This window comes from Rana temporaria, chromosome 10 (genome assembly GCF_905171775.1).
Source record: "Rana temporaria chromosome 10, aRanTem1.1, whole genome shotgun sequence".
NCBI lineage: Eukaryota > Metazoa > Chordata > Amphibia > Anura > Ranidae > Rana > Rana temporaria.
The window spans coordinates 147,287,171-147,348,118 of record NC_053498.1 but is presented as its reverse complement, the minus strand read 5'-3'; the positions used below and the strand labels follow the sequence as shown (position 1 = coordinate 147,348,118).

At 43.9% G+C, this 60,948-nt stretch overlaps 2 protein-coding genes across 2 annotated transcripts; one reads left to right on the top strand and one right to left on the bottom strand.

The window, feature by feature from the left end:
- Positions 1-20,045: 20,045 nt before the first annotated feature.
- LOC120916130 (taste receptor type 1 member 1-like) lies at positions 20,046-23,872 on the top strand. Its single transcript, XM_040326949.1, has 2 exons — positions 20,046-20,160; positions 22,893-23,872. The coding sequence occupies exons 1-2, from the start codon at positions 20,139-20,141 to the stop codon at positions 23,825-23,827; spliced, it is 957 nt and encodes a 318-aa protein (XP_040182883.1). The 5' UTR covers positions 20,046-20,138; the 3' UTR covers positions 23,828-23,872.
- Positions 23,873-29,905: 6,033 nt separating this feature from the next.
- Positions 29,906-36,785, bottom strand: LOC120915735 (transcription factor HES-5-like). Its single transcript, XM_040326501.1, has 3 exons — positions 36,654-36,785; positions 33,173-33,353; positions 29,906-30,828 (listed from the first exon to the last, which is right to left on the bottom strand). Exons 1-3 carry the CDS (start codon positions 36,729-36,731, stop codon positions 30,572-30,574), a joined length of 516 nt encoding a protein of 171 aa, XP_040182435.1. The 5' UTR covers positions 36,732-36,785; the 3' UTR covers positions 29,906-30,571.
- Positions 36,786-60,948: the final 24,163 nt, after the last annotated feature.

Here is a 60,948-nt window from a genome sequence, read left to right as displayed (position 1 = left end):
TAACTTTGCGGCGGCGTAGCGTATCGTGTTTACACTACGCCGCCGTAACTTAGCAGGCAAGTACATGATTCACAAAGTACTTGCCTGCTAAGTTACGGCGGCGTAGCATAAATCGGGCGGGCGTAATGGCGCCTAATTCAAATTTAGCTGAGGGGGCGTGTTTTATGTTAATGGAGCTTGACCTGACGTGATTGACTTTTTTTGGAACGGCGCATGCGCCGTCCGCCTACATATCCCAGTGTGCATTGCGGCAACGTACGCCGCACGGGCCTATTGGTTTCGACGTGGACGTAAATGACGTAAATCCCTATTCACGGACGACTTACGCAAACAACGTAAAAATTTCGAATTTCGAAGCGGGAATGGCGGCCATACTTTAACATTACTATTCCAACTATTTGATGGAATATCTTTAGGCCTGATAATGCGTTACGTAAACGGCGTATCTGTACTGCGTCGGCCGGGCGTACGTTCGTGAATAGGCGTATCTAGTGATTTACATATTCTACGCCGACCACAATGGAAGCGCCACCTAGCGGCCAGCCTAAATATTGCACCCTAAAATAGGACGGCGCAAGCCGTCGTATCTTATATAGGTTTAAGTGTATCTCTGTTTGAGAATACACTTAAACTTAGGTCAGCGCAGATTCCGAGTTAGGTCGGCGTATCTACTGATACGCCGACCTAACTCTATGTGAATCTAGCTATAAGACTTACCTGTAGGTGCAACAAATGTCTCCTCCACCAACACGGTTGAGGAGATATTTGCAGAAAAGACAGCACCGATGTCTACGGTGCAGGCGCAATGAGTGTGCCATTAATGAATGGGATCGTGCCGTCCCTGATGGCTCCCTCGCGCATGCACGGGAGTGATGTCATCGCTGCTCCGGCCAGTCACAGCGCTGGAGCAGTGATACCCAGTAGTCACTCCGGGTATCATGGCGGCGGAGGAGAGGAACGAGGGTCGCTGCGTGGGCTTCGATCTCAGGTAAGTAATTCATAATGCGCTAGTATGCTATGCATACTAGCTCATTATGCCTTCCTCTTGCAGGGTTTTTTTTTTCTTAGGAAACGTTTTAGAGGGTTTATTTCCTCTTTAAACTTTATTAACTGCTTCCAGATCGCGCTATAGTAGATTTACTGCTACAGGGCCGCCGTTCTGTGCAGAATATATATACTGTATTTATCGGGGTATAGCGCGCACCCCTAAAGTTGCCCCGAATTCCTGTGGAAAAAAGTTTTTTTGTACTTACAGTTTTGGTGTCTTGCGCGGCGTCCATCGTCGGGTCCGGCGTCCGTCTGCGGCTTCGGGTGTCCTCTTCGTCGGGTCCGGCGTCCTCGCGTCCTCCCCGCTCGTTTCCCGCGCCGTGTTTGAATACTGCGCCAACATATACAGAGCGCAGTACACTCGTGTATCGTCGGGCAGGCTAGGCAACTCTCGTGCTGACGTCCAGGACGTCAGCGCGAGAGGACCCGAGACTGCCCGACAATACACGAGTGTACTGCGCTCGGTATATGTCGGCGCAGTATTCAAACTTGGCGCGGGTATCGGCGTATACCGCGCACCCACGATTTTGTCCTGATTTTCAGGGCAAAAAAGTGCGCGTATACGCCGATTAAATACGGTATATATAGTGGAACCTCGGATTGCGAGTAACACGGTTAACGAGCGTTTCGCAAAACGAGCGCTGTATTTTGAAAAATCTTAACACGGTTTGCGAGTGTTGTCTCGTAAAACGAGCAGGGTTCAGGCCAAAGCGGTGTGCAGTACCGCATTTGGCCTGGGGGGGGGGGACGCCGGAGCCGATCGTAGCCGTTCGGAAATACTCCGTTCCTGAGCCATTCCCAGGTTTGCCGAGGTCAGCCTTTCCGGCTGTTTCCGAGGCTCTCCGGCACCCCACCTCTGGCCACATGCGGTATTGCATGCCATTGAAGTCAATGCGGAACGGATTATGCTCGTAATCTGAGGTTCCACTGTACAATTGTGCTCATAAGTTTACATACCCTGGCAGAATTTATGGTTTCTTGGGCATTTTTCAGAGTATATGAATGAGAACACAAAAACTTTTCTTTCACTCATGGTTAGTGTTTGGCTGAAGCCATTTATTATCAATCAACTGTGTTTACTCTTTTTATATCATCATGACAACAGAAACTACACCTTTGACCCTGATCAAAAGTTTACATACCTTGGTGATTTCGGCCTGATAACATACACACAAGTTGACACAAAGGTGTTTGAATGGCTATTAACCGCTTAGGGACCGCCGCACGCAGGTTTACGTCGACAGAATGGCACGGACAGGCAAATAGGAGTACAGGTACGTCCCCTTTAATTTGCCGCCGTGTGGTCGCGAGCTCCGTCTCCGCGAGACCCGCGGACTCGATGTCGGCCGGTGTCCCGCGATCGTGTCACGGAGGTGAAGAACGGGGAGATGTTGGTGTAAACACAACATCTCTCAGTTTTTCCTAGTGACAGGTCACTGATCGTCTGTTCCCTCTCATCGGGAGCAGCGATCAGGGACGTGTCACTCGTAGCCACGCCCCCTAACAGTTAGAATCACTCTCTAGGACACACTTAACCAGTTTAGCGCCCCCTGCAGGTTAACCCCTTCACTGCCAGTGTCATTTTTACAGTAAACAGTGCATTTTTATAGCTGTAAAAATGACAATGGTCCCAAAATAGTATCTAAAGTGTCCGATGTGTCCGCCATGATGTCGCATTCACAATAAAAATCGCTGATCGCCGCCATTACTAGTAAAAAAAAATTAGGAATAGAGGGCCAGATTCACAAAGCAGATACGACGGCGTATCTCCTGATACGCCGTCGTATCTGTTGTTCTATCTATGCGACTGATTCATAAAATCAGTTACGCATAGATAGCTATAAGACCCGACAGGTGTAATTGTTTTACACTGTCGGATCTTAGGATGCAATACCGCGGCCGCCGCTGGGGGGAGTTTGCGTCGTAAACCAGCGTCGGGTATGCAAATTAGGAGTTACGGCGATCCACGACGGATTTTCGCTACGTCGCCGCTAGTCTAGTTTCCCGTCGCATAGTTACACTTTTTTTTTGGTGCCCTAACTTTACACAGCAAGCGTATTGCTGTGTAAAGTATGGCCGTCGTTCCCGCGTCGAAATTGAAAAAATAACGTCGTTTGCGTAAGCCGTCCGGGAATACCGAATTACGGTACGCGCGTCGCCGTTCGAAAAAATGACGTCACGGCGGGAGTTGAGAAACGGAGCATGCGCAGTAGGTCCGGCGCGGGAGCGCGCCTAATTTAAATGGCACACGCCCATTTAAATTGGCCCGCCTTGCGCCGGAGGCTGCCAGCGTAGGTTTTCATTGCAAGTGCTCTGTGAATCAGGCACTTGCGATGAAAACTTGCGGCGGTGTAACGTATCTAGGATACGTTACGCCGCCGCAATTCTACGTGAATCTGGCCCAGAAATGCCATAAAACCACCCCCTATTTTGTAGACGCTATAACTTTTGCGCAAACCAATCAATAAACGCTTATTGCGATTTTTTTTTTTTACCAGAAATATGTAGAAGAATACGTATCGGCCTAAACTGATGACATTTTTGTTTTATATATTTTTTGGGGATATTTAATATATGTTTGTAGCGCAAAAAATAAAAACCGCAGAGGTGATCAAATACCACCAAAAGAAAGCTCTATTTGTGGGAAAAATAGGACGCCAATTTTGTTTGGGAGCCACGTCGCACAACCGCGCAATTGTCAGTCAAAGCGACGCAGTGCCGAATCGCAAAATGGTCTTTGGCCAGCCAAATGGTCCGGGGCTTAAGTGGTTAAGGTAACCATCCTCACCTGTGATCTGTTTGCTTGTAATTAGTGTGTGTGTGTATAAGGCCCCTTTCACATGTGCGGAGCGTATGTCCGCATTTTCATCCATCCGTTTGCGGATGAAAACGGGACATACATTGGTCCCTATGTGATTGTGGGTGTCAGCGGATGATCGTCTGTGGCGATTCCGACGCGCAAAATTCCGACGCATGCTCGGAAACAATTCCGCCGCATGTTCAGAAACAATGTGACTCATGCTCGGAAGCATTGAACTTAATTTTTCTCGGCCCGTCGTAGTGTTGTATGTCGACCGCGTTCTTGACGGTCGAAAGTGCAGAGAACGTTTGTGTGACCCGTGTGTATGGAAGCCAAGCTTGAGTGGAATTCCGTCGGAAAAAAACATCCAAGGTTTTTCCGACGGAAAATCCGATCGTGTGTACGCGGCATTAGACTGGGATGCCATTAAAGTTCCTGTGCGTGCAAAGGCAGGCGTCCCGATACTTTCTTGAATTTAAATTGACGCAGGTCTGTGTCTACAGCCAAATATCTCCTTAATTCGCTCTTAAACTCTTCTTTCGTAAACCTACGCAGTGTTTTCGGATGCCATTTGCCTCTGTGGAACACCTCCCTATTCCTGTTGCTATGGAAGGCGAAAGCTTGCGCATATTCAAATAAGCTATGCTGATTTTGTGGAGGGACGGTCAGCGTATCATATAGATTTGTCATCTACAGCCAAAGCCAACCCGTCCTATAAATAGACGGCGTGTCCGAGAATGTATTCGTGATCAGAAGACGTGACGCCGACCACCGTGAAGGACAATATGATGTCGGGCGCGCTCTTCTTATATTTTGTTTCTCAGCTCGCCCATGCTGCTTCGAATTGCGGAGAAATGAGAGGCGACGAGGAATTCAGTTCACCTGGAGATTTCATCCTCGGAGGTTTATTCACTGTCCACACTGCCGACGTCGCCATGCGATCCGCGCCTCTGATTGACGTTTGTGAAAGGTTAGAACATTTTCACTTTAAAAAGGTTTTGTTTGGACTTTCATGGCAACTCTGCCTGAGAGGATGGGAATTACTATATATACTCGAGTATAAGCCAACCCCAATATAAGCCGAGGCACCTAATGGGAAAACTTATTGACTCGAGTATAAGCCTAGGGTGTCCATCTGCATGCCTCACTGTGTCCATGCCTCACTTTGCCTCACTGTTTCCATGTGCATGCCTCATTGTGTCCATGCCTCACTGTGCCCATGCCTCACCGTGCCCATGCCTCACCGCGCCCATGCCTCACCGTGCCCATGCCTCACCGTGCCCATGTCTCACCGTGCCCATGCCTCACTGTGCCCATGCCTCACTGTGTCCATGACTAGACTGACGTTTAACATTAGAGTCTATGGAAGGGGTGCCCGGGTTTGAAAAATCGGTGCTCCCCAAGCTGTAGGTCCCCCAGACAATAAAATGAGAAATGGCATTACATGTGTGCCAAGTTCCGGGTCCAGGGGACCTACAACTGGCCGGTACCGGGTCCCGAAATTCACCGAAGAAATTACCGTTTAACATGGGAGTCTCTGGAAGGGGTGCACGGCCGCAGATCCCCCGGACACCAAACTTTGCACACTTGTAGAGGAAGAGTTGGGCTACATGTGTGCCAGTTTCCGGGTCCAGGGGACCTACGACCAGCCGAAACCAGGTCCCCAAATTCACTGGAGAAATTACCATTTAACATGGGAGTCTCTGGAAGGGGTGCCCGGCTTTGAAAAACCGGTGCTCCGCAGCCGCAGGTCCTCCGGTCAACAAACTTTGCACACTTGTAGAGGAAGAGTTGGGCTATATGTGTATGTCCAGGGGACTTACGGCCGGCCAGTACCGGGTCCCCAAAGTCCGGGAGATCAAGCGCAAAATGGTGACTCAAAAATAAGCCGAGGGGGGGCTTTTTCAGCACAAAAAAATGTGCTAAAAAACTCCGCTTATACTCGAGTATATACGATAGATCATCAACTGATATGTATGACTTTAACCACTTGACCTTGGTTTCGGTTCGCGCTAACAGGGAGAGCCGATCGGTGGCTGTCCCTGTCAGGGGGGGGGGGGGGGTCTGTGCTGATAATCAGCACATTGATTATCAGCACAGCCCCCTCAGATGTGCCAATCACATGCCAATCACATGCCAATAAGTGCCCAGCAGTGTCCCCATAATAAGACTGCCAGTGCCCACCACAGTGCCAATCAGAGCCCACCACAGTGCCAATCGGAGCCCACCACAGTGCCAATCAGTACCCATCAGTTCCCAGCAGTAACATCTGTCAGTAACACATCAGTACCTCATCATCAGTGCCACCTGTCAGTGCCCATCACAGCCGCCTGTCAGTGCCTATCAGTGCTGCATATCAATGCCGCTTATTGGTGCCCATCAATGCTACATATCAGTCCTGCCTATCAGTGCCTATCAATTCTACATATCAGTGCCTCCTCATCAGTGCCATCGTATCAGTGCCGCCTCATCAGTGCCCATCAGTGAAGGGGAAAACATTTTATGACAGAAACTGAGAAAAACTTTTTTTATCATATACAAATGCCTTTGTTTCTTGAGTAAAATACTTTTTTACTTTTTTTATCTTTCGTTGTATGTGTGCTCATTGGCGGACATTGCCGGCCTTCTTCTCCAACCACTGTGTGCTCATTGGTGGACATTCCCCGCTTTCTCCTCTAACCACTGTGTGCTCATTGGTGGACATTGCTGGCCTTCTTCTCCAACTACTGTGTGCTCATTGGTGGACATTCTCCGCCTTCTCCTCCAACCACTGTGTGCTCATTGGTGGACATTCTCCGCCTTCTGCTCCAACCACTGTGTGCTCATTGGTGGACATTCCCTGCCTTCGTCCTCCAACCACTGTGTGCTCATTGGTGGACATTGCTGGCCTTCTTCTCCAACCACTGTGTGCTCATTGGTGGACATTCTCCGCCTTCTGCTCCAACCACTGTGTGCTCATTGGTGGACATTCCCTGCCTTCTCCTCCAACCACTGTGTGCTCATTGGTGGACATTCCCCGTCTTCTCCTCCAACCACTGTGTGCTCATTGGTGGACATTCCCCACCTTCTCCTCCAACCACTGTGTGCTCATTGGTGGACATTCTCCGCCTTCTCCTCCAACCACTGTGTGCTCATTGGTGGATATTCTCCGCCTTCTGCTCCAACCACTGTGTGCTCATTGGTGGACATTCCCCGTCTTCTCCTCCAACCACTGTGTGTTCATTGGTGGACATTCCCTGCCTTCTCCTCTAACCACTGTGTGCTTATTGGTGGACATTGCCCGCCTTCTCCTCCAACCACTGTGTGCTCATTGGTGGACATTCCCCACCTTCTTCTCCAACTATTGTGTGCTCATTGGTGGATTTTCACCGCCTTCTCCTCCAACCAATATGTGCTCATTGGTGGACATTCACTGCCTTCTCCTCCAACCACTGTGTGCTCATTGGTGGACATTCCCCGTCTTCTCCTCCAACCACTGTGTGTTCATTGGTGGACATTCCCTGCCTTCTCCTCTAACCACTGTGTGCTCATTGGTAGACATTCCCCGCCTTCTCCTCCAACCACTGTGTGCTCATTGGAAGACATTCCCCACCTTCTCCTCCAACCACTGTGTGCTCATTGGTGGACATTCCCTGCCTTCGTCCTCCAACCACTGTGTGCTCATTGGTGGACATTGCTGGCCTTCTTCTCCAACCACTGTGTGCTCATTGGTGGACATTTTCCGCCTTCTGCTCCAACCACTGTGTGCTCATTGGTGGACATTCCCTGCCTTCTCCTCCAACCACTGTGTGCTCATTGGTGGACATTCCCCGTCTTCTCCTCCAACCACTGTGTGCTCATTGGTGGACATTCCCCACCTTCTCCTCCAACCACTGTGTGCTCATTGGTGGACATTCTCCGCCTTCTCCTCCAACCACTGTGTGCTCATTGGTGGACATTCTCCGCCTTCTGCTCCAACCACTGTGTGCTCATTGGTGGACATTGCCTGCCTTCTCCTCCAACCACTGTGTGCTCATTGGTGGACATTCCCCGTCTTCTCCTCCAACCACTGTGTGTTCATTGGTGGACATTCCCTGCCTTCTCCTCTAACCACTGTGTGCTTATTGGTGGACATTGCCCGCCTTCTCCTCCAACCACTGTGTGCTCATTGGTGGACATTCCCCACCTTCTTCTCCAACTATTGTGTGCTCATTGGTGGATTTTCACCGCCTTCTCCTCCAACCAATATGTGCTCATTGGTGGACATTCACTGCCTTCTCCTCCAACCACTGTGTGCTCATTGGTGGACATTCCCTGCCTTCTCCTCTAACCACTGTGTGCTCATTGGTAGACATTCCCCGCCTTCTCCTCCAACCACTGTGTGCTCATTGGAAGACATTCCCCACCTTCTCCTCCAACCACTGTGTGCTCATTGGTGGACATTCCCCGTCTTCTCCTACCACCACTACATGCTCATTGGTGGCTGCATTTGATGGGCACAGTGGCTGCATTTTATGGGCACAGTGAGGCTCCCTTTGATGGGCAGAGTGGCTGTATTTGATGGGCACAGTGAGGCTCCCTTTGATGGGCACATTGGCTGCATTTGATGGGCACAGTGAGGCTCCCTTTGATGGGCACAGTGGCTGAATTTGATTCGCACAGTGATGCTCCCTTTCATTGGCACAGTGGCTGCATTTGATGGGCACAGTGAGGATGCCTTTGATGGGCACAGTGGCTGCATTTTATGGGCAAAGTGTATGCATTTGATGGGCACAGTAGCTGCATTTGATGGGCATAATGGCTGCATTTGATGGGCACATTGGCTGCATTTGATGGGCACAGTGGCTGTATTTGATGGGCACATTGGCTGCATTTGATGGGAACAGTGAGGCTGCATTTGATGGGAACAGTGAGGCTGCATTTGATGGACACAGTGAGGCTGCAATTTATGTGTTTTTTCAGTATTTTTCAGTTTATTCCCACTGTTGGGTGTTATAAGTTGCACAAACACAACTGGATACAACAAAAAGGTGTCTGTCTTCATTTCTGGCTGCAAAGCAATACAATGTGATTTATTTAAAAGGGGAGGATTCTTTTCTATACCCGCTGGTTGTCCACAGGTAAATGAGATAACATGCTGCGGTTACCTGCAGTGACTCGCCCGCGGATGGTGACATTTGTGTCCATGGGCAATCATTCATCCCTAACCACAGGTGACTGCTCCATGTGCGATTTCCCACAAGCAGATCCATCCGCTGTCAGCTTGTCAGCCAGCAGCTTGGGATTGCAAAACGTCAAGATAGCAAACTCCCCAAACTTCTGTTGAAAGCCCTTTGCGAAAAGAGATATCATTGCCGATTACCATGGAATATGTGTCTGCTTCTGTTTTTAGTTGGCTTGACAACCCCCCCCCCCCCCTTAACCTTTTTTTTTGTTTTGTTTTAATTAAGGTCCTCCTTTGATCCCTATCAGTTTCACATACTTCAGGCAATAAGGTTGGCCATCAAAGAGATCAATAACTCCACCATACTGCTCCCCAATATTACGCTGGGCTACGAGATCTTTGACACCTGCTCGGAATCCGCCAACATCTATGGAACTCTGAGAGTACTTTCCCCCTGCTCACAGCCTTATATCAAGATTCAGAACAACTTCACCGACTACAAACCCAACATCATGGCCTTGGTCGGTCCGTACAGCAGCAGTTATTCTTTTGTGACCGCCAGTGTTATGGGCTTGTTCCTCATACCTGAGGTAAGAACCGTCCACGTTGGTCTACGTATTGCTTGTAGCACTTGTAGTCTCTTCAGCTAGATTCAGGTACACGTGCCTAACGTTAGGCAGGCGTAGCGTATCTCATATACGCTACGCCGCCGTAAGTTAGAGAGGCAAGTGCTGTATTCACAAAGCACTTGCGTCCTAAGTTACAGCGGCGTAGCGTAAATGGGCCGGTGTGAGCCCGCCTAATTCAAATTGTGAAGAGGTGGGCGTGTTTTATGTAAATAAAGCATGACCCCACGTAAATGACGTTTTGAACGAACGGCGCATGCGCCGTCCGTGGACACATCCCAGTGCGCATGCTCCAAATTACGCCGCAAAGACTTATTGGTTTCGACGTGAACGTAAATAACGCCCAGCCCCATTCACGGACGTCTTACGCAAACGACGTAAAAATTTACAAATTCTACGCTGCGCCATCTTTTTGGTGGAATATCTTTAGGCCTGAAAACGCCTTACGTAAACGGCGTATCTTTACTGCGACGGGCAAGCGTACGTTCGTGAATAGGCGTATCTCGCCTGATTTACGCATTCTAGGCGTAAATCAGCGTACACGCCCCTAGCGGCCGGCGTAAATAGACAGCTAAGATACGACGGCACAGGCGGTCGTATCTTAGCTAGATTTAAGTGTATCTCAATTTGAGAATACACTTAAATATACCACGGCGCAGATTCAGAGTTACGCCGGCGTATCTACTGATACGCCGGAGTAACTCTACCTGAATCTGGCTATCTTGAACGTAGGAGAAGATTTGGGACTTTGAGTGAGGTGTATAAACCATAGGTCGGTGCAGCAAACGCAATCTTGGTATGAATACATAAACAAGATAATGCGCATAAAAAAAACAATCTTTATTACATAGTCTGTCGGTATTTGTAAACATGTTGCAACATGATGTAACAGTTACTCAATACATTTCCACAGCAAAACTACAATCAACAATACACAATAAAATCAAGACATACATAGGATACATGATAAAGCACTAGAGGGATTGCCGCACAATAATGCTCGACGCGTTTCGTAAAAAAAAACATCGCTTCCTCGGAAGAAGGCGCAATCCAACTATGGAAACGGCTCCCATTGTTTGTGCCAGGTGCCGCCAGCCAAGACAAACCCCATAAGGCGTCCACCACGGGAACTGAGGGGGCCATCGCTGCACGTGATTAACCACTTCCATACCGGGCACTTATACACCTTCCTGCCCAGACCAATTTTCAGCTTTCAGCGCTGTTGCACTTTGAATGACAATTGCGCGGTCGTGCAACACTGTACCCAAACTACATTTTTATCATTTTGTTCCCACAAATAGAGCTTTCTTTTGGTGGTATTTGATCACCTCTGGGATTTTTATTTTCTGCTAAAATAATTAAAAAAGTCCGAAAATTTTGAAAAACAAATGCTTTTTTTTTTGTTTCCGTTACAAAACTTTGTAAAATAATTACGTTTTCTCCTTCACTGATGGGGCTGCACTGACGGGCACTAATAAGGCGGCACTGATGAGGTGGCACCAATGAGGTTGCACTGATGAGGTGGAATTGATGTGCACTGATGATGGGCACTAATATGCAGCACTAATGGGGCACTGATAGGCAGCACTGATATGCAGCACAGATGGGCACTGATAGGGGGCATGAATGGGCACAGATAGGCAGCACGGATGGGCACAGATAGGCGGCATGGATGGGCACGGATAGGTGACATGGAAGGGCACAGATAGGCGGCATGGATGGGCACTGATAGGTGGCAGGGATGGGTATCGATGGGCACTGATAGGTGGCACGAATGGGCATGTATGGGCACTGATAGGTGGCATGGATGTACTGTAATATACTGTACTGATGGATGCCAAACAATAATGCCTGCCAATCAGTGATGCCCATTGTGGGCACTGATTGGCATCCATTGTGGGCACTAATTGGCATCCCTGGTGGTCTAGGGTGGCATACCTGGAATAGTTCACAATATAAATTTAGATAATGGGATTTGCATTTTAATGACCGCTCTTGACTTTTGTATTCCAGATAAGTTATTCTGCTTCCAATGAACACCTGAGTCTCAAACAGATGTACCCTTCATTCTTTCGAACTATTCCCAGCGACAATCTCCAAGTCCAAGTGATGCTGCAGTTGTTGAAGAGGTTCAATTGGACGTGGGTGGCCATAGTTGGCAGCGATGACGTCTACGGCAGACAAGGGCTACAGGACTTAAACGCCTTGGCGTCCAAAAATGGCATCTGCGTCCCTTACCACGGACTACTGCCGTACACCACGAATATAACTGTCATGAAGAACATAGTGGACAACATAGTCCAGACTCACGTCAGAGTAGTTGTTGTTTTTTCTGCATTTCCCGTTGCCAAGATGTTCCTTGAACAAGTGATTCATGGAAACATCACTGGAATGGTCTGGATAGGCAGCGAAGATTGGTTGGTTAAATCTGAGATTGCAGCCTTGCCGAGTATAGAGACCATTGGCACCATTTTTGGGGTATCGGTAAAGCAAATCGGCTTTCCCAAACTTTTAGACTTTGAGAAATCCTACGTCAGCTCATCGAGATCAGAAGACGCGAGTAACTATAGCTGTAACCAGGTTTGTGGCGAATGTCGGGCATTCACGTTGCAGAACATGCCCATTCCTGGCCTGGCTGAAATGTCGGCCTCTTTTAACGTTTATGCGGCAGTGTACGCCATAGCCTATGGCCTGCATGGACTGCTGAACTGTACATCTGGCCAATGCAGTAACGGCACTTACTATCCATGGCAGGTGAGTACATTGATTGGGCAATACAATTTGTTAGAGCTTAAAGTATAAAGGCAAAACTTTTTTTAGGACAAGTGGAGAAGGATTAGAACCCCTGTGAGTTTTTATTGCTGTCCGTGTCCCCATTAGGGAGATTCAGCTTCTTCAATTAACCTGCTTTCCATTATCATTGAAAGTAAAAGTAAAAGAAAACCCCACATTTTGGGTTGTCCCCAGAAAAGCAATAGAGGGGAAATCTTCCAATGGGGACACTAGTTCTTGCGACCTGGGAGACCCCAAGAAATTTGCAGGGATTGCAGATCTGCAGAGCTGGAGGCGTGCCTCTGTGTGTCTGTGTAAATCCAGGAAGTGAACAGGCAGCAGCTTCGGCTGCCCAGAGTTTAAATGGCTGCCGCCAGACTCAGTGGAGGGAGATTTCTGCAGCATATTTGGCAAGTACAGAAACACAGTATATATAAAATAATATGCAAAGTGGTGGGAGGGAAGCTTCAGAATGGCAAAAATGTTTTTATTGCAAATTATGTGAGCAGACTGCAGTTCCTCTTTAACCCGCTGGGGCGCGCAGCGGGGCGATCGTGAGTGTGTCGTGTCAGTCTGACACACTGCATCTCCAATTGTGATAAGAAACCTCTGTCAGAGGCTTCTTACCACGTGATCAGCTGTGACCAATCATTTTTGTGAATCTGGCCAATCCTCAGGCACAGTGCCGGCCCAAGACATGGTGCTGCCTGGGACCAAGAATGAAATGCTGCCCCCCCCCCCCCCAAAAAAAATAATATAATAATAACGCCCACCAAAAGGCCCCCCACATTCATTGTTTTATATCATGATATAAAATCAAATTTATCAGAAAAGCAGATTTACCATATGCAAAATTACATGGCGACAATGGGCGCAGTGGCATCAATGGGCACAGTGGTGACAATTAAAGGGCACAGTGGCATCAATTGGCACAGTGGCGACAATTAAAGGGCACAGTGGCATCAATTGGCACAGTGATCGACAATTAAAGGGTACAGTGGCATCAATTGGCACAGTGGCGACAATTAAAGGGTACAGTGGCAACAATTGGCACAGTGGCGACAATTGATGGCACAGTGGCTGCGTTTGATGGCATGGCACAGTGGCAACAATTGATGGCACAGTGGCTGCGTTTGATGGCATGGCACAGTGGTGACAATTGATGGGCCCAGTGGCTGCCTGCATATGATGGGCACAGTGAGGCTTCAATAGTTTTTAGGTTTTTTTTCGTTTGCGCCCCCCCCCCCCCCCCCCCCCAAAAAAAAATTTGAGCACCAGCCGCAGGCCACTGGACAAACTAATGAATAATAGTTTGCAGACACATGATGCATGATGCACAGTACCATGAGGAAGTAAGATCTGCCCAGGCCCCCAGCACACATGCCACAGCTACTGAACTGTAACTTACTTTTCTTTCAGAGTCTGAGAGGCTGGCTCACACTGTCAGTCAGACTCAGTCCGGTCGGTGGTCGGCCACACTCAGCACAGTCAGCACTGCAGCTCTCTCACCTCCTTGTCCTCACCCCTTAACCCCACACTTCCCTCACGCTGTGGACTCGAGATGGGCGGACGCACACACTGCAGAGCAATTTGGCGCGGAGGCGCGCTGTGAATGCTGGGGCGGCCGCGGCGTCCTCGGCTCCTCCTCCTGATGTCCTGATCACTCTGCTTGCTAGGCGCCGGTCCCCGCGGTCGGCACCGATCTGCTCGCCGCCGCGGCGCTAGTATTTTAACTTTCTGCCGCCGGAATTTGCCGCTCCCTCCTAGGTGCCGCCTGGTACCAATGGTCCCATTGGGTCCCATGGACGGGCTGGCTCTGCTCAGGCAGGAGGGCCTGGCAGGGTGGCTAAACCAGCCCATAAATATTGAGGAGCCTGGCCAACAGGGGAGTTGGGTGGAAAATAGATGGTTGAGGTGCTCTTGTGTAGCCTGGAAGGAGGGGGGGGGGGGGGGGGGGGGGGGGGTTCGAAAAAACAGACGTTTTTTTTACTTTTTTCTGCATTGATACATGTCCCCTGGGATGGGACCTGGGTTCCCAAACACTTTTTATGACAATACCATGCATATAAGCCTTTAACCACTTAAGACCCGAACCTTTAGGCAGCTAAAGGACCTGGCCAGTTTTTGCGATTCGGCACTGCTTCGCTTTAACTGACAATTGCGCGGTCGTGCGACGTGGCTCCCAAACAAAATAGGCATCCTTTTTTTCTCACAAATAGCGCTTTCCTTTAGTGGTATTTGATCACCTCTGCGTTTTTTATTTTTTGCGCTATAAACAAAAATAGAGCGACAATTAAAAAAAAAAAAGAAATATTTTTTACTTTTTGCTATAATAAATATCCCCAAAAATATATCCCAAAAAGATGTTTTTCCTCACTTTAGGCCGATATGTATTCTTCTACCTATTTTTGGTAAAAAAAATCGCAATAAGCGTTTATCGATTGGTTTGCGCAATTTTTTTTAGCGTTTACAAAATAGGGGATAGTTTTATTGCATTTTTATTAGTTCTTTTTTTTTTTACTACTAATGGCGGTGTTCGGCAATTTTTTTCGTGACTGCGACATTATGGCGGACACTTCGGACAATTTTGATACATTTTTGGGACCATTGTCATTTTCACAGCAAAAAGTGCTATAAAAATGCATTGTTTACTGTGAAAATGACAATTGCAGTTTGGGAGTTAACCACAAGGGGGCGCTGAAGGGGTTAAGTGTGACCTCATCTGTGTTTCTAACTGTAGGGGGGTGTGGCTGTAGGTGTGACGTCATTGATTGTGTTTCCCTATATAAGGGAACACACGATCGATGACGGCGCCACAGTGAAGAACGAGGAGAGCTGTATTTACACACCGCTCTCCTCGTTCTTCAGCTCCGGGGGCCGATCGCGGGACTCCAGCGGCAATCGGGTCCCGCGGTCACGGAGCTTCGGACCGGGTCGCGTGCACGCGCTGGCGGTTCGCGCGCGCGACCCCGCGGCTGGGCTTAAAGAGCCACGTACAGGTACGTGGATGTGCCCAGCCGTGCCATTCTGCCAACGTATATCGGCGTGAAGGGGTCCTTAAGTGGTTAAAATGAGCACTTTTGATTTTTCACGTTAGTGTCCTATAGATTTTAACCACTTCAATACCAGCCACCGTCATATGACGTCCACAAAGTGGCTCTACCATCCAGAGTGGACGTCATATGACGTCCTGGACTTTGAAGGGGGATATCTGAATGATGCCTGCAGCTAGAGGCATCATCCAGATATCTATCTCTTGTGCCGGCGATTCTGCACAACATAAGAACTATCATAGCGGCGATTCCGCCGCTAGATCGTTCTTACAGGCGGCGGGAGGGGACATCCCCCCCCGCCGCCATCCGGTGCTTCTCCAGGCTCTCCCGTGCCATCGGGGGCCCGGAGAAGGAATCGTCTGGCGCTGGCAGGAAGTAAAGAGATGACTGGTGACCAGATGGTCACCAGTCATCTCTATGACCGTCGGAGGACCGGGGCGCGATGTGATGACGTCACGCCCGGGTCCCGTAAGTAAACAAAGCCGCGATTGCGGCTGTAAGCCACATTATTCATGAGATCAGTGAACTTTTTTCACCGATCTCATGGTTTCCAGCCTGGAGGAGAGATGTGGGGGGAGGGGAGGGTCTTATTGACCCCGCATCTCTCCATAAAGAGTACCTGTCACAGACATTCCTATTACAAGGGATGTTTACATTCCTTGTAATAGGAATAAAAGTAATAAAAAAATAAAAAAAAATAAAAAAAGTGTAAAAAAATAAATAAATATGTAAAATAAATAAATAATAATAATAAAAAAAAATTAAAAAGCCCCTGTCCCCGGTAGCTCGCGCGCAGAAGTGAACGCACACGCAAGTCCCGCCGACATATGTAAACGCCGTTTAAACCACATATGTGAGGTATCGCCGCGTGCGTTAGAGTGGCAGCAACAATTCTAGAACTAGATCTCCTCTGTAAATCTAAACTGGTAACCAGTAAATAATTCCAAAGCGTTGCCTATGGAGATTTTTAAGTACCGAAGTTTGGCGCCATTCCATGAGTGTGCGCATATTTAAAGCGTGACATGTTAGGTATCTATTTACTCGGTGTAACCTAATCTTTCATATTTTACAAAAAAATTGGGCTACCTTTACTGTTTTGTTATTTTTTTAATTCATGAAACAATTTTTTCCCCCAAAAAAGGCATTTGAAAAATAATTGCGCAAATACCGTACAAGATAAAACGTTGAAATGACCGTCGTTTTATTCCCTAGGGTGTCTGCTAAAAAAACATATATAATGTTTGGGGGTTCTGCGTAATTTTCTAGCAAAAAAATTATGATTTGTACATGTAGGAGAGAAGTGCCAGAATAGGCCTGGTATGGATGTGTGTATAAAAGCCCGGTATGGAAGTGGTTAACAGTGTTTGTGTGTTCGAACAAATTTTTTGCCTGTTTGGCAAGTTCTGGTGCGAACCAAACCGGGGGGGGGGGGGGGGGGGGGGGGGTTATTCGGCCCATCCTTAGTCATAACCAGTGTGTCACCCCCCAGTAGGACAAAACCCAGTTGCGGTTGTAACTCCTGTGACCTCTGCATGAAACCTAATAATATAGACCGTCACTATCAGCTTTCTACAATCCTGTTGTATCAATTCTAATGTCGTTTGTATTTATAACCATATTGCCCCTCTTTTACAATTGGCAGCTGCTGCAGCACGTGAAGAAGGTGAATTTCACTCTTTACAATCAGTCCATTTCTTTTGACGAGAATGGAGATCCGGCCACGGGCTATGACATAGTCATGTGGTCATGGGACGGAGGAAGCCCAACTTTCAGCATCGTCGGCTCTTACAGCAAAACCGCACAGGCGCTGCAGCTCAATGAGCGACTTCCATGGAACACCAAGGATAATACGGTGAGTCCGGGAAATATCATTTGATATGTTCTAAAGATATTCAAGGAGAGTGGTTGATTAGGTGTAACCCCCACAACCCACCCCCAAACTACCTTCCTTCTAAACCCCCCCCCCTCCCCCAGTACAGAGCTCTCCCCTCAATAACCCCATCAGTAGAGAACTCTCCCACCAATACCCATCTCGGTACAGAGCTCTCCCACCAATACCAATTCCAGCACAGAGCTTTCCCACCAATACCCTACCCAGTACAGAGCTCTCCCACCAATACCCTACCCAATACAGAGCTCTCCCACCAATACCCTACCCAGTACAGAGCTCTCCCACCAATACCCTACCCAGTACAGAGCTCTCCCACCAATACCCATCTCAGTACAGAGCTCTCCCACCAATGCCCATCTCAGTACAGAGCTCTCCCACCAATACCCATCCCAGTACAAAGCTCTCCCACCAATACCAATTCCAGCACAGAGCTCTCCCACCAATACCCACCCCAGACCAGTATAGATCTCTCCCACCAATACCCATCTCAGTACAGAACTCTCCCACCAATACCCACCCCAGTATAGAGCTCTCCCACCAATTCCCACCCCAGTATAGAGCTCTCCCACCAATACCCATCCCAGTATAGAGCTCTCCCACCAATACCCACCCCAGCACAGAGCTCTCCCACCAATACCCACCCCAGTATAGAGCTCTCCCACCAATACCCATCCCAGTACAGAGCTCTTCCCTCAATAACCCCATCAGTAGAGAACTCTCCCACCAATACCCATCACAGTATAGATCTCTCCCGCCAATACCCATCCCAGCACAGAGCTCTCCCACCAATACCCATCCCAGTACAGAGCTCTCCCACCAATATCCATCCCAGTATAGAGCTCTCCCACCAATACCCATCCCAGTACAGAGCTCTCCCACCAATACCCATCCCAGTACAGAGCTCCCCCACCAATACCCATCTCAGTACAGAGCTCTCCCACCAATACCCACCTCAGTACAGAGCTCCCCCACCAATACCCACCTCAGTACAGAGCTCTCCCACCAATACCCATCCCAGACCAGTACAGAGCTCTCCCACCAATACCCATCTCAGTACAGAGCTTTCCCACCAATACCCATCCCAGTATAGAGCTCTCCCACCAATACCAATCTCAGTACAGAGCTCTCCCACCAATACCCACCCCAGTACAGAGCTCTCCCACCAATAACCATCCCAGTATAGATCTCTCCCACCAATACCAATTTCAGCACAGAGCTTTCCCACCAATACCCATCTCAGTACAGAGCTCTCCCACCAATATCCACCCCAGTATAGATCTCTCCCACCAATACCCATCCCAGTACAGAGCTCCTCCACCAATACCCATCCCAGTACAGAGCTCCCCCACCAATACCCATCCCAGTACAGAGCTCCTCCACCAATACCCATCCCAGTACAGAGCTCCCCCACCAATAACCATCCCAGTATAGATCTCTCCCACCAATACCAATTTCAGCACAGAGCTTTCCCACCAATACCCATCCCAGTACAGAGCTCCCCCACCAATACCCATCCCAGTACAGAGCTCCTCCACCAATACCCATCCCAGTACAGAGCTCCCCCACCAATACCCATCCCAGTACAGAGCTCCTCCACCAATACCCATCCCAGTACAGAGCTCCCCCACCAATAACCATCCCAGTATAGATCTCTCCCACCAATACCAATTTCAGCACAGAGCTTTCCCACCAATACCCATCCCAGTACAGAGCTCCCCCACCAATACCCATCCCAGTACAGAGCTCTCCCACCAATATCCACCCCAGTATAGATCTCTCCCACCAATACCCATCCCAGTACAGAGCTCCTCCACCAATACCCATCCCAGTACAGAGCTCTCCCAACAATAACCATCCCAGTATAGATCTCTCCCACCAATACCAATTTCAGCACAGAGCTTTCCCACCAATACCCATCTCAGTACAGAGCTCTCCCACCAATATCCACCCCAGTATAGATCTCTCCCACCAATACCCATCCCAGTACAGAGCTCCTCCACCAATACCCATCCCAGTACAGAGCTCCCCCACCAATACCCATCCCAGTACAGAGCTCCTCCACCAATACCCATCCCAGTACAGAGCTCCCCCACCAATACTCACCCCAGTACAGAGCTCTCCCACCAATACCCATCCCAGTACAAAGCTCTCCCACCAATACCCACCTCAGTACAGAGCTCTCCCACCAATACCCATCCCAGTACAAAGCTCTCCCACCAATACCCACCTCAGTACAGAGCTCTCCCACCAATACCCATCCCAGTACAGAGCTCCTCCCACCAATACCTATCTCAGGTGTGTGGGCTTCAGCCAGGGCTGCCATCAGGGGGGTACAGACAGTACACCTGTAAGGGGCCCGGAGGTCCCCAGGGGCCCAGATGGCAACCCCCCCTTTTTTTTTTTTTTTTTTCTTTTTTTTTTTTATTTATATACATAATTATTAAAGGGCCCAGAGGTCCCCAGGGCCCCGGATGACAACCCCCCTTTTTAAATATATATATATATATATTTTTTATATATATATTTTTTTTATTAAAGGGCCCAGAGGTCCCGGGTGGCAACCCCCCTTTTTTTGTAATTTCTTTTTATAAAAAAAAAAAAAATTATCTGTGTGTGTAAATATATATAAAATCTAAAAAATAAAATACATTTTTATTAATAACTCATCGTACACCTTATCTGTAGGTAACTTTATTATGATTTGCAGGTTCCGGAGTCGTTTTGCTCTAAAGAATGTGGGAAAGGCGAGAGAAGGGTGCAGACCGGCTCCTACGCTTGCTGCTTTTATTGTTTTCCTTGCCCAGCGATGACTTTTCTTAATACAAGCGGTAATCTGTTTTGTTTTACTTCCCTTGGTCTGCAGTCAGTTTAACCCCTTCAGTACCGGGCACTTTCACCCTCTTCCTGCCCACTGTGCCCAGGCGCCAATTTTAAAATTTCAGCGCTGTGGCACTTTAAATGACAATTGCGCGGTCATGTAACGCTGTACACAAACAACATTTTTAACATTTCCCCCCACAAACAGAGCTTTCTTTTGGTGGCATTTGATCACTTCTGGGGTTTTTATTTTTTGCTAAATAAAAAAAAATGTGAAAAGTTATTTTTTTGTTTCTGTTATAAAATGTTGTTAATAAGTATGTTTTGTCCTTCACTGATGTGTACTGATATGCAGCACTCATGGGCACTCATGGGTGGCACTGATGGGCACTTATTCGTGGCACTGATGGTCTCCTATAGGTGGCACTGATGGGTACTAATGGGCAGCACTAATGGGCACTCATAGGTGGCACTGATGGGCACTAATAGGCCGCACTGATGCGCACTTATAGGTGGTACTGATATGTGACACTGATATGCAGCACTGATGGGCACTCATAGGCGGCACTGATGAGTACTGGGCAGCAGTGATGGGTACTCATAGACTGCACTGATGGGCACTCATAGGTGGCACTGATGGGCACTGGGCAGCAATGATGGAACTCATAGGCGGGGGCGGACTGACCATTGAGTCACTCGGGCACTGCCCGAGGGCCCCATGCCACTAGGGGGCCCCATCAGGGTTGCCAGGCTCAATAAAACCAGGGACAGTATGTAAAAATCTGTGTGTTTTTTTTTACATCTGTCCCTGATATGTCCGAAACCGACATGCTTTTGATGTGAAAATCCCGAGATTTTAGCTGCCCCGCCTCTGCACTGCCTCCTGGCGTGGTGGCCATCTGTAAGCCCGGGGGCCCCATAATCTTCTATTGCCGGGGGGCCCCATGAGTTGTCAGTCCATCCCTGCTCATAGGTGGCACTGATGGGCACTCAAAGGCTGCACTGATGGGCACTTATAGGTGGCACTGATATGGGACACTGATATGCAGCACTCACGGGCACTGATATGTGGCACTAATGTGCAGCACTGATGGGCACTGATATGCAGCACTAATGGCCACTCATAGGTGACACTGTTGGGCACCTATAGGTGGCACTGGTGGGCACTGCTAGGTGGCACTGATGGGCACTCATAGGTGACACTGATGGGCATGATAGAGGGCACTGATAGGCAGCACTGATGAGGAGGCACTGGCAGGCATTACTGAGGGGCACTGATTGGCATCCCTGGTGAGTACGGGTTGAAATCCCTGGTGGGCTCTAGTGGGAATCCCTGGTGGGCTCTAGTGGGCATCCTTGATGGGTCTGCACTAGGGTGACCACATTTCCAAACTACCATTCAGGGACACCTCCCTTCCGAAAAATCAGCTTGTGGTGTAACGAATCACAGCACAGTGATTGGACACAAGAGGCGGGATTTATGATTTTTCCAATCACAACCAGGGGGCGGGGATTGTGCTCCTCCAGGCATTCCCGGCCAGGACAAGTACTGTCAGTGAGTAAAGCGGTGATGTGGCAGCCTTTTTTGGGGGCATCAGATTGACCTGGGGGGGGGGGGGGTGGCTGTGTCAGTTTCATTCCGGGACACTGTATTGTCCTGGAATGAAGGTGCCCGGGACAGACCTGCGAAATGCGGGACTGTCCCGGGCAATCCGGGACATGTGGTCACCCTAGTCTGCACTGATAATTAATGTGCTTAATATCAGCACAGATCCCCCCTGTCAGGAGATCCACTGATCGGCTCTCCTCTACTCCCACCTTGTCAGCGCGAATAGAGGAAAAGTTGACAAATGACACTTCCTGGATGTGACCCGCTGGGATTGGACACAGCTGATCGCATGGTAAAGAGTCTACATCATAGGTTCTTTACCTAGATCGGAGATGCGCGGTGTCAGAGCGACACACCACACCCTTGCAGGCATGCGCGAGTGGCTTAACCTGTCAACTTTGACCCGGATTCAAAGAGCAATTGCGACTGCGTAACCATAGTTACGCAGCGCAATTGCTTACTTGCGCCGGCGTAACGAATGCTCCTGATTCAGGAACCTCGTTACGCCGACTGCAGCCTAAGATATGCGTGGCATAAGGCTCTTATGCCCGCATATCTTAGGCTGCATTCTTGCGATGGCCGCTAGGTGGCGTTCCCGTTGTGCTCAGCGTATAGTATGCAAATTGCATACTAACGCCGATTCACAACGTTACGCGAGCCCTGCGTACGCAGTTTACGTCGTTTGCGTGCGGCGGTTTTCGCGTAAGGCTACCCGCGTCGCGAAATTTAAAATTTACGTAGTTTGCGTAAGTGAATCGTGAATGGCGCTGGACGCCATTCACGTTCACTTTGAAGCAAATGACGTCCTTGCGACGTCATTTACCGCAATGCACGTCGGGAAAGTTTCCCGACGGAGCATGCGCTCTACGCTCGGCGCGGGAGCGCGCCTAATTTAAATGATTCCCGCCCCCTACGGGATCATTTAAATTGCGCGCGCTTACGCCGGCCATTTTGCCGGAGTGCCTACGCAATTTACGGAGCTACTGCTCCGTGAATCGCGAGTAGCGCAGAAAATTTGCGGGGGCGCAGGGCAAAAACTGTGCCCTGCGCCTACGTAAAAAAAAACGCAGATGTTACTGAATCTACCCCACTATTTATAAAAGAAATGTTAAATCGATATTTAATGTTTTCCAGATCTTTATTCCTGCCGGCCTTGTGGACCCGACCAGTGGTCTCCAGTGAGAAGTGACATCTGTTCTAACCGAACCTTGGAATATCTTTACTGGACGGACCCGTTATCCCTCCTCCTTCTTTCTATCATTACATTACTCATATTGGTAATCGTCACTATAGCCGCCATCTTTGTTATCAATCTGAACACTCCGGTAGTGAAATCGGCGGGAGGGAAGATGTGTCTGGGGATGTTGCTGTCCTTAGCGCTCTCTTGTTTCACCTTGTACTGCTATTTCGGAGAGCCGGGGGTGGTCACGTGTATGGTGAGGCAACCCGTCTTTGCCGTGAGTTTCACCGTCTGCTTCTCCTGCATCGTGGTCCACGCCTTTCAGATTGTGTGTATTTTCAAGATGGCCTCCCTTATGCCAAGAGTATACGACATCTGGGTGAAGAAGAACGGCTCAGACGTCTTCATTGCCGTCAGTTCCGCCATCCAGGTTCTGATCTCCGTTGTGTGGATCGTGGTGAAGCCTCCAAGACCTGTAGCGGATTATTCCACCTTCCCGGATCAGATCATACTGAAATGTTCCGAGACGGTATCTGTCGGCGCCATCACTCAAATCACCTACATCGGATCCCTCTGTATGATATGTTTCATCTTCTGCTATATGGGGAAAGACCTACCGGAGAGCTACAACGAGGCCAAGTGCATCTCATTCAGTTTGCTGGTCTACTTCATCTCCTGGATCGGGTTCTTCACCACGTACATCGTCTATCAGGGGAAGTACCTTGCTGCGGTCAACGCCTACGCCGTCCTCGTCAGTGTGTTGGGGATTCTCATTGGCTATTTTGTTCCAAAATGTTACATCATTCTTTTCAGACCAGAACTGAACACTACGGAACATTTCCAGGCCGCCATCCAGAATTACACCAAGAAACAGTCCGCACATGAGTAGAATCTCACACTTCTTGTGCTTTGTGATTTTTTTTTTGGCATCCATTGACTTAAAGCGGAGGTTCACCCAAATAACATTTATATCAGACCAACTTCTTTATACTTCTAACATGTACAGTCCGCAATTTTTTTTTTTTTAGGCTGTACATACCTTCTAATCTATTTTTGCTTCCGGGTACTTCTCCCCGCGGGAGTAGGCGTTTCTATGCTGAGGAGGCATGTCACCTGGGAGGTCGCCCAGATGATTGACGTTGTTTCAGAAAAAGTTCTCCCCGGCGGATAAGGCCCCGCCCCCCGTATTGCGTAGGCGCGTCACGAGTCACAGCGTTTCCAAAAGAAGCCGAACATGCAGAAGCTCTATACGCCGCCTGCGCAGTCAGCTCTACACGGCTTATAGTCGGTGCGCAGGCGCCGTATAGAGCCGACTCGCAGCTCTGCATGTTCGGCTTCTTTTGGAAACGCCGTGACTCGTGACGCGCCTATGCAATACGGGGGCGGGGCCTTATCCGCCGGGGGGAACTTTTTCTGAAAAGACGTCAATTATCTGGGCGACCTCCCAGAGGACATTCCTCCTCAGCATAGAAACGCCTACTCCCGCGGGGAGAAGTAACCGGAAGCCGGATTGCAAATATAGATTATAAGGTATGTACAGCGTAAAAAAAAAAAAAAAAAATTGCGGACTGTACATGTTAGAAGTATAAAGAAGTTGGTCTGATATAAATGTTATTTGGGTGAACCTCCGCTTTAAGTTTGAATTTTTAAAGGCTTTCTGTGGATCATAGTAAAGCTGAAGTTTTTTATACTATATTTTGCCTTCACTGGTTCTTCCCATCCCCCCTTATCAACATAAAGCTGCACAATTAATCGTTAAAAAATCGTGATCTCGATTCAACACCCCCCCCCCCCCCCCCATGGACAATCTCCAATGCAGAGTTTGCAGATTCTTTCACATAAGTGGAGAGACTTTATCTGCTCACTCAGCTGTCAAAAGAAAATATCCGGGCAGTCTGCCAAGTTCTTAACAGGAAACATTGTAACTAATGCTTCCTTCTTAGATCATTAGATTTTTTTTTTTTTTTTTTTTTTTAAAAGCCTATGGCGTGTGAACACACCCAAAAAACTCCACCCGGTGCAGAAAAAATGTGCACACACATAAAGAGTGTTCACAAAAACGTGCAGACGGGTGCAACGTCAAGTGGTCCTCCTGTGAAGAGGGACCCAAACCCTGATCCCCCGGGTCGTTAGGCTCCAGACGGGGACTGAGGTACTGTGGTCCGAGCAACCGAAGCCGACACGGACCCAACTTCCTCGGAGGGACTGCCGAAACAGAACCCTCCCAGTACTAGGTGGGGCTCCCCCGAAGGGAGACCCCATGAGAGCAGGCGAACTAAGCCAGAAGGCCATGTCCACCCACTCCCAAGACGTTCAGGGCTGGCCCGAGGACCCGCACCCTACTAATCACACAGTGACAAAACGTGCACAACAAAAAAAGACAAAAAAGTGACAAACACAGGCTTAAATAAAATAAAGTGGGGAAAGGGATAGTGGAGAGGAGAGTGAAAGAAGTGGCCATTGTGGTGAAACAATGACCAGGCCCTCCGGCCAGGAATAAAAAATTCCTCCGGTCCTAGCCAAAAGGCCCGGCCCAGGAGGCAGGTGCTAAAAAAAGCGTGTATCTGGTGCAGTGACCGTGGTATCTTAAATCAATGTGTCCCTCACACACAGTGATCTTCAGATACCCCTGGACTGCCACTCCAGGGGCACATGCACCATAGGCTTTTCGTTCCACATCCGACCCCCCGACCGGCCAGTGCAGCCCGCCACCCCTGCCAGCTAGAGAGCCCTTCAAGGCTTTCTTGGGGAGAACTGCCACTCAGATAACAGCCTCCACCAATACTAGCCCTTCCAGACCCTCCTTCAACCCAGCGGATTTGCATGGCTCTACCCCGTCCTACCACAGGGCATTACCAGCTCCTCCAACCGGATCGCTGACAGAGGTAGCACTTACACCAGCCAGCCAGAAGGCCAGACTAGAACTCGGCAAAAAGACCAAGACCAAGCGCAGCCCCCATCCTCACCAGGAGCACCCTTCCAGATGGCTCAGACTCAACCATGGGCCGGCTCCTTAGATCATTAGATGAAAGGGATAAACTTCTGTGTGTGTAAAGAAAAAATCCAGTCTGACAAGTTTGTAACAACATGAAACATTGTAACCAACACTTCCTTCTTAGAGATAACTTCTGTGTGTAAATGCAGGAAGTTTAACCACATAGGCCCGGATTCAGAAAGCACTTACGCCGATGTATCTCGAGATACGCCGCGTAAGTGTAAGTATGCGCTGTCGTATCTATGCGCCATCTTCATCCGACCGACGTAACTTTTCTACGCCGGCGTATCGTGGGCGCATATTTACGCTGGGCGCATTTGCCGCTCCCATTGATTTTCTATGCACATATGCAAATGAGGGAGATACACCGATTCACGAACGTACTTGCGCCCGGCGCATAATATACACGGTTTGCGTAAGTCGTACGTCCGACGTCCGACCTAAGTTTAAGTGTATTCTCAAACTAAGATACACTTAAACCTATCTAAGATACGACCGCTTGCGCCGTCGTATCTTAGGGTGCAATATTTAGGCTGGCCGCTAGGTGGTGCTTCCATTGAGTTTGGCGTAGAATATGTAAATCACTAGACACGCCTATTCACGAACGTACGTCCGCCCGTCGCAGTAAAGATACGCCTTTCCGTAAGAGATAGGCCGCCTAAAGATAAACTTGCCCCCTAGGTGGCGTAGCCAATGTTAAGTATGGCCGTCGTTCCCGCGTCGAAATTTGAAAATTTTACGTCGTTTGTGTAAGTCGTCCGTGAATAGGGCTGGACGTAATTTACGTCCACGTCAAAACCAATACGTCCTTGCGGCATACTTTGCCGCAATGCACACTGGCATATGTACACGGACGGCGCATGCGCCACTCATAAAAAACGTCAATCACGTCAGGTCACCCTCCATTAACATAAAACAAGCCCCCTCAGTCTAATTTGAATTAGGTGCGCTTACGCCGGCCGCATTTACGCTACGCCGCCGTAACTTAGCAGGCAAGTACTTTGTGAATACAGTACTTGCCTAGCTAACTTACGGCGGCGTAGTGTAAATACGATACGCTACGCCGCCGCAAAGATGTGGCGGGATACTTGAATCCAGCTAATACAGTACAGCCAAAGCTGGAACAGAGGCCCTAAATTTAGCCAAATAAACACGGTCTGAGGCAACTAACTCTCTGACCACCCTCTAAATTTACAGCAGCACCGGCTAGGCGCTACACAATGTAGGGACCAAAGAGGGGGGACCACCCTAGCACCATTGTTGGGTGGTGCTTAGGTCATCAATTGCCCCTGATCCAGTCCTGCACATACAGTACATGTTTAGAAACCAAAAAGAAGACATTTAACTCAAACAATTTTTTATTGTACAGATAACAATGTAACATTTCTGTATAAACTCCACAAATATTGTAGATAAGAACCTACAATACAAAGGTTCCTCCACACAGTACCATTGTGCAATACGGTACAGTACAGAAACCATAAGATTTCCTAAGGCACTGACGTCCTTGGTAGCAGTGGTGGGCGGCCATATTGGCAGTCCATAATAACTGAAAGTCGGGGTTGAGAGATACAGTACTTGGGAAACACAATTTATTGGCTGCTCTGGGTTACAAGGATTTGACATGGTGGGCTGACTATGTAAGACGAAGAGCAGGCAGTCATATTCTACCCTAGAGGCGGACATGAAGACCTCAGACAAGGCCTTCTCTTTATACTAGTACTGAAAATGAGCCCTAAGTCTAGATTCACGACCTATGCGCTTTCTTAGTGCGTTTTGCAGAAACGCACTACAGTCCATTTAACGTAGTTTCCTATGGGACAGGTTCACATCTTGTTCACAACGTTTTTCAGCCGCTGCGTTTCTGGAAAGGGTCATGGACTGTTTTTTTTCTGCAGCAGATTGCGTTTTGCGTGTAATAGACTTCAATGAACCCAAAAACAAAATGTTGCATCTTTGATGCGTTTTTGCATTTATTTTCTCTCTTTAAAACAAACTGTGAATAGCCGGTTGTTAAGGAGCAGGCGGCCGCTGTCAGTGAATGTAAAAAACAATTGCCAGCAAAGGAAAAAAAAACGGTGTGGGGGTCCCCCCAATCCATACCAGGCCCTTTCTTCGGATCTAGTATGGGATTTAAGGGGAATCCCCAGCGCGAAAATGTAAAAAAAAAATACCGTGGGATCCCACCTAGTCCATACCAGGCCCTTTGGGTCTAGTATGGGATTTGAGGGGAACCCTGTGCAAAAATGGAAAATAAAATAGCGTGGGGTTCCCCCCTCAAATCCCGTACTAGACCCAAAGGGTCTGATATGGATCTAGTACGGGATTTGAGGGGAACCCCATTTCAAAATGTAAAGAAAAATGGCATGGGGTCCCCCCCAACCATATCAAGCCCTTTGGATCTAGTATGGGATTTGAGGGGCACCCCTCGTGAAAATGTAAAAAAAAAAAAAGTTGGATCCCCCTAATCCATACCAGGCCCTTCGGGCCTAGTATGGGATTTGAGGGGAACCCCATGCCTAAATGTAAAAAAAAAAATAGTGTGGGATCCCTCCCAATCCATACCAGGCCCGTTGTGTCTAGTATGTGATTTGAGTGGAACCCCATGCCAAAATGTATAGAAAAAATGACATGGGGTCCCCACAATCCATATCAGGCCCTTTGGGTCTAGTTTGGGATTTGAGGGGCACCCTGTGCAAAAATAAAAAAAAATGGCGTGGGGTCCCCCTAATCCTAGTATGGGATTTGGGGGGAACCCCACACCAAAATGTAAAAAAAAACGGAATGGGGTCCCCCCAAGTCCCTGACCCTTTCATGAAGGGCCTTGTTTGGATTGCCATTATTTTTCCTATTTATTTCTTTTTACATTCAACTGTCAGCAGGGAAGCCCGCTGACAGCTGATGACTCATCAGTTGTTAAGGATGTGGTGGCTGCCCACCAGGGCTGGACTGGGACAAAAATTTGGCCCTGGACTTCATCCAGACTGGCCCACTTTGACAGGTCTCTCCCATGGCGGCCGGACAACTCCCGCATCCCCCCCCCCCCCGGCTACCCAAGCCCCCTCTCCCCCTTCACTAGCCACTAGCCGTTCTACTTTATTAGAGTAGAATGGCTGGTACTGGTACTCTTATAGGCAGTACCAGTGGGGAAGCTAGACATTATTTAACCCGGGGCAAAGAATCAGTTTGGTGCCCCCCCTTATGGGACAAGATTAGGCAGAAGTGAGAAACTCCCAGGCCATAGCTGTTGAGTCAGCTGTCTGTCCCCTCCCCCATGCTCCTCTGTCGTCGTCCCTGCTCCTCTGGTCCTCCCCCTGCTTCTTTGTCCTTCCAGGTGAGTGCTGCGGGGAGGGAGAGGAGGTGAGCACTGCGGGAAGGGAGAGACAGAGGAGCGGAGGGGGGCGGCGGTCCGCTGTCACTGAAGCCGGCCCACTGAGCCATCGGCCCACCGGGAAACTCCCTGTAGTCCCAATGGCCAGTCCATCCCTGCTGCCCACTCATTAACAACCAGCTGTACACAGTTTGTTACAGAGAAAAAACGCATCAAAAATACAGGTTTAAAAATGCAAACGCAAGAAACCGCGTAGATGTGAACCTAGCCTTAAAGGGGACCTGTCATGACAGATATATAAAGGTGAGCCCTCTCTGATCCTCTGCTGTTGCATACCAGTTGCCTGGCTGTCTCTACCCTTAAAAAATATAAATTGGAGGACCGGGCTGACATACTTATCTCCGGTCAGCGACTTCGAATATGAAGACGGCGAATGAGCACGACAGCCAGGAGGAGCGGTCATCGCTGGCAGCCTTCGTATTTCTCTCATGACAGGTTCCCTTTAATGCTTCCTCAGCAAGCAACCTGAAATCCAGTCCAATCCCACCTGACCGCAGTCATCTTCTCTCTGATTGGCCGCCATGGGCTATAGCGCTTATGCATCGTTCATATTTCACTTTGCTTTATTATTGATAGCGCCTTTAAAAAAAAAAAAAAGATAAACCTGTACTGGGAAAAATTTGCAGATTGCCACTGCTGTCCTCTTCTTTTGAAAATGCCATTTGCCTGACCTGCATACTGATGTGAAGGGCCCCCCATTTCCAACCATGCACCTGCAGCAACGCACGTCACATCATTCATTTTGAATGGCATCCCAATACAGCGTGCTGTAATGCATGGCGAATGCTCCATTGGCTGCCTATTCGTTTCAATGGGCTGCCCTAAAGCAACGCACATTAACACGCAACATAACGCGCCTTAACGTGTGGACATCAAAGCGACGCACAAATGTAAATGGGCCCCTCGTGCTTTCTGAGTCGGTCACCTTGTAAGTGGGAATCAGGAATTGGAATGCCATTTTCTGCATGCTTGGCTCAGACCAGAGAATGTTGAGATCAGAGACAGCCAGGCAATTAGCATTTTCAGAAGGAGGTCAGAAATGTTTTTTTTTTTCTTTTTTAATAATGGATTGTCCCATCCTATAAGTGCATGATACATTCTTCATTATGAAGCAAACATTGATCTCCATCAGATCACCTTCCACTAGGGAAATACACGAGGGAAGAGGATTCCAGCGATCTCTGGGTCCTCCTGGGTTTACAGTAAGTCCTATCAATGTGATAGGACGCGGTGATGGTCCAGCTCCTCTACCATGGTCTCCACAAAGGCTTGAAGCTGCCAGTTGGGGGTTGGTGGTGCTTTGCCTGTTGGGTGGAGGGCTGAGAGGAGGCCTGGAGGTGACTGGGTTCTCGGGGGGTCTCCAGTCGGTGGAAGTGGTTCAGTAGTCTGATCTGGGCCTCCTCCTCAACGCGATGGATGGTGAGATAGGACAGCGTCTCGTGCAGACACTTCGAGTAGCCTTGTCTGAACTGCTTCTGCTCCGTCCTTGGGAATGGTTTGCCACCTGGAAAGATTAACAGGAGAGGAGACTTGTGACTACTCTGTGTGCAATACGGACTATAGAACCATATTCAAAACATCTATCTATCTATCTATATCTCTATCTATCTATCTATCCATCCATCTATCTATCCATCCTTCTATCTATCTATCCATCTATCCGTCTATCCATCTATCTATCCTTCTATCCGTCTATCCGTCTATCTATCCTTCTATCCATCTATCTATCCTTCTATCCATCTATCTATCCTTCTATCCATCCATCTAACCGTCTATCTATCCTTCTATCCATCTATCTATCTATCCGTCTATCCATCCTTCTATCCATATATCCATCTATCTATCCTTCTATCCATCCATATATCCATCCTTCTATCCATCTATCTATCTTTCTATCCGTCTATCTATCCTTCTATCCATCTATCTATCCTTCTATCCATCCATCTATCCGTCTATCTATCCTTCTATCCATCTATCTATCTATCCGTCTATCCATCCTTCTATCCATATATCCATCTATCTATCCTTCTATCCATCCATATATCCATCCTTCTATCCATCTATCTATCCTTCTATCCATCTATCTATCCATCCATCCTTCTATCCATATATCCATCTATCTATCCTTCTATCCATCTATCCATCCTTCTATCCATCTATCTATGTTTCTATCCATCCTTCTATCCATCCTTCTATCTATCTATCCATCTATCCGTCTATCTATCCTTCTATCCATCTATCCATCCATCCTTCTATCCATCTATCTATCCATCTATCCGTCTATCTATCCTTCTATCCATCCTTCTATCCTTCTATCCATCCATCCATCTATCCTTACTTCTATCCATCTATCCATCCTTCTATCCATCTATCCATCCTTCTATCCATCCATCTATCCATCCATCCATCTATCCTTACTTCTATGCTTCTATCCATCCTTCTATCCATCTATCCATCCTTCTATCCATCCATCTATCTATCTATCTATCTATCTATCTATCTATCTATCTATCTATCTATCTATCTATCTATCTATCTATCTATCTATCTATCTATCTATCTATCTATCTATTCCCTATTTATCTATTCCCTATTTATAACTCACCATCCATTCATCTATCCCTACCTACATCTTTTTTTTTTCACCTGTCTGCCCATCTATTCTTCATTCCTTCCTTTCCTCTATTCATTAATCCATCCATATACCCATTTCTCTTTCCTTTCTTCACTCGCTCCCTCCCCCCATCTGCCCAACCATCCATCCACCCCCCCCCATTATCAATTCATCCATATATCCATCCCTCAAACCAATAAATAGATAGATATAGCTATATATAAACAGAGCCATCTTTAATATTGATTGGACCCTGGGCAAACATTTTTCTTGGGCCCTCCTGAATCCACTTATCAACTATTTGCGGGCAGTGCGGGCTCAAGGGGCAGCTGTTTTGGACCCCACAACAATGACTGGGCTCGGGGCAGCTGCCCCTTTTGCCCACATGTGTTAAAGTTGGCCCTTTATATAAACACAAAGTTAAAGGGGTTGTAAAGGTAAAAACAAAAAAATCCCTAAATATCTTCCTTTACCTCAGTGCAGTCCTCCTTCGCTTACCTCATCCTTCCATTTTACTTTTAAATGTCCTTATTTCTTCTGAGAAATCCTCACTTCCTGTTCTTCTGTCTGTAACTCCACACAGTAATGCAAGGCTTTCTCCCTGGTGTGGAGAAAGCCTCTTGAGGGGGGAGGGGGCGAGCAGGAGAGTCAGGACGCCCACTAACACACAGCTCCTTTCTCTATCTGCAAAGTAGAGAGTGTCCTGACACTCCTGCTCGCCCCCTCCCCCCTCAAGAGGCTTTCTCCACACCAGGGAGAAAGCCTCACATTACTGTGTGGAGTTACAGACAGAAGAACGGGAAGTGAGGATTTCTCAGAAGAAATAAGGACATTTAAAAGCAAAATGGAAGGATGAGGTAAGTGAAGGAGGACGGCACTAAGGGAAAGGAAGATATTTAGGGAAAAAAATTACCTTTACAACCCCTTTAAATATAGTTATATACAAAGTTATACTATCCTCTGGTTAGCTGTATTCATATGTTTTGGCCACACGAGGGCGCTGTCTGTCACACTTATTGATTTTAGTCTACTATACAGCAGTCTGAGCTGCAGGTGATATAGAGTTGAATATAAAATATAGCTATAAAATAAAACAATGTCCTTTGTAAACCAACCCCCCTCGATGGAATCTTTATTGTATAGTTCTGACTGTGATCAGTCACGTTATATTGTTTATTATATGAATAAATCTATTTCTGTTAAAAAATAAAAAATAAATAAAACAATGTCTTACCATTGCCATCTCTGCCCATGGTCTGCCTCAGGAACTGCACAGCGATTTCCAGCACGTCGGCCTTCTCAGGCTTGGAATCCGGTTGCAGCAGTTGGAACTCTTGCTCCAAGATTTTGCGCAGCTGATTGATGCTGCTGTTAATGCGATCTCTGCGCATCTTCTCCACCGCTGGCTTCCTTATCTGTAACATGGATTTACAAAGTAAAAACGTTTTCAATTAAAACATTTAAAAAAAAACAAAAAAACATTTAAACTCTGCGGCAACAAAAGGGAGAGAAAACAAAATCACAAAATACACAATAAAAACAAAGTATATATATTTTTTTATACATTTTTTTTATTAAAAAGGAAAAACATTTTTAAAACCGAAAAGATTTGGGACCCAAATGCAAAATAGAAACAATTGACTTGTTTATTGTTTATATATATATTGTTTATTAACTTTTATTAACTTGTTTATTGTTATTATATATTGTTTATTAACTTTTATTAACTTGTTTATTGTTATTGTATATTGTTTATTAACTTTTATTAACTTGTTTATTGTTATTGTATATTGTTTATTAACTTGTTTATTGTTTATATATATATTGTTTATTAACTTGTTTATTGTTATTATATATTGTTTATTAACTTTTATTAACTTGTTTATTGTTTATATTAGGGTTGTCCAGATACCGATACCAGTATCGGTATCGGGACCGATACCGAGTATTTGCGGGAGTACTCGTACTCGCGCAAATACCCCCGATACCTAAATAGAATACTTTCCCCCCCCTTTTCCCCCCCCCCGCCGCTGCATCGCGCCGCCGCATCGAGGGACATGGCTAGAGGGACATTGCTGCATATGTGAGGGACATGGCTAGAGGGACATTGCTGCATATGTGAGGGACATGGCTGCATATGTGAGGGACATGGCTAGAGGGACATGGCTGCATATGTGAGGGACATGGCTAGAGGGACATTTCTGCATATGTGAGGGACATGGCTAGAGGGACATTGCTGCATATGTGAGGGACATGGCTAGAGGGACATTGCTGCATATGTGAGGGACATGGCTAGAGGGACATGGCTGCATATGTGAGGGACATGGCTAGAGGGACATGGCTGCATATGTGAGGGACATGGCTAGAGGGACATGGCTGCATATGTGGGGGACATGGCTGCATATGGGGGGGACATGGCTGCATTTGGGGACACATTTAAAAAAAGTATCGGTATTCGGTATCGGCGACTACTTGAAAAAAAGTATCGGTACTTGTACTCGGTCCTAAAAAAGTGGTATCGGGACAACCCTAGTTTATATATATTGTTTATTAACTTTTAATAACTTGTTTATTGTTATTATATATTGTTTATTAACTTGTTTATTGTTATTATATATTGTTTATTAACTTGTTTATTGTTTATATATATATATATATATATATATATATATATATATATATATATATATATATATATATTGTTTATTAACTTTTATTAACTTGTTTATTGTTATTATATATTGTTTATTAACTTTTTTATTGTTTATATATATATTGTTCATGAACTTTTATTAACTTGTTATGTGTGTGTATATATATGAACACACGTTTATTGTTTCTTTTTGGCATTTGGGTCTCAAATCTTTTTGGTTTTATAAATGTTTTTCATAATAATAGTTAAAGTGGATCTAAACCCAAGAACAAAAAATAATAGTGCTTATGTGGTGGCTGCATTCATTTTAATTTTTCATGGCCCCCCCCCCCCCCCCCCTTTATTTTATCCTGGTGATCCGGCCTGTAACTCACTTCCTGTCCTCGAGTGACAGGCCGGGACTGATGTGAATGTACAATATGTAAAGTGCTGCATAAATTATCAGTGCTATATAAATAACTGTAATAAATAAATAAATACAGTAATTCTACTACTACTACTACTACTAATATAAATAATAATACTAATATTATTATTATTAATACTGATAATTATATTAATAATATAAATTATAATCCTAATATTATTAATACAACTACTACTAATAATAGTAATTATTAAAATACTAATACTAATTGTATTATTACTAACACTTTTGATAATAATAATAATATAAATAATAATGTTATTATTATTAATACTACTACTACTACTAATAATAATAATAGTATAAATAAAAATAATAATACTAATATTAGTATTACTAATACTAATGATAATATAAATAACAATGCTAATATTATTAATACTACTACTAATAGTAATAATAATATAAATAATAATTCTAATATTATTGATACTACTACTAATAGTAATAATACAAATAATAATAATAATAATATTATTATTACTAACACTAATGATAATAATAATATAAATAATGATACTAATATTATTGATACTACTACTACTACTAACAGTAATAATACAAATAATAATACTAATATTATTATTACTAACATTAATGATAATAATAATATATATAATGATACTAATATTATTGATACTACTACTACTAGTACTACTACTACTAATAGTAATAATAAAAATAATAATACTAATATTATTACTACTAACACTAATGATAATAATAATAATAATAATAATAATAATAATAATAATAATAATAATATAAATATTAATGTTAATATTATTAATTCTACTACTACTACTACTAGTAATAATATAAATAATAATACTAATATTATTATTATTAATAATACTGATAATTATATTAATATAAATTATAATCCTAATATTATTAATACTACTACTAATAATAGTAATTATTAAAATACTAATACTAATTGTATTATTACTAACACTATTGATAATAATAATCTAAATAATAATGCTATTATTATTATTAATACTACTACTACTAATAATAATAGTATACATACAAATAATAATACTAATATTATTATTATTACTAACACTAATGATAATATAAATAATAATGCTAATATTATTAATACTACTACTAATAGTAATATTATAAATAATAATGCTAATATTATTGATACTACTACTAATAGTAATAATAAAAATAATAATACTAATATTATTATTACTAACACTAATGATAATAATAATATATATATAATGATACTAATATTATTGATACTACTACTACTAATAATAATAATAATAATAATATTATTAATATTATTATTAATAACACTAATGATAATAATAATAATAATAATAATATAAATAATAATGTTAATATTATTAATACTACTACTACTACTATTAGTAATAATAATAATAATAATAATAATAATACTACTAATATTATTATTACTAACACTAATAATAATAATGTTAATATTATTAATACTACTACTACTACTAATAATAATAGTAATAATAAAAATAATAATACTTATTATTATTAATATTATTATTACTAACACAAATGATAATAATAATATAAATAATAATGCTAATATTATTAATACTACTACTACTACTACTACTACTACTACTAATAACGTACCCTATTCTTCTCCTTGGCGGTGAGCTTGTGTTCGGAATACTCCGGGGAGATCCGGCAGGTAGCGGCATTGACAGCCATGATCACTAAGCCTGGTCACCGCGCGGCGTTCTGTCGGCGGCGCGGCGTCCGGCTGTATTTATAGCACGCGATCTGCATATCAATGTATGAGTGTCTGTGAGCTCGGAGTTTCCCACACTGGCTGACCAATCACAGAGGGCGCTGGACAAACAGACACATTCATTCATGCCTGTGAACCGACTCTCCCCCCCCCCCCCCCTTCCCTTCAGCTGTCAGGAGTGTGTGCTGTACAAAGGACACGGACTCATCATACACGGGGGGGACACAACAAAACCTGGGAAAGCCCCACCCACAGTTTGCTACCTGCTACCACTGGGAGGGGGGGGGGGGGGATAGGCTGATAAAAGCTGAACTGTCCCTGTAACATAGGAACAATAGTCTGGGGGGGGTAAAAATACATCTTAGGTGATAAGGAGAAGATTGAGTACTGTCCGTGATACTTTTTTTATTTGCACTAACATACAATTTTTCAGGACAAGATTTCGGGGTGATAAGGAGAAAGTTTGGTGTTTAGGGGCCCCATTTACTCTTTTGCATTTTGATGCATGTGATTGGACGGCTTGAAATGCGCTGCATCTAAGTGTGTTGGGAGGTCAGCATAAATCAATGGCAGTGCATCGGAATGCATTGGCAACAGGTATTATCAAGGCTTGGCCAATGGCTGCCAAAACGCCAAAATGCACGTGGACTCACTAAGAAGATGCGTATTGAAGTACGACAACGCACCTACCTACAGTGCCTTGAAAAAGTATTCATACCCCTTGAAATTTTCCATCATGTTACAGCCAAATTTACGTCTTTGGTTGTAACGTGATAAAATGTGGACATTTTTAAGGGGTATGAATACTTTTTCAAGGCACTGTAGGTAGGTGCGTTGTCGTACTTCTATATGCATTTTCTTTGGGATTGTATTTTATTGTGATAGACCAACACAAAGTGTCACATAATTGTGAAGTGGAAGGAAAATGACAAATGGACTTCTCCCATATTGTTGTACAATCTCATACAACCAAGTTATTTTATTTTATTGATATTTATTTTATTTTATTGATATTATTTTATTTTATTGATATTTTTTATTTTATTAATATTTTTTTTTATTTCATTGATATTTTTTTTTTATTATTTTTTTATTTTTTTATGGTTGAATTAGATGGACTTGTGTCTTTTTTCAAACTGACTAACTATGGGCCAGATCCACGTACATGCGCCTATCTTTAGGCGGGCGTAGCGTATCTCAGAAACGCTACGCCGCCGTAACTTAGAAAGGCGAGTACTGTATTCACAAAGAAGTTACGCCTTTAGTTACGGCGGCGTAGTGTATATCGGGCGGCGTAAGCCCGCCTAATTCAAAAGAGGCTGGTTGGGGGCGTGTTCTATGCTAACTAATCGTGACCCCGAGTATTTGACATTTTGACATCCGTGAAAGAATCCCAGTGCGCATGCTCCAAATTACGCCGCAAATCGTCAATGCTTTAGACGTGAACGTAACTTACGCACAGCCCTATTCGCGAACGACTTACGCAAACAACGTAAAACATAAAAAATTTGACGGTGGCCCGACGCCCATACTTAACATTGCGTACGCCTCATATAACTTTACGCCGGAAAAAGCCTTCCGTAAACGACGTAAAAAAATTCGCCGGGCGTACGTACGTTTGTGAATCGGCGTATCTACCTAATTTGCATATTCCTCACGTAAATCTACGGAAGCGCCACCTAGCGGCCAGCGTAAATATGCAACTAAGATATGGTGTAAGAGGTTTACGCCAGTCGGATCTTAGCTAAATTCCGGCGTATCTTGTTTTCTGAATACAGAAAAAAGATACGCCGGAGCTTCCTAGAAGTTACGCAGCGTATAAATAGATACGCCAGCGTAACTTCTTTGTGGATCTGGCCCTATGTAACTATGTAACCACCTCATACAACATCATGGTGCTCATTGGAGAAAGTAACTGTTGGCTAAAATCAGTTCTTTCCACATTTTTTTGTTGCGGTTTTGAGTACAGAAAATAATCTGGCGAATGTGCGCGATAAACGCTCGCCTTCTTTTTAGAATTAGACTAAAATTGTGAGAAGTTGCACACAATTGGGCGTGGTCACTAGTGTTGCTCACGAATATTCGCATTGCGAATATTCGACTCGAATATAGCATATTCGAGAAATCGCGCTATATTTCGAATTTCGCGGTGAATATTCGCAATTCCGAATATTCGCATTTTTTCAATTTGATTTTTAAAACAGATCACATCCTATCGACGTCTAAAAGCATTGCTGGTATGATTAGAGACCCTGGGCCGAGTAGCTAAGCTGAGGCGATCCTTTTTTTTATGTTGCCAAATTGAAAAAAAAAACATTGCGATTTTTCGCTATTGCGAATGCGAAAATGATTGCGAATTTTCGATAACTGTGGTAGGAGAACTCTGATTGTCTCTGATGCAAAAGGGGGGGGGGGGCTTTGTGTATGTTTCTGTTATGAATATTTGTATGTTTGATATTATTTTTTTTTGTAAGAAGGAAAAAATTGCGCATACCTTAAAAAAGGGGAGAATACAGCAGCAACTCAAAAATGTTATACAACATAATTTAATACAAGACAGAAAATGGAGTCGCTCTACAAGAATAAAAAATATGTCTAGTGACAAGACATGTGGGCAAATTATAAAATAAGCAAGCGCAAATAACTTGTGAAATACACAGTGAAACAAATATATAAAGAAATATAGTCCCAATAATAGAAAAATAATCTTTCATAAAAATGTCTTTGATATGTGAAGTGAAAAAAAGTCCAAAGCATGCAGCATGAACGTGTTCAATCTTCAAGGTGTTTGATTGACAAACGGCTGTGACAGATGGATAGAGTAAAGAATCACCACCAATGCAAAACACTTTTTATTTTCTATTGTAAAATATCAAGAATATTCTGAGCCAATCAGAGTGCTCCTTCTGCATTTGCCGAATATTCGCAATTATTTTGTATTGTAAAATATCAAGAATATTCTGAGCCAATCAGAGTGCTCCTTCCGCATTTGCCGAATATTCGCAATTATTTTGTATTGTAAAATATCAAGAATATTCTGAGCCAATCAGAGTGCTCCTACAGCATTTGCCGAATATTCGCAATTATTTTGTATTGTAAAATATCACGAATATTCTGAGCCAATCAGAGTGCTCCTACAGCATTTGTCGAAATTGCGCAGTAAATATCGCATTCGCATGTTGCGATATTTCGATAAAATATCACGAATATTCTGAGCCAATCAGAGCGCTCCTCCAGCATTTCTCGAAATTGCGCAATAAATATCGCATTCGCATGTTGCGATATTTCGATAAAATATCACGAATATTCTGAGCCAATCAGAGTGCTCCTACCGCAGTTATCAAAAAATCGCAATTATTTTCGCATTCGCAATAGCGAAAAATCGCAATCATTTAATTTCGATAAAATATCACGAATATTCGAATTTAGCGAATATATCTCGAATATTCGAATATATATTCGAGATATATCGCGAAATCGAATATGGCATATTCTGCTCAACACTAGTGGTCACAAGTCTTTAATGATCGGTCCATTGCAGAATAAACTTGCCTAAACTTGTCCCCTGTAGCTTCAGACGTCATCGGCCAGTCCCGGGGATGACATTTTCCCAGGAGGACAATGCAGGAGACAGTCACCAAACAAGTCGTTTTGGTTCCACACGTAATGAGCTCATAACCATTCATCAAAGGACAATACAGTGACAAGTGAGCAGCACTCGTGGCCTTTGGCCTTCTAATGAAATGATCTCATGGTTGTGTGCACTCTCCCCTCGTAACCCATTAGGGTCGGGGTGATGGCCGGCGGCCAGGTCTGTAAGCACACCGTCCTTACTGGAAATTCAAGACCAGCCGGGTGCTTTGTTCTTAACTGTATGTTATTTTCCAAAGACACATTTAATACGCTGAGACAGCCGGCTAAAGGTTAGAAGTTCACAAATCTGACTCATCTATAGATACTTTTCTTAGATTATTTAATAGCCCGGGGTGGGAAGTTGACGTGTGTCAACATGAGAAACATTTTTGTTCTTTTCTGTCTGGCCTGAAGATTTCAGATCTTCCCACAAATGTATTCTGATTATGTTCTAAAGAGAATGTCAGCTGTAATGGGGGTGACTAGGTCTATTGGTGGCCCAACCCATAGGTACGATGGACAAAAGCATCTATCTGGTTGGCCTGTTATGTGGCTTATCATTTACCTGCCAATCTTCTGGGCAAAGCCAAGAGTAGGCAAACCCCGATTTGGGACTTGGTTTATTGATGACTCGACCCATATGTACGATGGACAAAAGCCTCTATCTGGTTGACCTGTTATGGGCTTATCATTTACCTGCCAATCTTCTGGATAAAAGCCAACAGTAGGCAAATCCCGATTTGGGACTTGGTCCATTGATGACTTGAGCCATATGTACGATGGACAAAGGCGTCTAATCTGGTTGGCCTGTTATGTGGCTTATCATTTACCTGCTAATCTTCTGGGCAAAGCCAAGAGTAGGCAAATCCCGATTTGGGATTTGGTCCATTGATGACTTGAGTCATATGTAGGTGTCACGGTCGCTACCATGCCAGACAGACAGCAAGGCGTGGTCACACCCCAAGTGGCTCTGAACCCAGGACCTCTCCGTTGCTGCTCCAGGTCTTTTGCCTCTGAGCCACTCCTCAGTTGGTATTATGCTTGCTGTCCATCGAAGCCTGGTTCTGAACTATGTGCTGATTGCCTGTCTTTGGATCTCCCTGCAATCTGCACCTGTCTATCCTGGTCCAGCTGAGGCAGGTTACCCAATCATCCAGGGTATAAAGCACTGAATCACTCTGAGGGATTTGTCAGTTCATTGTTCTGTGATTGTCTTGTCTTTGCCAAAGGTTCCTGTGTTTGTTTCAGCTACAAGACTGACCCCCGGCTTCTGACCCTGGCTACGTTTATTGTTTACTCTGAATTCTGGAATCCTGGACCACGGCTATACTTTGAGTATCCTTGGCAAATCCCTACCAAGCCCCCTGTGCACAGACTCGCAGCCCAGGTAGTGTCTTACCTTATTACTGTGGGCTGTGTGTATTTGTAAGGGTGAGCATACAAACCTGCAATATGGACTCCACTCTAGGTAAGCCCTTACAGTAGGATGGACAAAGGCGCCTATCTGGTTGGCCTGTTATGTGGCTTATTATTTACCTGATAATCTTCTGGGCAAAGCCAAGAGTAGGCAAATCCCAATTTGGGACTTGGTCCATTGATGACTTGACCGATGGACAAAGGCTTCTTTTTTTTGACCAGTCATAGCACTTATCATTTACCTGCTAATCTTCTGGGCAAAGCCAAGAGTAGGCAAATCCTGATTTGGGACTTGGTCCATTGATGGATTGACCCATATGTATGATGGACAAAGGTGTCTTTTTGGTTGACCTGTCGTGGCATTTATCATTTACCTGCCAATCTTCTGGCCAAGGCCAACAGTGGGCAAGTCCCATTTTGGGATTGGACCGTTGATGGCTTGATCTATACATATGTATGGGGCATATCATTTATCTGCCAGTAGCCTTTGCATAGAGGCCTTGGGAAGAACTATATCGGGCCAATCTTTAATGTACAACAAACATACAGGCAGATAGCATGCCATTTTCTGGGCCAAGTTAACACAGGGCATATCCCATTTTGGGACTGGACCATTGACAGCTTGATTCATATGTGTGTATGTAGCGCTTCCCCCGGAGGAGCCGCTGGTTAGATTTGGGACGGCATGATTTTGTTACCTCTGTGATGTGTCTAGGGATGATGATGAAAGAGAGGATGGTGATGAAAGCAAATGACGGAATGTCCAAACATCAGGGTGACGTTTTCTGTGCTTTTATTACTGGTCCAACATGACCAACAGGTAGACAGAATAGGTTGGCGAAAGGAGAGAAACTTGCAGATTCAGGCCTCTAGATAAGCGAAGCACCAACACTGGGCAAAGCCCATTTTGCGACTGGACCATTGATGGCTTGACCCACATATATGAGGGACAAGGGAATCCTTTTATGCTGACCTGTTATGGGGCTTAGCATTTAGCTACCTGTACCCTTTGCATGAAGGTTTTGGGCCTAACAATATTGAACCTATCCCTAATGTACAACACTTATAAAAGTGTGATGGAAGCCATTTTCTATGTAAAGCCAACACAGGGCAGAGACAGTTTTGGGGCTGGATCATTATTGGCTTGACCCATATGTATGTATGGGGCTTATCTTTTTCTGCCTGTAGCCCTTGGAGGCATTGGGCAGCACAATACTGGGCCTACCCTTAATGTACAACACATATACAGTAAGAAGGAAGTAATTTTTTAGCAAAAAAAAAAAAACTTGTTTTTAACTTGTAAACACTGGAAAACAGGCCCGGTCCTTAAGTGGTTATAATGGTCGGGTGATAGAAATGCATTTCTGTGGCGTCTTTCCATCAGCCAAGAAAAGAAGCCGATTGTTTATTATGGGAAGGATGAAAACGCGGGTCGGGTAGTTTCAGTTTCAATGCACAGCAGCTACAGAAAAAGTCAACAAGACCCTTTGTGTTTTATTGTGTTTGCCTTTGTGCTGAATGTTTACCTCCCAACGGGCGGGCGGGCGCTCATTCAGGACACAGGGCCCTCTCCCCATCTTCCCACACTTTTTTCTTTGTTGTGTATCCTGGGCTGAAACAGGACACTACTGTTAGATGTTTAAACAAGAAAATAAACAGAGAACAGCAAAAAAAAAAAAAGGGCCCCTTAAGAACACAAAAAAGATTCCATGTATACAGTAAAACCTTGCATTGTGAGCATAATTCGTTCGAGAAATATGCTTGTAATCCAAAGCACTTGTATATCAAGGCGAATTTCCTCATAAGAGATAATGGAAACTCAAATGATTCGTTCCACGACCATTTATTTCTAAATCCTTCTGTTTATAGTCCATATAAAAAAGATTATAGCAATGTAACCATAAAATGTCCATCCACAAATGGCCGCCTTATGGGGACCTGATACATCTCCTTTAGCGGTGCTCAAAGTTGCACCGCTTTTTTGACTGGCATAATAAACACCATCAGCGGCGCTTTTCAAGTAACCATCTCTCTTAACCACTTCAGCCCCGGACCATTTGGCTGGTCAACAGGGCCGCCATCAGGGGGGTACAGGCAGTACACCTGTAAGGGGCCCGGATGGCAACCCCCTTTAAAAAATATATATATATATATATATATATATATATATATATATATTTTAGAGGTCCCCAGGGGCCCGGATGGCAACCCCCCTTTTATTTATTTATTTTTTATAAAAAATATATATTTTTTTTAATATATTTTTTTAATATATTTTTATTTTAATATTTATTACTGTAAAGGGCCATTTTTTTTATAAATGTTTATTTTATTTTTTTTATATATTTTTTGTATTTATTTTTTATTAAAGGGTCCAGAGGTTTCTTTTTTTATATATAATGTGTGTGTGTGTGTGTGTAGTCTTGAGGAAGGGAGTCAGGCTGATCCTAAAGCACACATGAGCAATGGAGGTTGTGGGACATGTAGTCCCAGGGAGGGGGATTAGGGAAACTTTCTTTGGAAGTTCAGGGAAGTGGCACACAGGAACCCAAGAGGCATTCCAGGTTCCTATGGGGTCACTCTTACATGCCGAGCTCCAGAGAAAGGGTCCAAGCTTATTCCAGGGCACACGCGAGCAGTGGAGTTTGGGGCACTGTGGGACATGTAGTCCCGAGGAGAGCGATTAGGGAGACTTTCTTTGGAAGTTCAGGGAAGTGGCACACAGGAACCCAAAGGATTTTGAAGTCCCATTGGAGAAATGTTTACAAGCACTACCCTAGGAGAGAGAGAGAGAGTCCCCAATCTGATGCTACAGAGTGCACAAGCAGCTAGAGAGAACTGACGGGGCTTGCATGTGCAGTGGTGGTAGCAGGAGGGGAATTCTGGGACTTGTAGTCTTGAGGAAGGGAAGTCTTTCGCCTGGAAGTTTAGGGAAGTGGCACACAGGAACGCAAAGGCCGAAATGGGGAATTTATAATGTGTAAATGTTTCTAGACATTTCTTATACAAAGAACTTACATCCCCCCTCTACTAGAGTCCTTACAATTCTATTTTCTATCCCTTGGAAAAAATGGAATGCATGCCAGCAAACCCACAAGTCTTTATTGGCGGTGAACACCTAGCCCACTTTATGGTCATGCAAATATTTACCAGGTTTCCTTAGATATGAGGCCTCCTTAGATATGAGGCCTCCTTAGATATGAGGCCTCCTTAGATATGAGACCTCCTTAGATATGAGGCCTCCATAGATATGAGACCTCCTTAGATATGAGGCCTCTATAGATATGAGGCCTCTTTAGATATGAGACCTCCATAGATATGAGACCTCCTTAGATATGAGGCCTCCATAGATATGAGACCTCCTTAGATATGAGGCCTCTATAGATATGAGGCCTCTTTAGATATGAGACCTCCATAGATATGAGGCCTCCATAGATATGCATCTCACCTTGAAGGTAAGGCGTGGGGGACAGATTGTGACACTGGTGACACTTTGGTGTCAATCAGGACCTGCACAGTTTCCCACAGTCTATAGCCCCTGGCAGGACAATAGGAGAGGCCCTAATGACCATATGCTAAATCGACTGTAAATTGGCCTGAGATTACTGGCGGCGAGCGACGTCTGTGATCATGAGGAATGGATTTTGGGCACATGGGCTGTCCTGCAGATACATGGAGTGATACAGAAAATAGAACGACCCCCCCCCTATATCCCCCCCTCCCCCTTATTTTTACCCCTGCTCTACACTCCAGTATAGGCTGGTAGTTCAATTGGCCCTAGTTTATGTATACAGTACATACACTCACCGGACACTTTATTCGGTCCACCTTGCTAGTAGAGGATTGGACCCTCTTCATTAGGTCCCCCTTGCTAGTAGCGGGTTGGACCCCCTTTTTTTAGGTCCCCCTTGCTAGTAGCGGGTTGGACCCCCTTTATTAGGTCCCCCTTGCTAGTAGCGGGTTGGACCCCCTTTATTAGGTCCCTCTTGCTAGTATCGGGTTAGACCCCCTTTATTAGGTCCCCCTTGCTAGTAGCGGGTTGGACCTCCTTTATTAGGTCCTCCTTGCTTGTAGCGGGTTGGACCCCCTTTATTAGGTCCTCCTTGCTAGTATCGGGTTGGACCCCCTTTATTAGGTCCTCCTTGCTAGTATCGGGTTGGACCTCCTTTATTAGGTCCCCCTTGCTATTAGTGGGTTGGACCCCCTTTATTAGGTCCCCCTTGCTAGTAGCAGGTTGGACCCCCTTTATTAGGTCCTCCTTGCTAGTAGCGGGTTGGACCCCCTTTATTAGGTCCTCCTTGCTAGTAGCGGGTTGGACCCCCTTTTTTAGGTCCCCCTTGCTAGTATCAGGTTGGACCTCCTTTATTAGGTCTCCCTTGCTAGTAGCGGGTTGGACCCCCTTTATTAGGTCCCCCTTGCTAGTAGCGGGTTGGATCCCCTTTATTAGGTACACCTTGCTAGTATCGGGTTGGCCCCCTTTATTAGGTCCTCCTGGCTGGTAGCGGGTTGGACCCCCTTTATTAGGTCCTCCTTGCTAGTATCGGGTTGGACCCCCTTTATTAGGTCCTCCTTGCTAGTATCAGGTTGGACCTCCTTTATTAGGTCTCCCTTGCTAGTAGCGGGTTGGACCCCCTTTATTAGGTCCCCCTTGCTAGTAGCGGGTTGGATCCCCTTTATTAGGTCCTCCTTGCTAGTATCGGGTTGGACCCCCTTTATTAGGTCCTCCTTGCTAGTATCGGGTTGGACCTCCTTTATTAGGTCCCCCTTGCTATTAGTGGGTTGGACCCCCTTTATTAGGTCCCCCTTGCTAGTAGCAGGTTGGACCCCCTTTATTAGGTCCTCCTTGCTAGTAGCGGGTTGGACCCCCTTTATTAGGTCCTCCTTGCTAGTAGCGGGTTGGACCCCCTTTTTTAGGTCCCCCTTGCTAGTATCAGGTTGGACCTCCTTTATTAGGTCTCCCTTGCTAGTAGCGGGTTGGACCCCCTTTATTAGGTCCCCCTTGCTAGTAGCGGGTTGGATCCCCTTTATTAGGTACACCTTGCTAGTATCGGGTTGGCCCCCTTTATTAGGTCCTCCTGGCTGGTAGCGGGTTGGACCCCCTTTATTAGGTCCTCCTTGCTAGTAGCGGGTTGGACCTCTTTTATTAGGCCTCCCTTGCTAGTATCGGGTTGGACCTCCTTTATTAGGTCCCCCTTGCTAGTATCGGGTTGGACCCCCTTTATTAGGCCCTCCTTGCTAGTAGCGGGTTGGACCTCTTTTATTAGGCCTCCCTTGCTAGTATCGGGTTGGACCCCCTTTATTAGGTCCCCCTTGCTAGTATCGGGTTGGACCCCCTTTATTAGGTCCCCCTTGCTAGTAGCGGGTTGGACCCCCTTTATTAGGTCCTCCTTGCTAGTAGTGGGTTGGACCCCCTTTATTAGGTCCTCCTTGCTAGTATCAGGTTGGACCCCCTTTATTAGGTCCTCCTTGTTGGTAGCCGGTTGGACCCCCTTTATTATTTTACACCCTGTGATGTCATCACTGGGTCTCTATGATTCTCTATGCAGTGCAGGTAGATCATGGCTGGTGGGAGGGGCCAGCAGGGGGCTGTACATAACATACAGACTGCCCTATAGGTAACACCCACATGTGATGCTGAGCCTCCATAATTGAAGAGACTGAAATCCAGTAAATGAAAGGCACGGGACAGGGAGGAAAGGGCTAGATGATGCTGGGCATCCTTCAAATAGGGAGTGAGGTGGGCTTTCTGCGTCTTGCTGCAGCTTCTAACGCACGTTGTGAGAAACACAACCCGGTGTCCTGGGATGGCTGCCCTCCTGTGCAGGAGTGACATCATCCCCTGCCAGCCAATGAAGGTGGCCAGAAGAAGAAGCCGGCGCTGGCGAGGGACGTAAAAGTAAATGCTTCCCTTAGTTCTGCTTTAAACTATCCTGGATTGTTTCCTGTGTGACCAATAGGGGGCAGCGTTTGATCCCCGGAATACCCAAAACTGCGGCTCCAGGTGAGACTTGAACTCACAACCTCGGCATTGCTCATCAGTTACTGTCCTAGGAGTACCTAGAAATGGATCCGGGTATTGATTGGCTATCAGCAGGGGAGCCTTCGCCCCACTATTATTATTATTATTATTATTATTATTATTGTCATTATTATTGTTACTAATACCTTTGTTATTATTATTTCCACTATTATTTTTTTGGTTTTTATTATTATTATTATTGTCATTTTTATTATTTCTTTAATTATTGTTATTAATGCTGCTGCTACTATTTTTAATATTGTCATCATTATTATTATTATTATTATTATAAATTTTCGCTATTATTTTTAGTGTTTTTATTATTATTGTTACTAATACTGTTGTTTTTTTGTTTTGTTTTTAAAGGTAACTAATACTGTTGTTGTTGTTTATTATTATTATTATTATTATTATTATTATTATTATTATTAATACCTTTTTTATGATTATTTTGGCTATTATTATTTGTATTGTTTTTATTATTGTTACTATTTTAATTATTGTTATTAATGCTGCTGTTATTATTATTATTTTTTTAATCGTTTTTATTGGTTTTCTGCAGTTACAAACAGCAAGGAAAAAGGCGCTGTTATTATTTTTAATATTGTTGTTATCATTATTATTGTTGCTAATACTGTTATCATTATTTTCTTAATTATTATTATTGTTTTGATTATTATTATTATTGTCATTATTATAATTATTATTATTCTTATTGTTACTAATACTGTTATTATTATTACTTTTGTTGTTGTTACTATCTTTATTATTAATTAATATTTTTTTTCATTAATATTATTATTATTTTAATCATCGTTTTTATTATTATTATTATTTTCATTATTATTGTTACTAATACTGCTGTTATTATTAAAAATTTTGTTATTATTGTTACTAGCTTTATTATTGTTACTAATACTGTTTTTGTTATTTTTTTCAGAATTATTATTGTTTTTATTTTCTATCTATCTTTTTTTGTTTATCATTTTTATTACTATTTTCTTTATTATTGTTACTATTTTTATTATTGTTGCTAATACTTTTTGTTATTATTTTTTCAGAATTATTATCATTTTTATTTTCTATCTATCTATCTATCTATCTATCTATCTATCTATCTATCTATCTATCTATCTATCTATCTATCTATCTATCGGCCAGATCCACATACATTTAGTTCTGCACAGCGTATCAGAGATACGCTACGCCGCCATACCTTACCTGGCGCATTTTCGAATTCACAACGAATTTGCGCCGTAAGTTACGGCGGCGTAGTGTATTTCTGCCGGCGGAATTCAAATCGGCGATCAGGGGGCGGGTTTCATTTAAATGAAGCGCGTCCCCGCACCGAATGAACTGCGCATGCGTCGTCCAGAAATTTCCCGCCATGCTTTGCGCCAAATGACGTCGCAACAACATCATTTTTTTTAACTTAGACGTGAATTACATCCATACCTATTCACGGACGACTTGCGCAAAAAAAAATTCAAATTTCGACGCGGGAACAACGGCCATACTTAACATGGCAAGTCAATCTATACGCCGCAAAATGCCAGCTTTAACTATACGCCGGAAAAAGCCGACTACAGACGACGTTAGAAAATGCGACGGCCACGCGTACGTTCGTGGATCGTCGTAAATCGCTAATTTGCATACCCGGCGCGGAAAACGACGCAAACTCCACCCAGCGGGCGACAAAGTATTGCATCCTAAGATCCGAAGGCGTATGAAGCCGTACACCTGTCGGATCTAACCCAGATGCCGTCGTATCTTTGTTTGTGAATTACAAATAAAGATACAACGCGGGAAATTTGAAAGTACGCCGGAGTATCAGCAGATACTCCGGCGTACTTCTCTGAATCTGGCCCATAGCTTATTAGGGCTGGGTTTCAGAAACAACGTTTTTGTTTTCTTTTTATTTTTTAAATCCTTTTTTTTTTTTTCACCTTTCTTCCTCCTTTTTACTATCTCTATACAATACTGCAACGTCAGCTGCCCATCATTGCGTAGTGACAACAGTGGACCATGCCCGAGCATTGTTGCGTCAATGCTTGTAATCTCCACTGGGGGGCGCATGGGACAGCGTGACAACTCAGAAACACAAACTGGGAGACAGTTGTCACCCTATAACAAGGAGTGTCTGAACAAGGATCCTTCAGGCCAGCTGTTTTTTTTTTTTTTTTTTTTTTTTTTTTATGAAAGCTGAAGAATTAAAAATTAAAAACTTTCAGAATTTTGTTTATATCTATTTTAAGATAATTTATTAAATAAAAGTTCTCTGGATTGATTGCGTACTTTGGATTTTTTTTTTTCATTTTGGAGCCAGGAACGGTTATTTGGTGGCATTTGATCACCTCTGCATTTTTTTTGCGCTATAAACAAACAAATTGCGCTATAATAAATATCCCCAAAAAAACACAAAAAAAATAACAAAAATGTCTTCATTAGTTTAGGCCAATATTTATTCTTCTACATATTGTTGGTAAAAAAGAAAAATCATAATAGGCGTATACTGATTGGTTTGCGCAAAAGTTAAAGCGTCTACAAAATAGGGGATAGACTTATGTCATTTTTATTATTTATTTTTTACTAGAAATGGCGACGATCTACGATTTTTAGCGGGACTGCAACATTGTGGCGGACAAATGGAACACTCTTGACACTTTTTTGGGACCAGTGACATTTATACAGCGATCAGAGCAGCAAATGGCCACTGATTACTGTATACATGTCACTGGCAGAGAAGGGGTTACCACTAGGGGGCGATCAAGGGGTTAAAAGGATACTATTTATTTTTTTAAAATAACAAAGATGTCATACTTACCTCCACTGCGCAGCTCGTTTTGCACAGAGTGGCCCTGAACGACGTCTTCTGGGGCCCCCCTCGGCGGCTCTCTCGGCTCCTCCCTGCCTCAGATAACCCCTCCTGAGAAGCGCTCTCCCAAGGGGATTACCTTGCGGGTGCGCTCCCGAGCCCTGCATTCGGCGTCCATAGCCACCAAATGCAGGACTCGGCCCCGGCGAGCGCGTCATTGGATTTGATTGACAGCAGCGGGAGCCAATGGCTTCCCTGCTATCAATCTATCCAATGAAGAGCCGAAAAAACGGGGAAAGATCCAGCGCGTTCGCGACGCGGGACTTTCCAGGGCTCAGGTAAGTAAAACGAGGGGGGGGGGGCTAATCGTCTGTTTTTTCACCTTAATGCAAAGGATGCATTAAGGTGAAAAAACAGGAACCTTTACAACCCCTTAAAGTGTTCCCTGGGAGGTGTTACTAACTGTGGGCGGAGGGGACTGACTGGGAGTAGAGAGAGATCGCTGTTCCTGATCACTAGGGAGCCGCTGTTCCCGATCTCTCCCCTCCTGTCAGAACGGGGATCTGTTTACATTGGCAGATCCCCGTTCTGGGTCTCTGTGGAGCGACGGATATCGTGCATTGGCTCCGGAGCTGCGTGCGCCGCCTACAGCTCCTAAAGCGGCCGACGTACACCTACGGCGATTGGCGCAGCAGTGCCAACCTGCCGCAGTATAATGACGGCGTCTGATCGGCGGGCGTTCAATGTGTACTAATAAAATTGACTTTTTATAAAATAAATGTATATGCCCTTAAAAAATCAACTTTTGCCGCGTACACACGATCGGAAATTCCGACAAGAAAAGTCAGATGTGAGCTTTTGGTCGGAAATTTCGACCGTGTGTAGGCCCCATCTGACTTTTCCTGTCGGAATTTTTGCCAACAAAAATCTGAGAGCTGGTTCTCATCTTTTCAGATGGAAAAAAATTCCAATCGGAAATTCCAATGTGCAAAATTCCGACGCGTGCACGGAAACGATTCGACGCATGCTCGCAAGCATTGAACTTCGTTTTCTCGGCTCGTCGTAGTGTTGTACGTCGCCGCGTTCTTGACGGACGAAAGTTCAGAGAACTTTTGTGTGACCGTGTGTGTGCAAGCCAAGCTTGAGCGGAATTCCGTCGGAAAAACCATCCAAGGGTTTTTTCCGATGGAAAATCTGATCGGGTGTACGCGGCAATTATACGCTGTTAAAAGTTTAACTTAGAGGGTCTGTTGCCACATGTGTAGGTGTTAAATCGCATTTCCTCTACCGAGGAGTCATATCATTGACAACTGATGTCATCCGTGTTGTGCGTCTGATCTATATTCGGCATTCTCGTTGCCGCGTTTTCCCGCCAATTCGTGACCTTCACCACCGAGCAGGCTATTTATGGCCCCCGGGGGGGGAATGGCGCCAAATTTTTAATTACGTCTTCCTGGGTGTCCTTTAAAAATTTAATTAGCCTTTCCACCGCCTGCGCTTCCAAAGATCCCCGGCGCCACGGCCTTTTCCTGGGAGAGTTTCAGCCAGCAGATCTTCCCAACAATGGGCCCCGTCTTTCTGAATGGGGTGCGGTTTTATCGTTGCCGGAGTTTTTCTTTTTTTTTTCTTTTCGCGGGATTCCAGTCTATAATCCACTCCATCAGCGCACGGCTTGTGAGGCCCTCGCCGGCCGCCCATTCCCACACTCCGTCGGCAATTGTTAACTTGTGCCAACAATACAGGCTAAATTGACTGTGAAGGACCTTGGGGGTAATGACTGATGAACAGGTGGAGGGTGAGCGGGGGGGGGGGGCGAGGGTTCTGAATAGTGACGAGACCTCGGGAGTGATAATAGCTGGAAAAGTAAAAAAAAAAAAAAAAACTCAGCCTGATGTTTGGAACCAGTGACATTCCAGTCCCACGATAATAAAGCGACACACTTCGAGGCGGGAGAGAAAAGATCAAAAGACAGGAAGTTGAAGGCCATTCATGTTCTGCCGATTGCCTCCTCCAGCTTCCTAAAAAAAGAAAAAAAAAACACAAAAAAAAAAAAAAAACACCAGGCCTCTTCCCTATTCAGAATATTTATCTTGCGATGAGATCATGGCGATTCTGGGAAATAAAAGCACGCATTCTCCCAATGGAATGTTGGCCAGAACGCACTTCACAAAGCGCGGCCGCAAAGGGCAACGCTCAGTTATTTTTTTTTTTTGTTTTCTTGAGGCCAAAGTAAAAAAAAAATAAAATAAAGATTTCTTTTGTACTGTACTTCCAGCTACGTCATTAAGGGATAAAAATGCAGTGAACCCAATCTTTTCTTTTTTTTGTTTTATTTACTTTAAAATAAATCTTTCTTTAGTTTTTGTTTTCTTAAATCCTGATTTTGTCTTTTTTTAATTTTAAAGATTTGAAAAGGATTTTCAAGAGTATGGGTATTCCAAAAAGATTAAAAAAAAAATGTATTTGTTTCAAACAAGTAAGAATGTATCAAAACAATAATAATAATGATAATAATAATAATAATAATAATAATAATAATAATAATAATAATAATAATAATAATAAAAAATTAAGTTGTTTCTGCTTGTAAACACTTTTTAATGTTTTGATACCTTTTAATTTGTTTGCTAATAATTAATGTGTTTACTTTAAAATAAATCTTTATTTAGTTTTTGTTTCTTAAATCCTGATTGTCTTTTTTTAATTTTAAAGAATTGAAAAGGATTTTCAATAGTATGGGTATTCCAAAAAGATAAAAAAAAATGTATTTGTTTCAAACAAGTAAGAATGTATCAAGAATGTATCAAAACAATAATAATAATAATAATAATAATAAAAAATAATTAAGTTCTGCTTGTGAACCCTTTTTAATGTTTTGATACATTTCAATTTGTTTACTGTTAATAAACGTGTTTTATTTGTTTCATTTACTTTAAAAGAAATCTTTATTTAATTTTTGTTTCTTTAATCCTGATTTTTTTTTTATTTTTTTTTATTTTAGAGTTTTGAAAAGGAGTTTTTGCAATATAGGTAATCCAAAAAGATAAAAAAACAAGGGGCCAGATTCACAAAAGAGATACGACGGCGTATCTCCTGATACGCCGTCGTATCTCTGAGATACGTTTGTCGTATCTATGCGCCTGATTCATAGAATCAGTTACGCATAGTTAGCCCTAAGATCCGACAGGTGTAATTGACTTACACCGTCGGATCTTTGGCTGCAATTCTAGGCCGGCCGCTAGGTGGCGATTCCATTGCGGTCGGCATAGAATATGCAAATGACTAGTTACGCCGATTTACGAACGTACGCTTTACCCGTCGCTCTAACTTTACGTCGTTTCCGTCGAGATACGCCGCGTAAAACTAAGGATGCCCTCTAGGTGGGCTAACCAATGTTAAGTATGACCGTCGTTCCCGCGTCGAAATTTGAAAATTCACGTAGTTTGCGTAAGTCGTCCGTGAATGGCGCTGGACGCCATTTACGTTAACGTCAAAACCAATGACGTCCTTGCGACATCATTTAGCGCAATACACGTCGGGTAATTTGACGGACGGAGCATGCGCAGTACGTTCGGCGCGGGAACGCACCTAATTTAAATGGTGCCCGCCCCATTTGAATTAGGCGGGCTTGTGCCGAGCGGATTTACGTTACAAGTTTACAGGTAAGTGCTTTGTGAATCAGGCACTTACGCTCTAAACTTGCTGCGGTGTAACGTAAATGGGATACGTTACGCCGCCGCAGCGTAACGCAATTCTTTGTGAATCTGGCCCAAGAAATGTATTTGTATCAAACAAGTAAAGTTAAGTTGTTTCTGCTTGTTTACCCTTTTTAATGTTTTGTTACATTTTAATTTGATTGCTGTTAATAAATGTTTTTTATTAGTTTAATTTACTTTAAAATAAATCTTTATTTCATTTTTTTTTTATTCTAATTGTCTTTTTTTCAATTTAAGAGATTTGAAAAGAAGTTTCACGAGTATAGGTATTCCAAAAAGATAAAAAAAAAAGCAAAGAAATTACTTTGTATCAAACAAGTAATCAAAACAATAATAAATAATAAAAAAAAAGAATTACGTTTTGATAAATTTTAATGTGTTTGCTGTTAGTAAATGTCTTTTTATTATATTTTTGGATTATTATGCTTCCCAAATTCCTTTTTCAAATCTTTAAAATTAAAAAAGAAATTGAGGATTTAAGAAACAAAAACGAAATAAAGATTTTTAGGAGTATAGGTATTCCAAAAATAAAAAAATAAAAAATGTATTAGTATCAAACAAGTAAAAATGTATCAAAACAATAATATCTGATCCCTCCTGTATTGAATTGTATTGTAACTGTACGGTTTTCCCTGACGTTGTACTGCGCTGCACAAACTGTTGGCGCTCTATAAATCCTAATTAAAAAAAGAATTACGTTGTTTCTGCTTGTGAACCCTTTTTTTTATGTTTTGATATGTTTTCATTTGTTGTTAATAAATGTGTTTTATTTGTTTTATTTACTTTAAAATAAATCTTTATTTCGTTTTTTTTTAGTTTTTTATCCTAATTGTGTTTTTTAAATTTTAGAGATTTGAAATGGAGTTTCGCGAGTATAGGTATTCCAAAAATACAAACAATCAAACAAGTAAATGTATCAAAACAGTAAAAAATAATAATTTGTTTCTCCTTGTAAACCTTTTTTAATGTTTTGATATATTTTAATTTGTGTGCTGTTAATAAATGTTTTATATATTATATTACCAAAAGTATTGGGACGCTTGCCTTTACATGCACATGAGCTTTAATGACATCCCAGTCTTAGTCCGGAGGGTTCAATATTCAGTTGGCCCCGCCCTTTGCAGCTATAACAGCTTCAACTCTTCTGGGAAGGCCGTCCACAAGGTTTAGGAGGGTGTCTATTGGTATGTTTGACCATTCTTCCAGAAGAGCATTTGTGAAGTCAGGTGCTGATGTTGGAAGAGAAGGCCTGGCTCGCAGTCTCCGGCCTAATTCATCCCAAAGGTGTTCTATCGTGTTGAGGTCAGGACTCTGTGCAGGCCAGACAAGTTCCTCCACCCTCGCTCATCCATGTGTTTATGGACCTTGCTTTGTGCACTGGTGGGCAGTCATGTTGGGACAGGAAGGGGCCGTCCCCAAACTCCTCCCACAAAGTTGGGAGCATGAAATTGTCCAGAATGTCTTGGTATGCTGACGCCTTAAGAGTTCCCTTCACTGGAACTAAAGGGCCAACCCAACCCCTGAAAAACAACCCCACACCATAATCCCCCTTCCACCAAACTTTGCACTTGGCACAATGCAGTCAGGCAAGTACCACTTGCTCTTATTGCTATCAGTCAATAAAATATTCTTGTGGATTTTATCACCTTTGGTGTAGCGTTGTTGCTACATTTTCGATATCTGTATTTATAAGGTTATGTATTATCTAGCTGATTACACACACACTTGGCTTTTCCTAGCGTTTGGTCCTCCATGAGAACATTTGGTGATGTCCTCCATGAGAACATTTGGTGAGGTCCTCCTTTGAGAACATTTGGTGAGGTCCTCCTTGAGAACATTTGGTGAGGTCCTTCTTGAGAACATTTGGTGATGTCCTCCTTTGAGAAAATTTGGTGAGGTCCTCCTTGAGAACATCCGGTGAGGTCCTCCTTGAGAATATTTGGTGAGGTCCTTCTTGAGAACGTTTGGTGAGGTCCTCCTTTGAGAACATTTGGTGAGGTCCTTCTTGAGAATGTTTGGTGAGGCCCTCCTTGAGAATATTTGATGAGGCCCTCCTTGAGAATATTTGATGAGGCCCTCCTTGAGAACATCTGGTGAGGTCCTCCTTGAGAACATTTGGTGAGGTCCTCCTTGAGAACATTTGGTGAGGTCCTCCTTGAGAACATTTGGTGAAGTCATCCTTGAGAACGTTTGGTGAGGTCCATCTTGAGAACATCTGGTGAGGTCCTCCTTGAGAACATCTGGTGAGGTCCTCCTTGAGAACATCTGGTGAGGTCCTCCTTGAGAACGTTTGGTGAGGTCCTCCTTGAGAACATTCGGTGAAGTCCTCCTTGAGAACATTTGGAGAGGTCCTCCAGGGTACTGGTTGAAGTTATCTTGTATCGTCACATTCATGTAGAGTACTGTTTGTGATACTTTTTTTTTTGCACCAACATACGATTTTTCAGGACAAGGTTTCGGGTTATGGCCCCTTCTTCAAGGTCCTGCTAAGTATATGTACATTCATGTACTTTTACGTATTTATCTCTGCCCATGTATATATCTTTCTTCATATACCCCAATCAGAAGGGAATTCTGTGAGTCCTCGCTGTCTTGGAGTTTCCCACACTCAGCAGCCAATCAGTGCATCCGGCTGAACAATAACGGAGAGCTACAATTACTGGAAGCCAAATGAAGTGTGGAATTGCCTTAGGATAACCAGGCTGTGCTGAGCAGCAGGTGGAGTGTGGAGGGACAATGGGGTCAGTGGTGGTAATGATACATTAGATGCTGGGAAAGGCCGGTGTGGTCAGGAGACACGTGCTCAATCCGCCTGATGGGGACAGATCAGAAGTCTGGCAGAGGAAGGAAATAGGAGATCGGATGACCACAGTGCTGGCCGATCGCCATTAGGGCTCATTCACACCGCGTCCTACGCAGGCCAACGCAGGCTCAGCACAAGGGAACATAGACAACTATTTCATGTTTATGTGACAGAAGACTTGTCCTGTTTTTATTGAGACGCGTCCTATTATTCCGTTCGTTTTACTATTTGCCAACAAATTGTTGGGATTCTTGCTACTTGTATGTAAGATTCTGAATTCAGATATTTAATGCAAATGGGTATAAATCCCTTGAATTTTACAATAATTTTTTATTTTTTATTTATTTTTATATTAAAAAAAATTTATTTGCATATATATAACTTTTATATAAAAATATAATTACTTGCATATTTATTTTGTATATTAACAACTTTTCTATTTTTATGTGTTTTGATATTTCTATTAATTGTGTTTTTTATATGCATCTTTATATTTTTATATTTGACTGTCAATTACTTTTATACTTATGACTTGTATATTATTTTTTATGTGCATATATTTTTTTTATATATACTAGCTGAATACCCGGCGTTGCCCGGTCTTCCTATCTTAACCTTTTGGGGAGGAAAATCATAGTAATATAAATACCCATCTTTAATATAAGGGTGTAGGTAAGGGTTAATGTAACTGTCATATATTTTTATTTGGCATATAAGTAATATGTGTAGCAGGTATTATTGAAATATCTCCAGGCGTACAGAAGTTATGTGGGAACATACATTTCCCATTGATTTGCATGGGACTTTAAACAAAAACCCCGACCCTCACAAATGGGGGTAGTTAAAGCGGTAGTTCACCCTAATTGGCAACTTTTTCTGTTTCAAACCAGCTTCCACAGTATGCTCTGCATCCGTTTTTTTTTTTTTTAATCGGCCTCCTTACCTTTGAACGAGGGCCTTTAGTGAGCTGTCACTCACTTTTCCCCGCGGGAGTGGGCGTGGCTTTCAATCCCCACCAGCGCTATGTCTCCTGGGAGTTAGTCCTGAGAATCCCAGGAGACGCGCCGTGTTAGAAAATCCCGCGATATCTCGCGGGTCACGTGACTAGTAACTTGTCTGCTAGTCACAGCGGGGAGTGTCCTTTTCAGGACGCTGCCGGCCGTTGTCCTAGCAACGGCGCTGTGTTGACGGCGCTGCTCGCCGTCACACTGTGCGTGCGCCGGATACAATCACCGCATCCCGGAAGGGCTTCAGGAGGGCTTCAGAGTGACCGCAGTCAAGATGGCAATGTCCATCATCGATTTTTATAAAATATTCTTTTGGGGGAAATCGTCTTGGTAGCGGCTGCAAGCAGGAGACTGGTGAGTACAATTTTCGTTGTACCATCAGTGTTACAAAAACTTCTTTAAAAAAAAACGTTTTCCAGCAGAACTCCCGCTTTAAGGGATAAATGAACTATCCTATAGTTTAAGTGGACATATAAGTAACATGTGACCAAGTGTTATGGAAATATGTACAGCTGTTTGGAAGTTATGAAGTAACATATATTTCCCATAGAGTTGAATGGGACTTTAAAGGAAAACCCCGACCATGGCAAATGGGGGTGGGTAAGGGTTAAACCACCTATCCTATGTTTGTTGCTGACATATAAGTAACATGTGTGCCAAGTTTCATGTTAATATCTTTAGCCGTTTGGACGTGAGGCTGGAACATACATACACACACACGTTGAGTTTTATATATACCTGTATAGATATATTTTTCACTTTTATAGTAATTTGTATTTTATTCTTTGCATTTATTTTTTTTTAATATTTTTTAACATTTTCATTTGTATGAGTTTTTAAATTTTTATATTTATGACTTTTATAATTTTTTTTATTTGCATTTGTTTTTTTTTTTTATATTTATGACATTTTTATTTTTATATATATAAAGTGTGTGTGTATATATATATGTATATATATATATATATATATATTCAATTAGTTTTTTTTAATTAATGATATTTTAATTTTCATATATACAGTGTATGTGTGTTTGTATAAATATATATATATATATATATATATATATATATACACACACACACACATATATACTGTACATATAAAAACAAATTATATATATATATATATATATATATATATATATATATATATATATATATATATATATATCGTAAATATAATGACAAACAAATGAAATATATATTTATATTTCTACACACACACATATACTGTATATATAAAAATATCATAAATATAAAAACAAACCAATAGATTATATATATATATATATATTTTTATATTAAATTTGTTTGTTATTATATTTGTGATATTTTTGTTTATATATACAGTGTATGTGTGTGTGTGTAGAAATATAAATATATATATGTATATATAAAAATAAAATGTTACAAATATAAAAACAAATAATAAAAAAAATGTACTGTATATATATATATATATCACAGGCTCTGTAATGAGGTAATGAAAATGGAAATATTTTGTTTCAGAATGTCATTAGAGTGTTAATGAAGGGGGGGGGGACGGGGACGGGGGACGGGACGGGACCAGGGAAGGCAATATAAATTGTCCCTATTACCCTATTATCACCCCCCCCCCCCCCAGTGTCATGGTGGGACCAGTTCTGCCTTTTTATTATAAAGCCCCCCCAGACTGGGAGGATTGTGAATTGTATGAGTGGGAGGAGCCATTAATAATAGTTAGATGATCTTTTCCAGACAATCGGCTAATTGGATTATGCCCCTCCCCCTCCCCCCAGGGTCCAATCATTGACCGGGAATAATAGAAGTTTCCAATGATATCGGCCCGAGTCTATTGAGTCATTTACATATCAATGACTGGCTGAGGACCAAAAGGGGGTTTTATTTTTATGGTATTTCCCGGATATTTCTACATTTCATTTGAAAAGACATTCAGGGGGGGGGGCGTGGCTATTTTGGCGGTGGGAAAAGTGGCAGCCACTGTGCCGTCGTAACTGAATATACGCCGTTGTAAATTTAAGCGTATTCTGGAAACCAGATACGCTGAAATTAGGCTAAGATCCGAGCGGCGTAAGTCTCCTACGCCGTCTTAGGATGCATATTTACACTGGCCGCTAGGTGGCGCTTCCGGCTTCCGTTGAGTTTGGCATAGAATATGCAAATGACTAGATACGCCAATTCACGAACGTACTTGCGCCCGTCGCAATTAGTTACGCCGTTTACGTAAGAGATACGCCGGCGTAAAGATAAAGCTGCTCCCTAGGTGGCGCAGCCCATGCAAGGTATGAATGTCAGAACAAGCGTATCTAGTCGTATGCGAATAGGGCTGTGCGTAAGTTACGTTCACATCGTAGGCAGTGTTCGACGTATCTTAGGCATTCTATCCAACGCATGCGCACTGGGATTCTTTCACAAACGGCGCATGCGCCGTTCGTAAAAAAACGTCAATCACGTCAGGTCACCAGTCATTTACATAAAACACGCCCCCCTGTTCCACATTTGAATTAGGCGCGCATAGGCCGGCCCATTTATGCTACGCCGCCGTAACTTAGGAGGCAAGTGCTTTGTGAATACAGCACTTGCCTCTCTGACTTACGGAGGCGTAGGGTAAATACAATACGCTACGCCGCCTCAACATTAAGCCGGTCTATATGAATCTGGCTATATGACTGGGAGGCCATTAAAGATCATGTGCGTGTAAAGGCAGGCGTCCCAATACTTTTGACAATGTAGCGTTGTTTTGGGCGATTCCCCAGGCCGCTCGCT

Coding starts and splice junctions, on each gene's coding strand:
- LOC120916130 (XM_040326949.1), top strand. CDS start 20,139: ATGACTTTTCTTAATACAAGCG. Junction 20,161..22,892: donor GACTTTTCTTAATACAAGCG/GTAATCTGTTTT, acceptor AATGTTTTCCAG/ATCTTTATTCCTGCCGGCCT.
- LOC120915735 (XM_040326501.1), bottom strand. CDS start 36,731: ATGGCTGTCAATGCCGCTACCTGCCGGATCTCCCCGGAGTATTCCGAA. Junction 33,354..36,653: donor CCGCCAAGGAGAAGAATAGG/GTACGTTATTAG, acceptor TCCATGTTACAG/ATAAGGAAGCCAGCGGTGGA. Junction 30,829..33,172: donor CATGGGCAGAGATGGCAATG/GTAAGACATTGT, acceptor TAATCTTTCCAG/GTGGCAAACCATTCCCAAGG.